Here is a 72,089-nt window from a genome sequence, read left to right as displayed (position 1 = left end):
GGTATTCTACACCAGAGCTTTGTCTAAGTCACTCCTAGACTATGGGCTAATGAATCCAGACAGGAAGTAGGCATGGAGTTCAATTTAGGGAACTCCATTATAATCAATTCTATTTTAAATGGCCCTGACTAAGACATGCAGAGCAATTCAGAGTGGAGGATTTGTGAGGAAAAATTGAACTTCTTAATACTTGTATTTTATCTTTCTTCTCAAGAAAAATGGAAAAGTTTCTCTAGTCTTCTGCTCATTTTAAGTAGGAGGTCCCAAACTTAATTTCTTTCTTTTTGGGGGGTTACTGGGGATCAAACTCATTACTTCACGTTTGTCAGGCAGGTGCTTATGCCACTGAGCTAAATCCCTGGCTCCCGAATTAAACTTCTAAGCCCTGTATACAATCATGTAATCAAAGATTACTTTTCAAATTAGGGGGAAAACTAAATCTAATAAAGAGGCCAAACATATTGTATTGTTGGAGGGAGAACGGGATGGTAAGGAGGTATTTCTTACATTTACCTCTAAAATAAATTTGTATAAATAATTTTAGATAACAGTATTTTCATTGGATTGCTAGAATGCTTGAAAAGAAAGTAGAGCAAATACCCCATATAATAAATTATGACAAGTAATTTGTATTAATGTCATGATTTTGTGAAGCATCTGCCTTATTTATTTTCAACAGATCTGGGAGTAAATTTTTAAAAAGACATTGAGACATAATATCACAGGGAAACATGCACACTTATCTTTATAGTACCATAATTACTAACAGCTAAGTGGCCTATATGTCTATCAGTGAGCTAGTAGATAAAGAAAATGTTATATTTACAGGGTAGTGGAGTACAATTCTGACATAAAGAAAGATAAAATTGAGTCATTTGTCGAAAAATGGATGCATCTGGGGAATGTGATATTAAGTGAAATAAATTTAACATATAAACAAGTATCACATGGTTCAAGTGATTGATGTTCAAGTAATCGATAAAAGAAAATAGGGAGACATCTTTCTCAAAGGGTAAGGGCATTAAGAGCTGCAGGGAGGAGGAAGGGATAGGAGAGAAGGGGATGAAAAAGAGGAACAAAGATATGTTATATACATGTACCAAATTCACACAAAGAATGCAAACAGTGTACACTACTAACATGTACTAATAGAAAGTAATCTAAAAAAAAAAGAAATGCATCAAAATAATTTTATATCATGGTCATAGTAATAATAATAAATTGCATGCCAAGAAAGCTCATAACTGGAAGAATTAAAACAATTTCATTGAAAGGAGTAAAAACCAAGCTGCATGCATCTAAAATTCTCTCATCTGGTCTTTGTAACATATATGTGGCCACAGGAATTGAAGTTAAATTATGAGAAGTCACTTATGTTCCTCTGTTAGTAGACAGAGAAGTGAGATTCAGTATTCAGTACCAGCGCTAATGGACTCTAGGGATTTCATGATTGACCACCAATGTTCTTTTTGCTACATTAAAGTTTATAAGATAACCCTTGGATTTGTTTGTTTGTTTTTATCATGGGCAGAGTTGAGCTGAATTAGTTATACAGTTTAATACTCCTGGGAAATAATCCTCACAGGGCCCTAAATAGCATTAACATTCGAACAAATGTGATACTTTTTAACAAAATAAGATATAAAATTAAGCATTTGAAACTGAATGAAAGCATCAGGTTTAACCACTTATTTAAAAATTCTACCTATAACCGCACTTTCATTGGGCACCCGTTGCCTTGAGAGTCCTCCCAGGAATTGAGACTGATGTGACATGGCTGAGGCATAGCATCCCCTTCAAGCTTTTCTCTGTCCCAGGAGAAATTTATTGGAGAAGTCAGAGAAAGGGAGGAAGGCTGCTTGAACAAGCAATTTGTAAAGACTTGTCCATTTTCACTATAGCAAAATGCAAAATGTCATGATTAAAAAGACTCATTCAATACTAAAGGATTTGAAAGAACTTGCACAAAAATGAAGACATTGGTGTATTTCTCAAAATACATTTTTTTTGGAAATTGTAATATGAGCATGCATGAAGCAGTAATGAGAGACATTATGACAACACTAAGAACGTGTTATTATGCAGAACTCATGCAAGGAAGTCTTTTTGCTAGGAGTGGCAACCAGTTCATATTGGTTTACATCAGTATTTAAACATTTTTGCTGCTGGCAGAGAGCTAACATCATTTCCCTGAAGCCTTATAAACAGTGTTACAAAAAAATGTACTTGGAACTAATTGGAACCCAGTGGGGAGGAGGGCACTGCAGACAAGGTGACATGGCAACCTGTGTGTTTCTGGAGCAAGTGTCAGCAGCTGTTAGAAAAAGCTCTTTTCTTAGTAAAGTTTTCTTTTTCCAACCTCACAATGAGGAGAGTAGTCCCAGAACTCCCATTCTTACCATCATTCCCACCAGATTAAAGCAAAAACAGTGCTACAAGAGGAACAAGAAGCTCCAGAAAGTGGAGAGATTACTTTAAAACAAGTAACTAACAGAATAAAATTTTTAAAAAGCCACTGGAGAATAAAACTGATGTCACTGAAAAATAAGGAATAAACAATCCTCAAACAATAAATATTGATATTCAAAAAAGAAAAGAAAACCAAAGATATGTCTGTTTTTCAGAAGTGTGTCCATAAATCATCCAGTGATCAGCTAATTAGCCAACAGAAACTATATTGAGCTTGCAAATCAGGTGAATAAATTGATCCATTGTTATATAGCAGGTCCTAACCAATTAATAGTGAACAAATGTCTTCCTTCCTGTTACAAAACAAGTTGTCTTTTTTTTCAGAAACTAAAATCTAATGAAAATTGGATTTATTTCTTACATTTCACAATAAATGTATTCTTTTTCAATAAAAACTTTAATCTTGTTCTATTTTCACTGTGTCGAACTTATAATCTATCTATCTATCTATCTATCTATCTATCTATCTATCTACCTATCTATCTATCTATCTGACTGAACTGCACAGGCCGGAAGAACCCAGAAAACTTCAGGAGCTATTCAGTTAGCCTTTTGGGGGCTGCAGTCCCTCATGTTTCCTACTCAAACCCTGTTGCATGCCCCTGAGGTGCTGCTGTGATATTCTCAGAGGAAATACTGGCTAGACGAGCGACTTACAGGCAGGAGAGATCAGGATGAATGGAACAGAGGAAATAGCTAGAGATGGAAGGGCAGGCAACTCTCATGTAAGAAGGAATGATTTGTGGTCATTTCTCTATTAGTAGGTAATTGTGACTTACAAGAAAAACTTAAAAGCTTATTTGAACAAGTTCCCATATATTGAGGTGATTTATAGTATTAAATATAAGAAAGGTATCAAAATTATAATTGCAAACTACTGAAGTTTCTATACTGATTTTTTAGACACTCATGAATTAAATCTCCTTTCAAATTCTTTGATCTTATACAGTGGAATTTGGGGTTTTCTATTATTTTCTCTGTAGTGTTCATAATGTTGTACAGACATATAAAGAATGAACCCTGTAAAACTGAAATCATGTTTAAATATTTCAGTATTGAAGTTGATATAATATCCTTGTCATCTCTAGCAGAGTGGCCTCTGGAAAGTTTTCTACTAGGACCTAATAGTTTAACACAGCCTCTGTGAAGGTGCATTTGGGAGTAAATGCTCTGGCACGTTAGAGGAGTAGGCCTCGGAGCATATGCCCTGGGCTGACCCTTACATCCCCACCTTATTGTGCACAGTTGCCCGTGTCTCCTGGTGCATCCTGCCTGCTCCAGGACTGTAAGTTTGTGCTTCTACATTCATTTCCTCCTGGGACACAACCCAGTGTTCTGAGCCCATGTTAACTTCCGGTTTGTGCCAAAATTTAAGTTCCTCTCAATCCCCTTACTCTACGTGAGGGACTGTTGTTGCTTTTGAAGCAGAAGAAATGGTAAAAGCCTTTGCTCTTAGAGATGAGGTGTTCTTAAAACTTCCTATAGGCCTAGTTTTTGAAACTCAAAAGAAAGAAATACATTTCTATTTTCACTGCATTCTATCATTATATTCATATGCTGAAGCAATAAAAACTCAAAATTCCTTATGCATTCAAATGTGGAGGAAGTATATACAAAAAATATTGATTAATATTTGGTAATATTCTATCACTTGATAAAATCTAATGTTAGCTCTTTCTACAATACTTTGTGATAGAATTGTGGGGCAACATCTAAAAAGATAAGAAGTATGAAATATAAATGCCCTATATTTTAAGAATGCAGGGAGAGACCCCCAGTCCCCTGGAGTACGGCATCTCTACCAGGGGTCGGCGATCTTTCCGTGGGGCACGGTGGAGTGGAGGCATACATAGCTTTGGGGTGGAGCCTGGGGGGGCATTAGGGATGCACAGGTAACCCATTGGCACTCGTTTGGTGCCAGAGGTAAATTCCTAGGGGTGGGGAAGATAGAGCCATAGGTAAATTCCTAGGGGTGGGGGAGATGGAGCTCCTTGGTTATGTCTGAGGCTTTACCGGCTACAGTGTCTTGTCTGGGCCAAAAGTCTTTCGTATACCAACTTATGATTATTATTATTAGAAAAGGGGTGGAGATTTCATTTTTTACTGCTTCCTGCTGGAAGGGGGCACTGTACTGGGGTTTAGGGAAGTGGGCGGGATGACAGTTGATGCCCATGTAGAAGCTGGTGCCAGATGTTTTAGCCAGGACAACTTTATCATTGGTGAATGCATGTATGTTAGACTGGAAAAACAAAGAGACAAGATGTTATGAGGAGGCATGGCACTGTCATAGTTAAGGAGCCAGGTGAGGTAAAAGGAAAGGTGCTTTTGATTTTGATATGTCATTATATCAGGACCATGTTGAGGTAGAAACATTACCACAGTAAGTCAGAATTCTGAAAAATAAATGTGGGGTTAGGAGGAGTGAAGTTATGAGAGGTGATTACTCCCCCATCTGAAAGGGTAAAAGTTAAGAGGGTAGGTAAGTAAAGTTTGTGTTGGTATGCATGATGTGGGAATCTTTAGGAAATACTGTTGAGAGTCCTTCTGTAAAAAAGGATAAGAAATTAGAAACCAAATGAGATAACAAAACATGACAGCCTGAGGGTTGTGTGGCTGTGAGGCCTTGGTAAGGCAGAGATGAGTAAGCAAAAGGATGGTTAGATCTAAAGCTGGAAGGGCACCACTTAGCCTGAGTGATGTGAAACCAGGATGGCAGTCTAGCAACTTTGATCACTGTTGAGGTTGCCAAGAATATCAGATATGGGTCACTGTAACCTGGTTGTAGTCCTTGGAATGATTTGCTGTAACAGGACTTTAGTAAGTATATCAGCAGTTTTTCTGGTTGTGGGAAAGGCTTTTATGTATCCTGAAAAAGTATAAACAAAGGTGAGTAGGCAAAATTTATCTGTCAGTCTTGACCAGAGTTATGCCTGAGAAATTGGTAAGAAAGGAAGGGAGTGGTCTATATCATTGAGGAGAGGTTTACTAGCAATAGCAGGTGTAAGCTGTTGAGGCTTCAGTGTCTGGGTCAGTCTGTATAAACACAAGGGAATGGCACCACTGGGTGGATTGGGAAAAGCAGTCTAGAACCTGCATGAAATAGGCGCTGTTTGTACATGGCATAGGTTGACCATCAATACCCCCTAGAGAATGAGGACTTACTATAGCGGCCTGAAAACTCAGGAAGAACTCTGTATATGGCCTCTATGGCCACAAATATAGAGAATGTCTCACCTGAGACTTTTAGTGGCACTTGGGATTTTGAGATGGACACCTTAAAGTGGGCTGTTGTTGGCCCTGAGCCCCATCAGTTTTCAGCAGCAAGTTTCAGCGGATCTGTCAGCGATGAATCTGGCAGTGTTGGCATTTCCTATGAGAGCTAGAAGTTAGGATGGCTTACCCACTCTCTAGTGGCTAGGACAGTCCAGTAGCACTGGGGTAAGATCCCAAAGGAATGCCAGGATGGGGCATTGTCTTGCCCAATGTCTTCTGCTGCATTTGAGGCATGATCCATGAGGGGGTCCAGGCAGCTCCACCTTGTGTCGGTTTACCTGTCTCAGAACTCCAAGTGTCACAAGTGTTATTGTTATCTCTGTTGTTGAAAACACGAAAAGCCATATTAAGAAGGTCTCTGTGGAGTTTGAAAGTCAAGTTTTGCATTTTTGTTGTGGGATCTGGTCTACAGTAGAAGGTATCTATAGAATTAAGTATGCAGGTGTCAAATATAATCAACAGGGTATTTATGACTTTAGTAATGGCTTCTCATAAGGAGGACAGGTGCAGAGAATTTTAGGAACTGACATATTATTTATGTCATATTTAAGTATCTATGTTGTTAAAATGTCTAGTGCCATCTGATTTTTTGAGGATGGCCTGTTTAATTAATTTTTACCTTTCTATTTAGGAGAGAAATCAGCTACAGTGTTATTTAATATCAGTTGAATATAGTTAATTATGGCTCAGTGGAGGTGTGAGCCAGGGCAGGCAGACAGGCTGGGAAAGGTTTAAGTTTGGCTTCTGCCACAGTGTTTATTTTGTTGTTTTGCATGTATCATATAACCCTTGTTTTGGAAAAGAGCTAGTGGTTCCCAGCAAAAGAAATTTATAATTACTTTTTAATTTTAGTTGTTAAATATTTAGATTGGTAACAATACAGTATAGAACATTAAAGGGTAATCAATCATGAGCATTTTTAACATTTGAACAATGAAGAAATTTGTGAAAATTCTCTAAGCGTATCAACAATAATGAGTTGTCTGCTGCTCCTGTCTCTGCACTGGAAGACAGAGCTGCACTTGAGCTTGGGAGTGGGGACTGGTCTGGTGTGCGGGCAGAGCATGCCCAGCGTGGGGGTGGCACATGCAGAGTGAAGGCGGAGTGTGCGCTGGGATGCAGCATGTGGGGTGGGGCAGCAACTGCCCCAGAAACACACGCAGGGCGGGAGGGTGGTGGTGGTGGCGGACACACGGCGCATGAGGAGTGGGGCGGGGATGCAGAGCTGGGACACAGCATGAAGCCGGGAACCTGCATGCTGGGACCCTGCACACCAGGACCCTGCTTGGAACTGGGGCACCTCGTGAAGCTGGGATTGTTCGATGGGCGATTGGAGTAGGGTGCGGTGTTAGAGCTGGACCCCACGCGGAGCTGGAGCATGGCATGAGAGTTTAAAACAGCCCATGCGTATCTCTCAACACTCTTTGGGTGCACTTCTCCCATCTCGGTGTGGAATGGGGCAGCGCACGCAGCAGGGAAAGGGTAAGTGTCGAGGAAACAAAGGGGATGCTGGCGGGAAAGGACACCCATTCCCAAAATAAAGGCTTAAAGACAGAGAGTTTGTAAATGTCATCAGTGTGATAAGCCATAGATAGGTATGATTTTTGGGGGTCGGGGGACAGGAAGTGGTCCCCAAGATAAAATCTGATGTGGAGTCTGACCCAAAGAGTTATAACCAGATGAGGCAACAGAACTTGGTCTTCTAAGTTTAAGTTGTCACTTTTACTTGTTTTAGACCAATTGGTATTTTGGTTCCAAAATTCATAATAATTGGCCATTACCAATATATATACAAGCGGATTTTTTCCATGGAGTTTAGTAATGGCTCTGCTCAAGTGAACTTAAAAAGCTCTGAAGGATGTGAGAATTCCTCAGTGTGGACCCAGGTTGGCCCAGAAAATCTCTGCCTTGGGCTGTCTAAGGACATGAGAGCGTCACACGAATCCACGGAAAGGGGGAGAAAACCCACATGGGGCCTGGCCCAGCAGCAATCTCCAGGGGTTGCTCACCTGTGGTAAATTGGGCTGGTGTTGTTTGCAAACCAGCAATGACAAGTTTACAGCTCCCAAGTGTATAAGTGAGGAATTAATGCAGGATGCACTCCAGTCTGCGAAACAGCAGGGGATTCAGACTGGGAGGGCCCCAGGAGTCTCTCCTCTGCCATTCCCGGTCAGGGCCATATGATAGAATTGTAGGGTGGTGGCTGAAAAGATAAGAAGTATGAAATATAAATGACCTTTATTTTAAGAATGCGAGGAGAGACCCCCTATCCCCTGGGGTGTGGCATCTCCCCCCAGGGTTGGCGATCTCTCCGTGGGACACGAGGAGTGGAGGCATACATGTAGCTTAGCTTTGGGGTAGAGCCTGAGGAGGCATTATGGATGAACAGGTAGCCCTTTGGTATTCTTTTGGTGCCAGAGGTAAATTCCTAGGCGTGGGGAAGATAGAGCCATAAGTAAATTCCTAGGGGTGGGGAAATGGAGCTCCTTGGTTATGCCTGAGGCTTTACCGGCTACAGTGTCCTGTCTGGGCCAAAACTCTTTCACTTTAATTCTTTCCATGTTATTTTTGCATCTCCTAATGCTCTGCAGACCCCACTAAACTCCACTCAACCCGCATGATGATTACTAAAGATGCCCTTTTAAGCATTACACATCCTCTCTGCTGTTGTAGTCCTAAACATGTATTACTTTTAATACACTGACATTTTCTTGCCCCTGAGTCTGTGGGGTCTCTGTCTTCAGCCTGAAACTCTCTTGTCAGGTAAAAATCAGGCAATTTATTGAGTGTAACCTGGTTGGTTGTCATAAAACTAGTCAGAATGAAAGGTTTTTCATTCTCTGGAAAAATATGTGTGTGTCACTAACATGGCAAAAGCATAAAAGCCATTTCTGTGTGTTCTGAGATGATCCAGGAGCCTCCTGTGCAATGATGTCATAGGCCGTTTGTATTCTCTGTGTAACAATGGACTCAGCAATGAGCCCAATTACTGAGCTCCTGAGAGTTAGGTCTAAAGATTCCCCTTCACTGCTTCAGGAGGCTAATGAGCATGTCTAGAGAAGATGCAATGTTGAGCTGGCAACAAATTTTAATGAAATTAAAAAAAATAAATAACCGTACAACACAGAGCAACCTGTTTATCGTGCCATTGCTTCAATGCAATTTTCATTATAGGTAATAATTTGTTACTGTCTTAAAAGCTAAGACTTCAGCTATTTCCTAGTAAATGTGTGTTATCCAGTATGGCAGTAATGATCAATTAATCAAATAAATATCTCCAAGAACATAGAAACTATATATACAGTGGGGGAGAGAAAAAGTATTGATTGCTGCTGGAGAGAAACCTCTTGCAGAGCCTGTTAATGGCTCATTAATCTGCTTTTAAATTCAGAGACTGCATTTGAATTTTGGAGGGAGGTAAGCACATGACAGCATAAAAGAGCAGGTTTAAGCTATAAAAAAGAGATCATAACTTATATGTAGTGGCACTTTAAGAATCTCTTCTTTGTATCTCTGTGATCCTTTCTCGAGCTTCAAATATAGCTCATTTATCCAGTGATAACACACAGAGAATATAGAATGATGCAAATTCTTAGCATTGGAATATTTCTGCTTATGAATAAGATTCTTTCTGCTTTTGTATTAGAGTTGGTAAAACTAGTTAGGAAAGTAAGCAATAGTAAGTAGCAAGAAAACTATTAGTAGAGATAAATTATTACATTGTGATCAGTGAGTATTACGCCCTTTTGGGAATAAGATGTCTAGTATACTAATGCATAGTAGGATGGCCACATAGCAGCTCTGGGCTACATTTCTCAAAAGGCTAGAAGAAAAGAATATGAGGGGTTTTTTTTTGCAATTAAAAAAAAATAATAAATGTTAGAAGAGATAGATATGTTTCACCTGATTATGTATACCTGTGTGGAATGTATACCTGTGTGGAAATATCACATAGAACCTCATTTATATATACAAACTTTGTGTGCTTATATATAAGCTAACTTCATTGTTTCCACATTGTTTCTCAAAAACACCAGTGTAAATCAAGAACTGAGAAAGACGGATGCACATGAGCTAACAACTTGGAACTCATGAGAGACTCTATTGGAACAAATATGTTGGTTTTTAATCAGTGAAGATTGTGTTTATTTATTAAAATATGTACTGCATGTTCTGGCATATACACTATATTTCCAAAGTGAGAGCTTTATTACAAATAAGCAAATACATTGCAACGTCCTTTTCCTAATAAATTTTCAAAGAAATCTTGGAAAAAGATTGGAGCATAATTAAGTTACAGTTTTAAAATATATATTTATTTGTGAAAACAATAGGAATTTATTAGAGGAAGAAAAACAAGGAATTATTCATTTACTTTTGAATTCAAAGAGGAATTGAGCAGGAAAAGGCATTATCAGGATGAAATATGAAAGAATAATTTCATACATTATACCTTTCATTCGGTTACTCTAATATTTTAAAAAGGGGGCATAATTTTCCTGGTATTTTTATTTATCTGTTGTTCTTATTTTTTACTATTAAAAATGACAATGCTTGAATTCAGGATTAAAATCTATCATTACATTTGTGCATTTGGCTTTTCATTGAAAGCGATCTCTGTCATGGTGATAAAATGTAAAACACTGTTTTTATTTTAAAAGATAACCCTAAAGCATCATAATGACATCAACAACAAAATCTCTGAGAAGTTACTTTATCTATCTGTAATTCAATTTCTGCTTCAAAACTGTGGAGGTACCTAAATTTTTTTCTGTACTTGAAGTTCTTTTATTCAGTATGTTTATAAAATATAAATGTATATCTCCATTCTTTGGCAAAATATAAAATGTTTTACTATGTGTAGATGAAAAGACATTCTCATAATAATATTTTCTGCAATAAACCTAGATGAGAACTATTGCTATCATCTTTTATTTCCTATGGTCAAAGGGAATGGGAAAAATATCACTTGCTCCCATCATGAGTCCTAACTTAGGAATATTAAGCAGAGGATTACCTGGAAAACATTTGTAGAAATTGATAGGATTTTCAGCATGGCAAAAGAGAGACTAAAAGTAAAAATGTAAATAAAGTAAAATAAAGTATGTAAATAAAGTAAAAATGGCCTTTATTCTAAGAACATGGAGAGAAACTCCATGACCGCCGGGGGGGCTGGCTTTTTCTGCTGGACACGTGGTGTGGGGGGAATACATATAGTTTTCGACTGGAGAGGTGCTTAAATGTGGCATTGCTGATGTATGAGTAGCTGGTTGGGACTTTTTTCGCTCCACCGGTAAGTTGCAGAGGGGCAGGGAAAGCGACCTCAAGGTAAATGTCCCTTGGTCCCGCCTCCCACTGCCATAATGTCCTAGCTAGGGCAAAATTTTTTCAGAAATAATTATTGACTCATGACTTAGTGACTTCTCAAACTAAAATTGTTTCATCTTACAAAGATAGTTTATTGGTCTATTTTACCATAGCCATTTTAAAAAATAATACTTTCAAATACAGCCTAAGCAACAGAGAAACTTCAGGGTAAGAAAAAAATATCTTGGTCTTTAGCACTTAAATAACAAAAAAATGCATAGCATTTCACTCATCAGAAAATTATCAACTTCTCCTGGATAAAATTCCCCTACCTTTTTAAATTATCAAGATGCAAAAGAAAGATAAATCTAACCAGCTTACTCCTATTAGCCAACTCAAAAGTTAAGATTCACATGTGAATTTGAAGGTGTTTTTCTTCTTTAATAATAAAAAAAAAAAGCAGAGAAAGAATACACATACAAAACTCCTTCATTCTTTCTATTTTACTATAGGGTGCTATGTAAAATTCTTTAAAACTATAAGGTTAGAATTTGAAAGTGTACATCATGTATCGGTACTTTGCTTATTATATTTTGTCTCATTTGTTTTGTTTGTGAGAATAAGTGATAGACAGAGAGATAGAGATGCACAAAGAAGGAGCCAAACAGAGAAAAAGAAGGGAGAGAGAGCATCAGTTGTTTTCTTAAAAGACATCTGGACAAGTGGTTATTCATCTCTTTGTTCTCTATTATTTTAATGACCATGTTTGAGTAAAATGGAGCCATTTATTTTGTGCATCCTCTGTAGATTGCAGAGATAGAGAAGGGGCTTCCTTTTCTATCTTTGAGAATGACACTTTCTCAGGTGGCCTCCCTAAGAGTAATGAGAGAATCATTCTATTTGCCCTCCGAGACCTCACTGCAGAGACCACAATGTCAGGTACCAATTATGATGCGGATAACAGACTAGAGGAACTGGTGTGACACCACATACTCATTTCACCCAAGCTAGCAGGAAACTGTCAGGCAAAAAAGAGTTCTCTGTTTCTCCCACCTCAGGCTATATCTAAGCCAGTTTCCCCAAGGTGAAAGATTCAGTACATTCCATTACTGATAATTTCACCCATCTAGTTTTCCTGAACTGAACTTATTCCAAACTGCAGTTTGAATAACCTCAATGTCATCTCAAAAGAAAGTAAGAATGGCTAAATTTTTAAAATGTAATCCAAACATCCTAGAAAACTTTGTAATGTGTCAGACCTTTGTAGAATTTTATCTTAGAGAATTGGTGCCAATGCCAAAGAAAATATTCTACATTCTAGTTTTTATGTTAAGGTAATGATTGCATTACAAAATATTTAGAGCTAAAATATGGATTAAAAGTAGATGTAGCCTAGTAAAACCCTTCATTTTGAAAGTGGAGTAAGAGGCAAAGTTATGTGTGGATTAGATTTACCTGGAAATGGGAAACTTTTCTGTGGAGACCTTTGTACCATTTGATAAAGGTAATCTCAGCTGGCTAGTTTCACCACCAACTACTTAGCTAACACCAAACTTTCTTCGCTGCATAATGAGGAGTGTATCAAAATAAAAGGTTGCATAAAAATTTCAAAATAGGAAGTTTTTTTGACAACATTCATGTATTTTTAATGCTGTCAAAATGGTTTTATTAGATTTAGTTTTAGTTATCTTTTCCTTTCTCTTACTACTACAAAGTGATGGTTTCAGTTATATTTAGCTCTGGGATAAGCTGGATTCTCTCCCCTCATCCTGACAAAAGAGGCTCTGCCTGGCTGTAAGTGTGAGTTTCTTGATACTTTATTTCTTGGATTCTTGCCTGTGAATCCCAGTGTATGTCAAAAGGCAAGATGTAATCACTTCACTGGTGCACAATGAATGCTCATTAGGCAATCAAACACTTTAAGTGTCCAGTCTACACCAAGCAAAATGCAATTATAATAAGGAAGACATGATCCTTATAGTTTACTAGCTATGTAGGAAAACTTCCATTTGGGCTATACATGGTAATCTTTTATGAGATGGGCTATAAATTATTTTTCACCTTAGTATTACATGTATTTATGCTTTCTTTAACAAATTTTATACTGCAATAACATTATTGGGAATCAGTATTGATAAATACTTGTCCAAAATAATTTGTGAGTTACCTTCTGAGAGTTATTTTGCATGAGAGTTATTTTTACATAAAAAGTTATTATGTCAACTAATCTTTGAAATAAAATGTAAAGACGGTTGTTAAAAGTTAGTCTATTTTAAAAAAAGTCCATTACATAACAGGAAAGACTGACATTTAATCATTTTAATAAATGTGCATCTATTGTTTGTAAAGTCATGATCTTAATTGTGGATATTTTATTATTTTATTATAGATATTCTTATATTTTATTATATAACCTAAGAACTTAACAACAAGATTTAAATAAAATTGAAGAGCATAAGATGTAAATAAAATTGAAGGGCAAGGATTTTTATTGGTATATTTTTATAATACTGAATAATTATTTTAATCTTGGTATTAATTATAGTTGAAAAGTCATGAAGAAATTGAAATAAGCAAAATATACAATCATCTTAGAATAGCACAAATAATGTCATATAGTGAAAGCCAATCCTTGACTTTGTGTCATTCATGCCTGATGAATTAAGGTGTGAATGAGAGAATGAATGAACAAATGCATGAAATGACTAATTCTGCAGAGTGAAAAAGGCAAAAACTGCAGAAATTATGAATTAAGAAGAAGAAATTATGAATTAAGATGAAAATGTTACTAAACTATAGTGAAAAAGTGAGCATTTTTTTTTTGAGGAGTAACACAAGAGCTAAAAATTCATACCCAATTATAAATTAAGTGTTTTTTAAATACCAACTCTGAATATAGTGATGCAAGCTTGTGATGCCAAAAATTTGGCACTCTGGGATCTCAAATTCAAGCCCAGTCTGGGCAATTTGGCCAGTTAGGGTGATTCTATTTTAAAATTAAAAAAAAAAAAAACACCAAAAAACCACTAAGTATAGGACGGGCTCAGTGCAAAGACCCTGAATTCACTCTCCACTCTCTGATACTGACAGCAAATAGAGAAAGAAAGCTAGCTACTTAAGATGCAAATAAGAATGCAACATGGACACAGACAAGCTCAATGTAGTACCAAACAACTTCAAAGAGAAAATAAGACAAAATTGCAACCAATGACCTATCAGGAATTATTTCTTTTATGACATTTACCTAGTGATAAGTGGACATCATGTATAAGTTGTAGCAAAGACAGCAAAAGACTATGTATCTTTGATTTATGTATTCCATTTATATTATTCATTTGAAGTTTGTTGTAATCACTGTTCTTTTATTTTAAATGTTTTAATGTACTCCTTTTAAACATTTTTCCCCTTTTAAAACACTGATCCTTGCTTATCATAGAATTTCAGATTTTTTGGCTCGCACCTGACAGATAATTCTTTCTTCTGCATTCAGTAAATGTGCATTAAGTATTTAACTTTATACAGCTTTCACCTTCTTCCTCGTTTTCAGAATTTTTTCCTGACTCTGATTTTCAGAGTATTGAAACTTCCTAGTCTCTTAGTCTTGATCTCTTTTACCAGGAAAGTTTTGTTTTCTCCCTGCAGGTCATCTACTCCCATTGACATAATCCGATCTTAATTCTGCACTGGAACTCCTCTCCTACCACACAGCCTGCCTGTACAGATTCCTCCGATTTTCCTCTTCATCTTTTTGCACAAAGAAGGTATAGCATAGACCGAATCCAATAGACTAATGGAAACCTGGTGAGGCATTTCACTAAGGTCTCTTAAATCTAGATTCTAAATGATTTGAGACAGAGGATGATGGCTATCATTAGCAACCTGGCAACAAGAGGAGTGATATTCATAGCATCTGAAGGACTTGAAGACACAATCAGTCCTTTTCAATCTAAATTTGAGAAGGTGGCATGGAAGTGTACTGAATCCTTCTTTGCCGTAGACTGCTTTCTTATCAGGGAATGGTGACACGTTGAAGTTGTTGCATAAGTGATTTCAGGGCTGAATCTAAGGATCTCACACACTGCAGCAATTTGCTAATGTGATATGTGTCTCAGATATGATAGGCTAGTTTGATTCAACCTCCTTATAATTTGGCTAAGCACATATTTGGGTGGTTTGATTTATTTATTTGCTTACTTCATTTACTTTTATTTCATTTTTACTTCATTGAAGCATAATTTCAATTTATGCATAATTTATAAAAATTTAAAATAGCCACTTATAAAATCCAAACAAGATTGAATACATTTTTTAACCTGATTACTAATATGTCTGTTGGGCTGGAAATGTTTAGCCAAAAAACTGCTGAGAAGATGTACCTAAAATCAGTAATAAATAAGTAGATAAGTAGTGTAATTTAATTATACTTGTTTAAGGAAAAGTATTGGGGTATTAAATTAGAAAGAAAATCCTCTTCCCCCTTGTTCGGTATGTTGTCAGGGATCCCAGAACTGCATTTTTATGTAAAACAGGTATGTTTTGTTTTCTCCCACACATTTTGAGATGGTGGACTAGTTTTTTTTGCTCTCATCACAGAAATGAGATTTTTACTTTTGGGAAGTTATAGTACATATGCCAATATTACTTGATTGTAATCCCTGTGTACTTTGGACAGCTAGTTGGTGTTTTGGTTTCCCTTTTATTATACTAAATATTCTGTGACTACCCTTCACTAGGTCTCTAGTTCAGTATATTCCTGAGAAATTTCCCCTAACCATTCCAAGTCAAATGATATTTTATTTAGAATTAAAGCGATAAAGGCAACTATATTAAAAATCACTTCTTGACACAAATACTAACATCTTAGGTGGTGTGTTTCCACATCCCTGTGATCTGTGCACCCATATCCAGCCTACAAAACTTAGGAACTTAGTGAGACCCTGTCTTAAATTTAAAAATAAGATAATATAAAATATAAAGAACTGGGTACATAATATAATGTAAAGACCCTAGGTTTAATTCCCAGTGCCACAAGAAGTAAAACAAAAATAAAAATACCTTAATTAGCATGATAATGGTTTAGCTTTGAAAACTACAGGCTTTTTAAAAAGCTGTTCTCTATGCTTTGGTATTTTTCTATTTATATTCTTTGATTTACTACCTTCACAAGATTTAAGATCCAATTGATCACATATTGTGAGTAGTTTGTCCACTGAAAGGAAAAGTCAAACTAAGTGAGGTGCTATGGACTAGAATCTAGACTACATTCTGCTTGACAGCTATTTTCCTGCACATAGAACTTCATTAATAAGATATGGAAGACTTGTCTTAATCACTTTCTAAGGAATTGTTTGTCAAGCATTGTATCCCTAAAGGCAAGTCCTCATAAAAACTATATTGATTTTTGTTACTTGTGTAAAGAGTTATGGACCAAATTCACTTTATTTGTATAATCAATTTTGTCATTTGATGTTTTTAAAGGTATCACTGATATATCTAGCTTTTTCTAATTGTGTCTGGCTGTAAACTATATCTTGAAGGTCTATGGAAAAATTTTAACTTACTACTCTTTTTAGTAATTTATGTTAAGCATTTTGTATGTTTTAATATTTAGTTCATAATTCTTCACATTATAGGTTTTTGTTCACAAAAGCTTTAAATTTTTAATGGATTTGGAAACATTTTACAGTTGATCTTAAACTGTATGTGCACATTGAGATTATTGATCTGACTTTATGTGAGAAAAGACTTCCTCTTAAAATCCTATTGTCAATTAGTTAAGTTTAAAATTTTAAGATATGAAAGCTCTTCAAGTAACCAAAGGGATAACTTTAGACTAATAGATTCCATAATCGTGTAAGTTTTACCTACAAAATTACATGGCATTTCTAATCTTTTCAAATCTTGTAATTAATTTACCCATTATGTTTGATATCAGAAGTATGCCTATAAGTAATCAAAACTGTTAGGTCTGAGAAAAGAGGGAGGAAGAAGAGGGGAAGAGGGGAAAGAGGTCCGTGGAAGGAGTGGAGTGGACGGCCGTGAAAGTTTTGGGAATGCGGGGAGAGACCCCCCCAGCCCCGGGGCACAGCATCTCCACTGCACCCGGGGCCAGTGGTCTCTCTCTGGAACACACTCTCCCTTTCTCCTTCTTCTTTCTTCTTCTTCCTCAACACGTGGAGTCAGGCCCATAAGTAACCTCTGTCTGGGGTGGACCCCAAGGGGCATTAGGGATGCACAGGTATTTCATTGGCACACGTTTGGCACCAGGGTTACAGGGATGGGGGTATAGGGTTACAGGCAAATCCATAGGGGCGGGGGAGGCAGGAGCCCCCTAACTTGGCTGCGGCTTTTCCTGGTTAAAGTGTGCAGTCTGGGCCAGCAACTCTTTCAAAAACCATCTTCATAATCTATTTAATTATTCAGTCACTCAAATTACTTAAAGATAAAGGACAGCCAGATGTAATTAAACTATTGACATTGTCACTTTTTAACCACTAGTATAAAAAGTATGTGCAGGGGCAACCCATTTGGAACCCCCTTCTGTCTCTCTTCAGAAAGAAGCTTTCCTTCTCTCAATAAAAATATTCTACTCTTCACCTCTGTTGTTCCTAAAATTCATTCTTCAGTTTTAAAGAACATGAACTCGCGGACACAGTAGGTTGGGAGTTTTATTCTTGTATATCATTTGGAGGTCTTCCACCGAGATCACTGGACAGAGGTGAGAGTTTGCTTTTGCTTCATAGACTCTGAATTGGGACTCATTTAGGTAACAAATTTTATGCTTCAAATTTTGCTTTGTCTTTGCCAGTTGTTTATAACTACTTGGGATAATTGCTTGCTATTTGCCCATTGATTTTAATTGCTTTGTCTCATATGGTTTTATTAAAATAATGTGAATCTAATTTAGAACATGTGAAACTTACAAGTTATAATATTTCTTTAATGTTATATTATTATTATTATTTTGTTCTCGTGCAAGTTAATTTAAATTGGTTGCTAAAGTTGCTGGTGCTCCTTGCTTGACTATGTTTAGAAAGTAGCATTAGAAGAGATAGTAGAACATATCTGACTTCTGTAAAATGGTTCTCTTAAATGAAAATCAAGCTCAGACTTAGAAAACATACATGCCTACAATTAAAAACTGGGACTCCTTCCACCTTTTAAGCAGCACTAGGCTGGTGGCCAGACTTAAGACTTGGAGGGCAGGTTTCGCTGAGACAAATTGGCTCTGATCCTCCTCTATGTTCTAGAGGAAATGTCAAGCCTTTTCTGCTTCAGTTTCCCACCTTTTGACTTTACCTTTACTCATTTCCCATTTTACACTTTCCTCATAGAGGCATGTAAAGTCAAAAAGAATTGTAGCCTATTCAAACCTTTTCCTTCTTAGCTAAGCTCCTAGAAAATGAGCATTTGCTGATGCCAAAAGACAGGGAAGTGGTTGTACACTAGAAAAAAGAGCTTCATTGTATTTGTATTATACCAAAATACCTGTAATGTGACCCTAACTGTTCTATATGTTTTTCTTCTCCCTTCTCCCTCTGGGTGACCCAATTGACATGTTAACCATTGCTGCCCTCTACAAATAACAGATGTAGTGCTAAGATAAGGTAACAAAGGGTTGCTAATTGCTGCTAGAATCCTCTGTTCTCTGCTGAGGAAAACAGGATCTTCCCCATTAGTCTACCTCCTGATCCATGCCCAAACCCCTTACTTTGTAAATTGTGGTATATACTTAAAGGTGGCAAATATAGGGAGACACACAGCTTTTGCAATCTCCTACTGCACTGTGTTGCTGGGCCCAGGATAAAATAAATCAGCACTGCTTTTAAAATATGTTTTTGCCTCATTTTTTGAACTCGAGTTTGGGGGCTCGTTTGTGGATTACAAGAGAAGTCATTTTACATAAAGGACACATACCCCATATCTGGGTCAGATGAGACATTGATCAGAATTGTGCCCATCCAGGAGAACACACAGAAGAGCCATGTCCTGGCTCAGTGTTCAGGGCAAATCTCCTTTGGAGATTAACCTGAGACACAGTGGGGAGAACCAGCTTCCTGTGACAGTGGAAGAAGCTATCCTCACAAGCAGCACACATGGGACCTAAACACATTAGAATAAGATTAGAATCCAATCTTCAAGTTGTGGACTTTAAAACCTTTACTGTAAATTCATAAAGCAGTAGGTAATGATCGTGTTCAGGCTTCTAACTATCCCTTATAGAATTTTGACAAACAGTGATTATTCTGCCAGCTAATTAATTGCTCTTATAGCAGCTGCCACCCTCAAAAGCAGAGGATAGGTTCTCCAGCATCTGTTTGGTGAATCCCTGTTAAAGCCAGTAGTCAATGGAGTCAATGGAATGTTGACCAGACAGACAGCTGGATTCCTTTCCAGACACTGATATTTGGTTATCTGAGCCAATAAAAACTGAGAGCTGAGGGTTCCTGGCCAAGGCAACTCTCTGGTGGACACCCAAAAGTCCCTCGGTGAACATCTGCTCAATGACCACTGAAAATCTCCACTTTTCTATCTTCATTTCTAAATTTTCAGTGGAGTTTCAGATCACTTAGACTATCTTCCTCCACTTTCAGAAATAAGACTGAGGTAGTTTTCAACAGTTTTTTACATCTTACAACAGATATCAGAAAAGAATTTGCATTTGTACTTTACATATGTTAATGAAAAGTAAATAGGTTTTTCTTTTCTGTGTTTCTGGAAGACTTCAAGTTTAACCTGTGAGCTTCAACAAAATAAACATTTAAATAAAATGTGGCTATGTCCCCTCCACTAGAATAGATTGCCTAGGTAATTAGAGAACACAAGTGCCTTGGAGAATTGAACGCCCAGGGCAAAGTTCCTCAAGCTTATTTGTTGTCTCTATTTCCCAGGAAATCTCCTAGAACAGAAATGCTTTAGCCCACCTTTTTGTGATAAGCAAAAGTAGTAGTTTATGACAGTTATGCTTCCTTCTTTAAGCATTCTTTATGGAAACAAATTCGTGAGCTATTAGGGAAGATAGGATTGTGCACCAGGCCAAGGGTGGATAGGCTGGCTGAATTTTATCTTCCATGCTCTCCAGATGGCATTCACCTGTCCTGGAGCAGAGCCAACATAAGGGATGCCTTGGGTGTATTATCAAATAGGAATAATAAGGAACTCATTAGTTAGCTCCTTTTTACATAGTTAGACAGCTCAGTGTCAAAGTCTTTAGCACTACAGGGCTAAAGAGAGCTCCTGTTACAAAAGGTTTCATAGTCTTACATGTTGCTTTTACATTACAGATATGGGCAACACAATTCCAAAGCCCCTTACTCCTTTGCAATACATTCTTAAGCACTGAAAGATGTTCACCTTTTCCATGTTGAAAAAGAGACAATTGGTATGTCTCTGCAGGAGTGCGTGGACTACCTACCCTGTAGAACCAAAGTGAAATATAGAGGGGAGTATTAATTATGATGTTCTTTTACAATTAAAATCATATTGTAAGAAAGAAGAAAAATGGTTAGAACTGCAATATGTTAAAATTTTCATTGCATTAAAAGATAATTCTTATCTATTCTCCAGATATAACTATAGTCCCTATGAGACCACTCCCATTCATAGGTCTCTTTCTCTCAGTGACTTAAAGCAAATAAAGCTAAAACTAGGAAAATTTTCAAATGATCCTGACAAGTACATTGATGTCTTTAGGAGATTTACTCAGACCTATGAGCTAGGCTAAAAAGATGTAATGTTACTCTTAAATCAGATATTGACTTCTAGTGAGAGACAGGCAGCATTACAAGCTTCTATTGCCTTTGGAGATGAGTATCACATTGTTATTTTTAGAAGGCCAGAAGATAGACAGCCAGGGGAACCACCAGTTCCCATTGGGGCATAAGCAGTTCCTACCCAACACCACAAGTGGCCTGCCAACAATACAGGAGATTAGAACAGGAGGCATTTTCAAGTGTGTATTCTCGAAGGTCTAAGGACAAAAACCAAGCCTTCAAGTTATTTTAAATTGTCAGCTATTTCTCAGGAAAAAGGTAAAAACCCCTCTGACTTCTTAAGCCATTTATCAGAAGCAATAATAAAATGTATGTCTATAGATTCTGATTTGATAGAATGACAGATTTTGCTTAAAGATGTTTATTACTCAGTTAAATCCAGACATTAGAATAAGGCTGCAAAAGATAGCCTTTGCTCCAGGTAGTTCACTTGATACTTTAGTAAAAGTTGCCTCCTCAGTATTTTATAACCATAACGAGGAGAAAGTCAAGAAGAAAAACAAAGACACCAAGAACAAACAGCCGCCTTAGATGCAGAATTAAGAGAAACAGACCCTAAGTCTGATACTTGGGGCTCCAAGAAGAATTTGAAGACAATGCAGACCTGTTATCACTGCCACAAACCAGATCACTTTAATGGGACTGCACTCAGAAGCCCCCTGGGCCATGCCCCAACTGAAAAGGTGACCACTGGAGGTCAAACTGCCTTCTGAGGCCAAGCACCCAGAGTTCAGACCCATTCTATCAGTTGGTCCAGCAGGACTAAAGGGCCCCAGGACTCTCACAGCCCTATCCCTCTGGCCAACTGTCATCTCCACAGAAGACCTCTGGGTAATCATTACTGTAGGGAAAAAAAGAAACCAGCCTATTGATGGATACTGGTCCTTCTTTTCAATCTTGGCCTTCCTTCTAGTCACCACACCTCAGTGAAAAGAGTCAATGGTTAATTTGTTATTTTTCACAACAGTTAGAATGTAACTGGGATGGTTTTCTTTTTATACATTGAATTTTGATTATGCCTAAAAGTTCAGTTCCTCTCTTAGGAAAAGATACTTTATCATGTTTAAATACTGTAATATTTATACACCTAGGTCAAGTATGCTGCCTTCCCCTCATAGATACAGAATTCCTGAAGTATGGGCAACTAAAGGTAAAAAAGATAGGATAATAAATCCTCAGGCCCAAGCATCTCAATTAACATAGACTGTACTGCACAAGGGTTCAGAGATAGGTAAAAAAAAAAAAAAAAAAAAAAACCTAAATGCTGTATATACATTCCTGATTCTTCTGCTAATATCTCAGTAGCTATTCAAAACATTAGATAACAAATAAAGGACATGTCAGTTTCTAAAATTCCCTGAACTTTATTCTTATAGGATTTAATTCTAGTTTCTCTTGGGGAAAATCTTTGTTAACTATACTCATAATTGTCTTATTGATTTTACTCTTTGGTCCACACTTACTTGTTTTTTTGGCTTTGTCTCCTCCAGACTTAAAGCTGTGTGCATACCTAAGATAAAAATGCCAGATGTCTATTGAGAGCCTCTAGACACAATCTCTGCAGAAGTACCTCTGACTGCTGTTCAAACACTGTGATCCTGTTCAGCCTGAAGCAGCTCAATTGGTCATCGCCCAATACCCCCTCATGGCAGTTCAGGTTACTTCTTCAGAGGGTTCCCCCGTTATAGGTGGCTGAGCCAATCAGAAATATTATAGGCAGTCAGACAGGGAAAGGCCCTGGAGGAAGCTGGCACAGAGGACCACATATCTGATGACTTTGGAGAGGACACACACCCCTTGCTATGCACCAGATCTCAAGACAGAATGCAAAATAAATGCAACCACACACTTAAGTATAATCCTTAGGGATTAAATCTGGATCATCTTGAGAAACCAAGAGTCACCATCCCAATCCCCTATAAGGAGGAGTCACTGATCTCTAAGAATGCCTGCTTCCTACATGACTTGCTTTCCCATTTGTTCCCAATTTAATCAATTTTACCTGAACTATTGATCTTATTGGCTAACTATAGTTATATCCCACCTTATGCCCATCTGTTCTGTGCATTGCCAGATTTCCCCCACCTTGAACCCATGGTTTTACTCTATAAAAGTCCCTGGAGAAGACAGTCTTTGGCAACCCACTTGGGACCCCCTTCTGTCTCTCTTCAGAAAGAAGCTTTCTTTATAAATATATATTGTACTCAAAAAGAAGTGAATATTTTCACTAGACCAACATATTTGCCCAATTGACTGATGATTACAAGGAGCTAAGACTTTTTCTTTCAATCAAAGGAAACAAATCCTCTCCAAGAAGGCAATCTACATTTATTGAGGGATGGATAAAAGAAGAGAAAAAGCTTTAATTCATCACAAATGCATCCCAACCTCTCAGTCTTTCTTTGGAGGCCTATGTTGGGCAGTATTAGAGGTCAACTTCTCCCAGTATTCAGTCTTTCCCTCACCACTGTTCAAAATTCTTATTATGGGAAGTTCTCTCTAATGAACTGTTGTACACATAACTTAGAAACTGTTCCTAGAAAACCCAGGCTAGTGAAGTTAGAACTAGGTCCTAGAAGCAGAATGGTATATTGGTTGGCAGATGATAAAGACTGTCACTAGTGACAGGTGAGGTTCCTTGGCATAATCTCAGTGGAAATGTTTAAACTATTCCAAGAAGTGAGACTTGCAATCTAGCAAAGGGAAGCACTAAAAGGAACCATACAGTAGGAGTTTAAAATATCTGAAGGAAATCCTATATGCAAGGATTTAATAATATGATGGATGCCATCAATGCATTGGTAGTCATCAATATAAGGTGAATTTTCTAAGCTACAGGATCTCCTTAGTAGGAAATAAAAAGTTTGGTCTCCTAGAGCTGGATGGAGAATGTGAATAGGGAATCCTGAAGCTCTGGTACCAGGATTCAATCACAAGATTAACAAAACTCCAGAAATAGATGAAGTTTTAAGTTTTTCATGCGCACTAACCTACATCAAGGCTTCAGGAAGTTCATTACTTTGATGCTTGCTTGGACTCCTTGCTTTCTGTTGCTCTCTGTTTTTAGCTGATGGGTTCTAAGGCAGTGCTAGAGATGGGCAAGGGAGGAAAATAAGGTAGGGTTATTTGTTTTCTTGTCACTTATCTTCCTTGTTATAGTTTTGGCTCACATATGATTCCATGTCCTGTTGAGTGGCCACCCTTCCATGGTTAAAATGCTAGTCAGGTTTCAGCAAAACCCTTTCCTCTATGTGCCTTTCAGGATAAAGGAACATTATAATTTCTTTCTGAGTTCTTTGCTATATTTCTTTCAATTGTCTCTTCTAGCCAGACTCCTATAACAGATCCACTATTAAATTGTCTCCCACTATATCAGTTCTTTATGGTTGATATCTGTTTCTTGCTCGGAAACTTACAGATGAAGATGGCAAATTGTTTTAGGTTCTTTACTTTTTCTTCTTTTGCAGTCAGAATGTATTTTTACAATTTCAAAAAACAATGAGAGCCAAGGCTACAGTATCTTCCTGGAAAGGTTGAGGTCCTGTGTGCAATTTCTGGTACCAAAAGTAAAACAAGGAAAAAAAAAGAAAGAAAAAAAGAAAAGAAACAATGTATTTTAGCTTTCAACCTGGAAAAAAAAATGAGAAATGTGTAACCATGCTATTTTTGAAAATATTAATAAAATCATACATATTTATTCAATGATTTGTTTTGGTTTGTCAATCGGTGGTTTATTCCAGGTAAAACATTCTGTGGGAGGGGAGGGGGACAGAAATAGAGGGCTTACAAGCTTTAGGTTTTGCTTCGTTGTGGCATTGATAACAGCAAGTTCTGACTTCAGTAAATTTCTTCAGTAAAGTTCTGACTTCCCTCATTAAATTTCAGTTCAATGTTAGACTTATTCTGATGAGCTACGAGCTTGTATTATTGAAAGACAAAATAAAAGTGAGCCAAGATTAGTTGGGCTATTATCCAAGCCAGAGCCCATTAAATTATTTAATCTTACAATTAAAAAAAAAATTTTAAAAACTACCTGAAGATGGCACCTGCACAATCATTTCTTGGGGCAATGCCACATAAATACATCTTCTCCTTGTTGCTATTCATTTGAGATATTACTCAAAGATACTCTATTGTCACATAATAATATATGCAAACATAATCTTCAAACACTTCACTAGAAATATTAAGTTGCTGCTATATTTAAAACTGGCTAAATGAGGAAATACTTGTCTAATTCAAAACCCTGGTTTGAATTTCAATCCAAGACACTCCTTCCTTCCAATGTATTATGAAAAGAGAAGTAATTAAGTTCCTATATATAGAAAAAATTGGTTTTCTCTTTAGACACATCATTTACTTTTTACTCAATTGCTCCATGGGAAGGCAGACAGATATAGCATCCTACATGTGTCTCTGCATCTGTACAGTCTGCATAAAACAAACATCCAAACTCTCTTAAGACTGCTCAGTTAGAGAGGGAAATAATGAAAACATTTTATCAAGAGGGAAATATCAACTTCTGACAAGCTCATCTTAGTGGTATCCCTTCAACTGATGTATTACCAAAGAAATTGTGGTATATAGTTTCCATAGGCTTCTATGGCATGCTGCTCTCATCCTAAGGGTGTCTGCAATGAGGCTCCAGGACAAGGTGCCCAATTTAGGGTTAGAAGAGACAGTATGTTCTTGTTATCCAAGGCCCTCACCTTATAGATGAAGGAAACAAATTTCAGTCTAAGAAGTTTCTGTCAGGTTGTCTCCCTGAGCAGTTTACCCAGGACATGAAAAGCTGTCACATAATAAAACTATATCCTGTCACATGGCTTAGCATTTGTGTCCTTTTGTATATTCTTACCAGTTTCATTAAACATGTTTTTATTGAGAATATACAAGGTATTCAATGCTTTTTGGTAAAGCCATCCATAGGAAACCTTGAGCTAAGTAGCAGGTGGGATTATCAATAAACCAAATGTCAGAGAGAAAAGTCAGCTTCTCTCATGAGCCTACTACTTACTGGTTCACAGACTAAGGATCAAACATCCCATTCCTCCTCCCCCTTCCTCTTGTTAGCAACCCATAGTTTCAAGGTCAGCAGGAGTTGATAGCAACTAAAGCATATAAAGCAGCTAAATGCTTGTATTGATTGGTTCATTATGCTGACATGGGTCAGCAGTCTGAGCATCTCTTGGAAGGATGACAGTATGCAATATAGCAAATACAGAGGATTTCCTTCTATCTTGTTTTTGAAGTCCAATATTGCTTTCACTATTTTGCTATGTTCTGATTAATTCTTTTTTTTTCTATTCAATATTCTGTTTTGATTCATTTTATAGTGTGTTGTTTTTGGTTTGATTTTGCTATGTCTGATTGAATGGACAACTATTATGAAGATAACAAGCTACACTATGATACCTATTATTGTTATCCTGGTATCCTGCCCTGAAGTTCTGTACCAATTTCACTGCATTGTCTTGATTGGCTTTGTTCTGCCTTGTTTTGTTGTATTTTACTATCTTTTAAAAAATAGAAAAAAAATTTTAAAAATAAGCCAAATGTCAAAAAAGGAACTAAATCTTCTTAAATCAGATGAGCAAGAAGAATAATGAACTTTTGTGCATAATAAGACATTTGGAAGAAATGCATTATATACCAAGTGTCACTAATTTGTCAATTATACTCCAAACATCTACATGTTAGAAATAGGAATGGAAATGTAACTGAACATTGACAGCTGGGGCAAGTTCACAACTGTGCAATTTGAAACTCTAGTAACTGGTACATTAATAAAGTCATTTAAAGCATGGGAAGAAATAAATATGTAACTCCAGGAAGCATCAGCACTTAGGATATGACCCCAGGAAGAAAGGACTCAATAAACCACAGCCAAGAGAAAGTAGCTGGAAATAAATTGAGTTTTACATCCTAAGTCAATAGCAGGGGCAGGGTTTGGTTAGTTTTGATCCCAGAGCTCTGTGGGAATAACTGTTAATAAGCAGTGAGAAAGTGTTAGCAGCTACTAGTCTCCTTTTTAAAGAACTAAGCAGGAGTAGCTAGAGAAAAATGTGATTGAGGTTAAGTTTTGTCTGTGGGGAAAAAAAAAGAGGCCTGGTACATGTGGTGGATTTAGAAACAAGTGTGTGCCTTTTATTTTCTGATTATTTTAACCTTCTCCTGAACATTCCTGTTGAACCCTCCAAAGAAGAAAGGAAGCTTAGATTTCTTCCAAATAATATATAAATAACTATGGAGGGGTTGTAAAGGAAAAAAATGGAGAAGTAACAAACAGTAACTCTTTACTTCATTTGCCAACCCACAACATCATAAAAGGGCTGCATTAGAGCTGGCGACCTGGTGAGTCCATTGATTCTTCCATTCCAGCTACCACAGATGCAGTCTCCACTCTAACTGCAGTGATTATCCGTGAAAACTCAGTTCTGACAGATTCACTCAGATTTGCTTTCAAAAAACAACTCAAAGCTGAAGGGAGATATTTACCAACAGAGAACTGTCAAAACGATACCTAATGATTGAGGTTAAAAAATAAATTGTTGCTCTGTCACCTGAGTTGCTCATCTTAGACAGATCCCTACCAAATTAAATAGTCATTCTGAATTGCCTTGAGAGAATATGCAAATCTGAATGTTCTGTGTATATTCCTCCAGTTACTTTAAGACCTTCTCTTGCTAGGAAAAAAATTTCAATATTTGCATTAACAAAATGTTGAGTTCCTCCTCTTGACATACAAAGGTTACATGAAATAATAATCACTTTGTACTCAAAATTAGTTACATGCCAAGGAGTAAATTTTTCATGCTGTGAAAATATTTTCAGCACAGACACATCCCATGCAAAGACAGATCGCTACACTATTGAAAATTAGCTTTTATTATTTAATGAAATGTGTTAAAATAGATTGATATGATAGCTGGTCACTGATGTGCCAGTATGTTCTACAACAGAAAAATCAGGTGACAATGTGAGGGCAATGACACCCAGACATTCCCAAATATTCACCTGCAAAGTCACTGTAATATTGTTAGTGTATGGACCATAGCACTCATGTGTCTTTTGTTTGTCTAATGACAACCTACCCACAAATACACTAAACTTAGGAGTTTCTGGATTTTCCTAGAGTTTCTGTTGAGTTCCTGAAGGTTTTACTCAGCTTCCAGTACCAGGAAAGAAAGAATGTTTCAGAATTTCACTTTGTTTCTAGTTCTCAAGGATGGGTACATACTAGTTTGTGCATGTTTCCTGCAAAACATAACAAGGGTAGTCAACTCTTTCTTAAGGCTTTAAGGACTTCCTTCTTGTCTTTCACTATCCCAAAGAGTCCCAAAACTTCCAGTCATCTTGATACTACAACAAGCTACCATGACACGGAAAATAAAGCTTGAATGCTCATGGGCCAACGTCACTTCCAAGTACTATGTATCATTTTGCCTGTCTCTGAAGTCACCCTTACCCAATCTCTTCAATGAAGAGATGTATGCCGAGGAGTAAAGGATAGCTGCTCACCTGTCAGCCTCACTCTGTACTCGGGTTTCTCCTAGGCATACTCTCCATGGGAATTTTCACATTGGGAGGGCCATTCAGCTTCAACGCTTGCTAAGCTATCTGGTATCAACAAGTTCCAAGTCTAGAAAACAATAAAGTTACAGTTAGGATTAAGGAGGATATTAGTACTGTTCTTTACTCTTTATTGAATTCATTCTACTGAATGGATTATAGCATGCAAGTTGGTGCTCTGCTCTCCTGGGGTCCATTGCAAAGAACCACATACTTAGACTCTGGCAGGCATAATTATGGATTAATAAGAATTCACTACATCTTGGACAGTCAATGACTGACAGATAAAGGATACAAAAATCTGTTATGTTTGATACATTGGATCAATTTCAGAAGATTAGTGGTGAAACTAAGAGACTTAGCAAGGAGCCAGGATCCTTACTTTGTAAATATCTTTCTCTTGTGCAAGTGGAAGGCACGGAGGTTTTGTGAGGGCTACACTTGCTTTGGGGTGTGGGGGTGGCCTGTGTACAATATAAAGGAGAAAAAGAGGCTAGTTCTTCCTCATTTTTGCCCTGGTTGCCACCTTGAAGTGCTGTTCCAGTGCCGTGCCACCCTGCCTTGGAACCAGCCCATTATGGACTGAAACCTCCAAAAATTGTAAACTAAGTAAACCTTTCCTTCCTTCATTTTGGGTGTCAGGTATTTTGTCCCAGCAACAAGGGAAGTAACCAACATCAGTCCCTTGTTTCAAATGGGATGAACTCTGGTATTTGTGTGCCGAAGATGGGATGATGCTACCATTGTCACCAGTGAAGATCATAAATTGCTTAGCTTTTTGTCCCTATCCTTTCCTGCTTCTCCTATTAAAGCTTTTGGAGATCACCTTCTCAAAATATCACTATCTCAAGAACCCCTGCCTCGGCCGCTACTACAAAACCCAAAGACAAGTTCCTATCTAATAGGTTTATTTAGAAATAAATTTTAAAAGTTTACATGAGTCATACACTGTAGATAAATGCTGTTATTAAACAGTAGACAAAAAACAAGGAATGGAGTGCTGGGTGAACATTTTTATAAGCCAGAAAAGTCCTTTAATCAGTTAATGTTATACAAAAACCAGGAGGAGAACATGAACCTAGAACAAGGATAGTATTTAATTGGTGATTCTTTACAACCTTAATTCAGGAATGGACAAAAGCCTGAAGGGCCAAGGAGCTTAAGAATTAGACAGACCAAGGATGAGGAACAAAGTAGTGGACAATTTGGCTACTACCGACATATTTATTATTTAGACACCTTGGTTAGCATGCTATGGTAATCCCTGAGCAAAAATTATTACAGAATATTATTCATAGCTGATTTTAAAGTTTTATTAGGGAGAGTGAGGAATTAGATTTCATAAATCAGGAAACAAGTTTAGTAGTCTCATTTGTTGAAAGTTGTCTTGCTGAAAGTTATCAATGCTAATGATACATCAAAAAGTAGTAGAGACACTCTGGAATGAAATAATTATACATTTGGGTACATTCTTATAGTTATTTAGGCATCATTTCCTACTAATCCTATTTCAAAAGAAGATAAATTTAGGATATAGAAAAAATAGTAACAAATTGTAAGTTTGATTTAGAAACTATCTGACATTAAAATCTCCTGGATTCAGAATTTAAACTTACATTTTAATTCTAGGTCTTGGAAATACTAATCAGAGGTGAACATTTACAAAGATCAAACTTTTTTTCCAATGCTTTTACACAGTATGTACTGCCTATTTTTTAAATTAATCACTTGAAAATGAGAATGTATATAGAATTTCAATTTTGATGCTTGCCATAGTTTATGTCTAGATGTGTCTCCAAAAGCTTCATGATTTTAAAGTGGGGCTTTTAGGGATAGTGGGATAACCAGGGTGTGATACTTATCAATGAATTACTCCACTGATAAAGTTTGTAGCTAAATGTGCTGTTGGGAAGTGAGTCTCATGGAGGGATGCATGGCCTAGAAGGGTAGAGTAAATTCCTTCCCTAACCCTTGATCTCAGCTCTCTGCTTCATGTCTGCCATGCCAAGAGCTTCTCCCCACCATGTCACTCCGCCTTTCAGCCAGTTGATCATGGATTGAAATTTCTAAAAAACTGCAAACCAAAATAAACCTTTTCTCCTTCAAGTTGTGGGTGCTGGATATGGGCATGCAGTGACTAGAAAGTAGGACAATGTTTTTCCATTTTAATGAAAATATAAGGCATTTAAAAAGTTTTATAATATTTAAGTAGGTGGGTACTCCGTGTTTTACTTAATATACCTTCCACTGATAAGCACTTGGATTTTTCTTTCTCAATTTTAACCAAAAATATTATACTAAACAATTTTAAACACATTCTTCATTTTCGGTAGGATAAATTCCTAGTAAGTAAAATACCTAGGTCAAACACTATAGAGAGTCCTGATCTATATATTTAGTCATAGTTTTGAATCTCTTTAGTATGAAGAATATGTTATTTCTGGAAAACTTTATGAGACTTCCTACTTCCTTTTACCTTCCACAACTCTGAATGTCAATAATGGCAATCTTCACAAAGGTCCTCTTAGAATTTTTGGTTATTCTTTTACGCTTATCCTATCCCTTCTTTGAAGAGCAGAGTATCTTTTCTCAGCTTTTGATCTCCTAATTGTAACTGAAGTTCATAAAAAGCCTAGCAATTTCCATTTTATTTTCAAGAAGCCAGGCACCACGAAATGCCTAAGGTCAGGATGCTGAGTATGGTATGACAAAGAAAGACCACAAGAAAGAGTCTGAGAAATCAGATGCATGAGTAAAGTGTCATTGCTTCTCCCAGACCAGGCCCAACTCCACAGCAGAAGGTGGTGGTGAGTGATCTCAGCCTGTGCTGTGTGAAGCAAAGCAACCAACTGTTCCCATTCCCGAAGGGAGACATGAGAAAAAACAATCACTTGTGGTTTTAAGACACCAAGATTTGAGATGGCTAGGCAGAAATGTACGTCTAAAATTTCATTATTTTATTTTACCTGTTTTTCAATTTTCAAATGACATTTAATTAATATTTTAATAAAATTAACGAGTTAATTTTCATGACACTTTCTAATTTCTATTTTTCATTATTAAGTTTTTCGGTACAATTTTGATGCACATAATAATTATATTTATCATAGGGAATTTGTACCTGTACATGATATATCTTGGTTCCCCTCTTTTCCCCAATTCTCCTCCCCGTCTGCAACCCCTCTTCTATTCCTTATTCACAAAGCTTTGTTTACATTTTATTCCCTTTTTTCATGTTTTTCTTTTCCTTTCCTTCCCCTCACCCAACAATTTCTCTTTCCTTTGGAGAAATTTCTTCCTATTTTCTACTACCTATTATATCTTTTAGTTCTTATTTACACTCTCAATTTCTAACAACAGAAAAACAATACAATATTTATACATATGAAAAAATTTTTACACTTATGTGTCCGATTTATTTCATACTTAAGAGTATGGTCTCAAGGTTTCTCCATTTAGCCAATGTCTCATTAATACTTCTTTAAAACTGAGTAGTACTCCATTGTATATAAGTTTAAATCACACAAACACACACACACACACTTTTTTTATTCACTCATTGATTGATTGGACTTTGTGTTGTTTCCAAGTTTTAGCTATTACAAGCTCTATTGCTATATATATGAGTGCTTATATATTGCTGTGGTATGATGATAGTTGGATCAAATAGAACTTGTAGTTTTCATTTTGGGAGGATTCTCCACACTGATTTCCAGACTGTACCATTCTATACTCCCAGTAAAAATGTAGAAGGGCTCTTTTTTCTGCAAAGCCCTGTCAGCATTTGTTATTGGTTGATTCACTGATAATAACCATTCTTTCTGAAGTGAGTTGGAATCATAGTTTGTTTGAATTTGTATCTCTCAAATGACCATTGTTAATCATTTTTGCATGTATTTGTTTACCATTTGTACTTCATCTGAGAAGTGTCTGTTAATTTCAGATGCCCATTTTTGAATAAGGTCTTTAAATTAGAGTGTGTGATATTTTTTCAATTGTTTAAATGTTCTAGATTTTAGTCCTTTGAGGAACAGCTGGCTAAGAATTTCACCCTCTCTGGTCTCTTTTTTTGCTTGGGTAAAAGCTTTATAATTAAGTGAGATCCTAGTTTTTGATTCTTTGCAGTAATACCTGTGAAATCTGGATTTTGTTCATGGAATCTCTGCCTACTCCTATGTCTTTGAGACTTCTACCTATTCTCTCTTCCAGCAGATTTAGTGATTCTGTTTTAATATTTTATCTTTGATCCAGTTCTGTTTCAGTTTAGTGCATGATGATAGACAAAGTTCTATTTTTTCATCTTCAACAGGTGGAAAGTCAATTTCTCCCACACCATTTATGAAAAGCGTTATTCTTACTTTAGTGAATGTGTTTGGACATTTTACCAAAGATAATGTGGCTTAGTGTGTTTGAAGTTGCTCCACATCTTGTTATCTGTTTCATTTATTCTCAGGTCTGTTTGTTTTCTTTTGACTGTTGTTGTTGTTGTTGTTTTTTAAACCAGTACCATATTGGTTTCACCATAGTAGCTCTGTAGTACATTTTCAACTGAGAGATTATTAACCTCTCTGTCTGCCCTTTGTTATCTAGAATTTTTTTTTTTTTCCATTCGAGGTCTCTTTTGATTCCTAATGTATTTAGGAATGTTTTCTCCAGTTCTGTGAAGGATGTTAATGGCATTTTGATTGAGATTATATTGCGTCCATGTAAAACATTTGGAGGATGGTCATTTTACTATGTTGGTTCTTCCTATTCAAGAGCAAGAGATATCTTTCCCTTTTATAATATTATCTTTGATCTCCTTTTTTAGAGTACTGTTGCTTTCAATTTAGATAACTTCTAACTCACTTGGTAGATTGATTCTTAAGATTTTTGGTTTTAGGTGTTAATATGGAAAGGACAAGCCAGTTCATTGCATTCATAATCATCAATGTAAATGATCTTAGAGTTCATGAGTTAAATGGAAAAGATTGGGAGAATGGATCAAGATATAAGATCCTAAAATATGCTGCATTCAAGAAACACATTTAACTCAAAAAGAAATTCATAGACTGAATCTCCATCAGAGAAAAATTATACTTTATGCTATAGAGATCCAGAAAAAAAGAGTGATATCTACTCTATTTGCAAAAATTTGGAACTTTAAGCCACAACTGACCAAAAGAGATGAAGTCACTACATACTTGTTATGGGAAAATGTGGGAAGCCCTGTAATTGGCTGCCACCTTATATCAGCAGGCAGCAGCGACCTTGACCTCCTCTAGAAGTTAAGTTTCCATTTGGTAGTTAATCTTCTCTCCTTGCCTAGTCTGTTTTTCCTTAGGTCACAGTCCCTGTGGTTTGGCCCTTTCAGGGATTATGCTAATCAGCCCACTTTATGACCCTGCACCTGGAGATTTGAATTACCTTATAAGCCTGGTCTTGCCACTGTTGCTAAGTTACTTGCTGATATCTCAGAACCCAACTTCCTCCTCCCCCAATACTCTATATATTACTCTTTCTTTGAATACACTAGACTTGATCAGAGCACTGTCTTATCTCCATTCTTCGTGTTTCTTATCTCTTCTCACCCCTACTCCCCCTCTAGCATCTACATTGACTCACCCGTGGGCTGGACAGGAAAAGTCCAAAGAGAAGTGATAACAATTACAATAAATATATTTGCACCAAATACAGGTGCTCCCAGCTGTACAAAATGAATATTCAAGGAAATAAAAATCAAATAAGCACTGGATAATTATAATGAGAAATCTTAATATCCTACTGTCACAGACAGATCAACTAGGAAAAATTCAGCAAAGAAATAAATATCAGATCTGAACCATATTTGTACACAAATGGATTTAGTAGATATATACAAAGTATTCCACTCTATAACATCAGAATAGCATTTTTTTCAGCTATAAATGGGACAGTCTCCAAAACAGAACATACACTGGCTCCTAGAACATGTTTAAGTAAATTCAAAAGCACTGAAATTACTCCATGCATATTATCAGATAATAGTCCAGTGAAATCAGAGATCAATGGCAAGAAGGAATCACATAAATAAATGGAAGTTAAATGACAGCCTCTTGCATAACTAATGGGTCACAAATGAAATTAAAGAAGAAAATACACAGTATTTAAAATTAAATCGTAATGCCAATACAAATATATCAGAAGTTATGGGTCACAATGAAAGAAAGCAGTCTTCCTAAAAGGAAAATGTATAGAAGGTCAACTCTCATATCAGGAAAGTGGAATAAGCTCCAATAAAGAACCTAATGTTGAACCTCAACCTTGTGGAAAACGTGGAACAAATCAAGTCCAAAGCTCTTACTAGGAAGGAAATTACAAAAATCAGAGCAATAAATCAATGCTATTGAGACTAAGAAAAAGATACAAAAAAAAAAATTTCAATGAATCAGAGTTGGTTTTTGAAAGATTTAATAAAATTCACAAACCCTCAACCAACTTTATCATAAAAAGGAAAGAAAATACTCAAATCCATGCAATTAGGAAAAAAAAATTATAAAATCACAATGGATTCTTCAGAAATTCAGAAGATTGTCAATACTTACTTTGAGAACATTTATTCTAATAAGATAGAAAACACAGAAGAAATGGACAGATTCCTAAACACACATGAATCACCAAAGTTGAATGAAGAAGATATAAAAATTCTAAATATCCCAATATCAGTCAGTAAAACTGAAAATGTAATTTAAAACTTACCAACAAAGAAAAAGACAGGTCCTGATGGATTCAATGCTGAGTTCCACAAGAAAATTAGAGCAAATCTAATACCATTAGTACCCTAAATTTAACAGAAAGGGAAGCAATACTCCCAAAGTTATTCCAGGAAGCAAGTATTAACCTGATATCATCATTTTAATATTTACCAATATGACAGTCAAAAATCTCATTTTATATGGATTTTTTCTTTAGTAGATAACAGTGAAGTTAGGTATCTTATATTGTTATGAGTTCTTTTTATTTCTAATTTTGTACTCTGCCAATCTTAAAATGTTTCATATTATTGTTTTTCCAAATTTATCATACTACTCATCTGGTTGCCATAAATTTGAATAAATCTCCAAAGTTTACTATATCAGAATTAAATTTTCTATTAATGGTTTTGAAAAAATTGTATCTCATTTTTTGCTTGCATGCCAGGTGTAGTGTGTGTGTGTGTGTGTGTGTGTGTGTGTGTGTGTGTGTATTTTGTGTTTTTAAATTTGTTTGTTTTTTATTTTTGTTTTTATCAAATGTAGCACAGGCTGGCCTTGAATTTCTGATGACTCTTTTTGTTCAGTTCCTGAATGATGGGATAACAGACATGTACCACAACATGAAACTGTGTACATGTATTTGTGTGATTTTGTGAATATTTTGTAGACATTTTGACCAATTGTGTCCTTCATTACTTTATATTTAAAAATATAATATACTGAATGACTCTTCTAATATAATCTTCCATGCACTGTTTTACTTAAAGTTTAGATTCTGTGTTGCAAACACCTAGGTAGTTGTTCCAATATCATCTGTATAAAAATTATTGTTTCTCTATACTTAGTATATACAATTTTATGTATAAATAGGAATAGTTCCTGTTATTAAATTTTCTTAAAAATGTGAAATAGAAATATTATAATCAGAATATGTATTTTAATTACATTGAAATCAGATTAACTTACAAAATATTTTTAAAATAATGTTTTTTTAATGTACACATTTTCAAGTTTCTTTCCTTTTTGCTGTTAATGTCATTAGAATGAGAGGCACATTTTTATATAGTTTGTACATTTCTTTTAATATTTATTCTTAAAGTTATATTTAGTTTTTAATTTGTGATATATTGTCATATTTTGTTTTCTAAAAGGTTATTGATTTCATATTGGATAAATCAAGCATTAATCTTCAAGGAATTCAAGAAAGCATATGCTTCAAGGAAGCATAAGCAAAGAAAATTTTGAGAATTGAGGTTCAGCTTGGAAGAATGAATAGTCTAATGATGGAAAAAACAAAACAAAACAAGATTTTAGTCCACATGAAACTCAAGGGAAAAAGGAATGATAGGTAAAATATGCATGGATGTAAAGAACTAAGAACAAAACATTAACATTTCCTCAGCTTTCCTTAAACTACAAGGAGCACAGTAAGAGTAGGTGGAGTTGGACAATTCATGAATGAAATTTATGTAACCTTATCAAAACCATTATTTGGTTCAAAGCGTATTGTATATCTTGCCTGAGCTGCATGAATTTTGCAAAATTGTAATTTGTGTCACATACCACTCCAATCAGTCATATTGTTAAGCTAAACTGAATAGTTGATGAAATGATACAAATATAAGTCAAGATGTCACCAATATATACTTTATCATTCCTGTGCATGAGAATAGAATTGAGAAGTCAAATCTGAAACCAGTAACGATGAAATATTCTTTCACACTATGTGAAAAGGCTACAAAATTTCAGCATGGTCAGTGGCATTTCAGCAGAAAGAATGATCATTTCTTCTACAGAAAATCAAATTTATAAGTTACTCTAATATTTAAAATCACAGATAAGAAAGATGGCCAATAATGAAAACTTACCCCAATAATTGTTTGCAATATGCATTGTAATCCTCTGTGGAACATTAAGAACTATAAAATTAAATATGTTACCTAAGAAGTGCAACAAAGAGTAGCTTCATGAAGACTACAGGTAGCTGTACAAGAATATACAAGGAGCAATTTTCACATGAAGATGGATGGAGAAAGAGGCTATCGGTTGCTGAATTTTTGTAGAAACTCTGATGAGGGCATTTTCAAAAAAATTGTCCCTTGATTGCACGCAGAACTTTCAAGGTTTTTCCTAGCTCCATAATCTAGAAGTAGAAACTCCGAAAGACTGAGCATAGAAAAACGAAACCCAGCATAATTCTGCATATAATGTGCATGAAAATTCATGTAATAATGGAATGAAAGAATTAACAACTGAATGTCAATTACAGACATTCTCACTGCTCAGGCTAACTAAAGTGAGGGCTTGCACAAAATATGACAAGAAGGTTGGAATAGTTTTGAAAGCCTTGTATGTAGGTCAGCAAGATACAGTATTCTTTTCCTTGTTTTGTTTTTTTGTGGTGCTGCCTAAAGAAACCAGATCTTTGTGTATTCCAAGTATGTACTGCACCACTGACCTACATCCTGGGCCTGGATACGAGATTTTTATTTACAAAACTTATTACAATTAAAACAAATAAATTAAAACAAAATATTAATATTCCTCCAAAAATTCTCAGGTGACAGGGTACATGAGAAAACAATAATACGAAATCAAAATATGTGAAATTAGGAGACTCTATCAAGGTCATGAACATGAGAAGGTTTCTGATTTCACACTTTTGGGATAACACTTCAGAATGTGTCCTCACATCTAAGAAGAGAGATCTGCAAATTCCTCTAGGTGTCATCAAACTCTCTAAACAGAAAATTGATTTTAGCTATTTACTTGCATTTAGAGATCACAGGACCAAAGCTAGCAATAAATCTGGGGAAAAAATGACAATATGTTGCTAAGCAGTGCCCCTAAATCAGGTGGTAAATGTGAAGTCTCAAAATGAGATGAACACAGAAAGTAATCAGGAAGTGCCAAAACAAATTAACCTTTTGGTGCTCTTGTTACTAATGGAAAGATGAAGCTTGCAGCACTGTGTACACCTGTCAGGGCCGACATGTGCCCTTTCATAAGTTACAATCAACAATGGCCTGGGAGGAATTCTTTGACTCATGCTCTCTGAGCTGAGCAATATTCTTGAGAAATAGGCAGCCCTGTTCCCTCATGCTCATTTTCTCTCCCTCTTGATAAAAAATAATTCTAAAATACCCACTTTCCACTTTTCATGGCAACTCTAGCTCAGAGCAAATAAAACAAGTGTGGCCAATTCCCCTAGAGTCTACCAAGTAGAACTTTTCAACATAGGTGAGAGTTGATACCCTCTCTTTCTCTCTAATGAGCTACTTTTCCCCAAAGACAGTTGGCAATTATTCAACAGCCCCCAGCAGTGTCCAGCCACGGCCTAGACTCCAATATTTTTTCATCAGAAGCCCATGAAAAATTCATAGCAACTAAGAATGGTTCTCAATAAAAAGCATTGCTTGATCTATATTGCATTGGCGTATCAGAATGGAAAGTGTCTCATAATATTCAGCCCACTATATATAAATCTAGTACAACACTGTTTTCCACAATTTGCACATTTCAACTCCTCTTCCTTCATAAAAAGAGCCTTTAACCATGAACAAAACATTGTGCTCAGAAATATAGGCTCTTTGATGCAAGCAGAGTTACTTTTTTAAAGTACAAATTGCATCTATCCCTGGACTGCCCACAAATACTTATTTTGGTTTAAGATTTATCCCTGAAAGTGAGCCCATGTGAATCTGTCAGAAAAATAACATCTCAGATTCTACCCTCAAACTGTGAACCAAATTCTACCCAAGTAAAGTGAAAGTGCCAGCTTATTGCTTCTTCTCAAATATTGGGTTTAAAGAAACCAGGATAATCACCATGTTTCTGACTTTGTCCTCATCTGTTCCACAGTGCTTCCAGCTGATGCATGATCCAAGTTCTACTGCACTAAACTGCCTGCTGTTAATCAGAAACCACAATCACGTCCTTATTTAAAAGGCTCATTTTACTTTCTCCAGCCTCACCTGTCCTGTATGAACCGGTATTCTAATTCATGCTCAGTACTCTTTATTTTAAATTTTAAAAAAATTCTTATAAAATTGATGTATGGTCATTAATCTTTCTCAGAATATTTCCCCTCACATCAAACATGCTTAACCTATTGCTCCTGTCACTTTCTGAAGTAGTTCTAGAAGTCTTCTTTTTTGAGTGTCTTAAATTGCACTGTTACGGCTCTTGTGATGTCCTGAACTGAGTCAAAATGTCTACCTTCCATAGTGATTTTGATGTTGGTGCTGATCCAGTGAATAGGGACACACGATATTATTTTTTACAGTTTTCCACTGAATGCTTGATTTGATTTGCTAATACTGTATTAGGAGCTTTTACATCTATGTGTATGAAGAAAATGCCCTGTCCTTTTTGACTGACTCTTCTTTTCAGGTCTCAGGGTACAAGCCTTTTCTTTCAAGAAACTCATGCTGATATATATTCACCAGCAGTCTTTAGGTGAGCTTTTAGTCTTGTTTGTTCCTGCTTCCAGAGGTTGCTTGGCAGACATTTTATAGAGTAGGTGCTGAATATTTAATTATAGAATGAATGCTTAAGATACAGTTTACACATCTTCAGCAGGGCTATTTGCATGTTAAGCAATTTTAAGTTTTTAAAGTCAAAAGCTTTTATTTCTGCAAGGGAATTTAAAACATTAAGAGGCAGGTGATTAAAGTGCATGGTGAGCATACATTCAGCGAGACTCACTGGGAGGAGGAATCTGACGAATGGCCACCCCAAGTCTCTGCAGCCAAGAGGCTCTTCGTGGAATAGCACCACAACTCCTTTAGAATATGCTATATTTTATTTTCTGTACCAAGCAGCAGGTTTTAAGCTCAAAGAGTTATTTTTCTCTGCTGCTTTATGGCTGCTTGATGGAGGAATACTTTTAACTGGCAGTTTGCTTTGGATAGGAAAGTCTCCGCAAGGAGGGTGTCCTTACAGCAGCATATTATTAAGTCAATGATATAAATACAAGAAGCTCACAATTTCAGAATATTTAGACAGATGTGTATGTTTTCCTTATTTCACAAAGAAAGGGTTAATGTAGCGTGTCTTATCTTTCTCAAACCATATGAACCTCTATTATATTCTCGTGTATCTTTATTGAATCATTTATCTGGGTTTCAGTGGCTACCCGGGTGCCCCTCTACTGATCCACAAAAGTGTATATCAAGGTAATTGCTAGAAATCTAAAAAAATAAATAAAAAATGAAACATAGTTGTACTTATCTGCTGTAACTTTCTAACAGAGTAATAGTGGTACCTTAGCCATAGGAAGAAAAAAGACTATGTAAGTGTGAGAAGGCAAAATAAAATGCATACATTTCCACAGAAATAATATCGCAATGTGACTCATGCCCAATGGACATCTAGTTTAATCTTCTTCAATTTATTTTCTTATATACTATCACTTAATTGATTTAGAAAGGACCCATTTCAATTTTTAAGTCTGTGAGAAAGCACTGGCCTATTATAACAGCATCTGATATACAATTCATACCTAATCTATTTTCCTTTTAATTCTGACTTTTTTATAGACAACCATATCTGTAATGAAGAATTTTCTTACAGGACTGTTTGTTTTCAGCAAAACTAAGTTTTAGAAATTTTCTGCTAACAATATATAATTAAAGTCATGATTTTCAACATCAGTGACAGCCTCAACACCACAACAGTTTACTGAGCTTTTCTAATGCTTTCAGAAACTGGTTTAATTGCTGTTATGGCTTGTATCTAAATATCTTTCCAAAGCCTCATATATTCATAGGTGAAGCTTTTTGAAAGGTGGCTGGATGTGAGGAATCTGAATGTGGATTAAGTGTGTGAGAAGGACTTGGTAATCAGATTAGTCCAGTGATTCCTTAGAATTATTCCATATGTGAGTAACGGGAAGCCCTTTCTGGGCATAGATGGCAATACTCCTCTCTATTGCTACCCTGCCTTGGAACCAGCCAACTATGAACTGAAACTGTGAGCTGAAATAAATCTTTTACCCTTTAGCTTTGTGTGTCAGATATTTTGTCTCAGCAATTAGAAAAGTAACTTAGACTGTTGCTTTTGCAGGTGCAACTAGTCATGTGGTTCACAGAAATACTGACATTGTTGAGCTGAGAAAATTGAGGCTGACATATTAAGTGACTTGCCCAATTTAAAATTTAATACCTTACGATTTGAATGCAAGTAAGTTTCCTGATGTTCAAATTAATTCCTAGCATTGCATTTCTGTGTTCAAATATTTCAGTGAAAAATACCCTTTGTATGAACTACATGCTTTATTTTCCATATGAAATTTACTCCCCATGAAGAAAGACTGTAAGATTTTACTTTATATTAAACATTCAGAGAAAATATTGTTTAAAAGCAGAACTTCGTTTAATTGTAGGAAGAGAAGAATTACCCACAGTTTTTCCCTAACACTCATAAAACAGCAGGTGATGGAGAGATTTTTTCCATTTAGTGTAAATCTCATTAGCTCTGTAATTTGTTCAATAGCATAATAAAAAGAAAATTTCATGTCATTAAAGCCTCAGTCTTCACTGCTACAAGTGCCTGATGAAATAAGTAAATGATCCATCCTGCTTGGAAAGCATTTTTTTCATTCAAACCCACAACTAATTTAACATCATACCACATCTGGGCGAGTAGTTGTGTGTTCTGATTTTGAAGAAAAAATAAATGGGTTAAGTACAAATTGGAAGTGTTTAAAGTAACATGTGTCAAGATGCATCCCATAAAACCACACTGCCAAGACTATGGTATGTGACCAATCAACACTCTAAAAGTTGAAATGGATCCTGACAGAAAAGCACACTTTATTCTAACGCCTAATTGTTTCCCTTTACTCTGCCAGCTCTGTAGGGAGACATTCTAATATGATGGAGGGAACTCATTCTGTACTTATGCTTTATTGTGAATTAGGGGAAGTAGCCCTCATTTTGAGAGCCAGTTTCCACATCTACCAAATAATCACTGAGTGTGCTCTCATTGTGTTACGGTAAAGCACTGTTTACACATCTTTAATTTTAAGGTTGAGATAGATTTGAGGTAGAAAAATAAACATAGTAAAACTGAAAAATACAAAATATGTTCTTAATCCATTCAGATATAGATTGAGAGTCCATGTATTACACATCACTGTACCCTGTGATATTATTGTACTTCAAATGACTGTATTTCATCGTTGACTTTATTATGTTGACATAAACACAATGAACAAAACTGATGTACTAAGACCAGATAGTAAATTGCATTTTATTCTTAAATACACAAGGAATTCTGATGTTATTGGCATAAAAATCTGCAATGTTACTCATATCCAGGACCCATTCACAGGTTTAAAAATGGGAAACTCCAATAATCAATGGAGATCAAATTGGAGTATAATGGCAATGTAGTCAACAAAGAGGTGAGCTTTGACTTTTATCAAAGAAAGTAATAAAGGTTATACCAGAGAAAAACAATCAAGTGTCAGATACATGTAAGGAGATAAAATCCTTCTTTCATTAAAGAAAATAAGGTGGTGCAAGTATTTTCAGATGATTTGCCATCTAGCAAATGCTCAGTATTAAATGAAATACACATGGATTCCACTCTCTTGGAGCTTCAAGATTTAGTAGACACAGTCAAGGAAGTAAGCTACACATCAACACCAAAAGAACAGACTACAACCTATAATACATATAAAAGAAAACAACTCAATCTTCACAAGACAGAGAGGTTAGCAGGGCTGAAAAATTGTAGTGTAAAATGGAGTTGTAGAGATAAACTAATCAGTAGGTGTGGGAATTTATGAGTAAAGAAACATTTGCTTTGGCCATTTACTAGCCATGTTGGGAAGAATCTGTTGTCTAGGTAAAGTATGAAGAAATAATATAAGCTTTTGTACTGCAGCCATTGCAGATTAACTTTTTCAAGCCTCAGAGAAAAATAGGAAAAATATAGTGGCTTACACATAATGTTTATATTTTACATTTTTTCCAGACACTTTTTAGAGCTATTTTTAGGACACTTAAATTTGCTGTTATATTCTATTCTATATTGGTTCTATATTCTATATTGGTTCTAAAAGCACTCCTTTAAAGTAGGTACTATTATTATCCTTCTATAGATGAATAAATCAAGTGAAAAGTGGGCTTAACACTAATAACGTGTCCAAAGTCACACTGATGATAATTCTCAGGGACAGGTTTTAAATCACCCTCTTCCTCCAGAATTTGACTCTTAAATTCTATGATACTTTGCTTTTCAATGCCATTTCAACTCAATGAAATTTAAAAAACAATATCTACAGGATAAGTAACCACATATTAAAATGTTATAGTATTCTTATGTTTACGTCATGCTTTCTCTTCTGTAATACACTGGTCTATGCCTCTTTCCTAGAGTCAAATGCTCACTTTAATCCACTGTTGTGGTACTAGTGGTCTACCAATTTTACATTTAGCATGCAGCATTAACCCTTTCTGACTTCAGCAAGTTGTTACAAAATTAAGATTCATCATCATTCTTATACACTTTCTAAAATCAAGTGTTTGTGCCTGAATAAGGTATGATTGATACAACTCGTGGTAATCATGTTCTTACACTTATTAAATATTTATAATTGTTTACAATTAGATATCAGATATTAAGTTTGTTCTCCAAGCACTATGGCTGTTATATTCACTCATATAGTTTCACTTTTATCACTGGGCATCTTAGTTTCTTTGGACTGTCATAAAAAATGTCACAGACTTCAAAAACAGAAATGTATTTTCTCACAGTTCCAGAGTTTAGAAGTCCAAATCAAGACTGAATACGGTTGGCATCTTCTGAAGCCTCTCTCCTCATTTTATACTCATCCTGTGACTTTACATGGCCTTTTCTATAGCTGTTTCTATACTCTAATCTGCCCTTCTTGTAAGATCACCTGCCAGATTGGATCAGTTCCAGCCCTGTTGACCTGGTTTTCAATTAATTCTCCCTTTAATGAATGCTTCTACAAATATAGTTTCATTCTGAGGCTTTGAAAAGTTAGAATTTTGTCATACAAAATAGAGAGGAACCACAACTCAGCCCTTCACAGTGGGATACTTTGTACTTATTTGATATCAATTGCATTTAGGAGTAAATGTCATCATAATCTCAACTGAACAAGCATGTCCTATAGACTGAGGTATTCACTATTGCCCATAGGTGATTTGTTCCCTAGTAAACTTGTTTCTTGCTTTGTTTTTACCATCAATAAATATATAGTCTGTGGCAGACATAAAGAGACAGGAAGGAACAGGTGGTCAAGCCATATAGGAGTACAAAGCCCTCTGTGTACACCAGAAAGATGCCTTTTTCAAATCTACATAAAGGAACTCATTAATCCTACTTTGGAGAGCTCTCTAGGCTTAGCTTCACCAATGCTTAGACCTATGATACTGAGCCAAGATAAAATGAAAGTTATTAGCTCGGATGATTTTTTTAAAAAACACCCTTTACTAGCTTGTTTACATTGTTTACTGGAGATCCGGAGGTTGATGTTGTACATTTAAATGATAAGCAGTCTATTTTGAGCTATGTTTATCAGTGCCTTGACTCCCACGAGATTAAAATAAACTGTATCTTTCTTGTGGGTTCCTGATCTCAAAATAAAGCACTTCCTAACTTACTAAGAAATGACTCAGAGTTGTACTTGAATGTCTTAGACCTTTCCGATATTTATCTGTGCTTTCTATCTCCTATTGTGTTTTATATATATATATATATATATATATATATATATATATATAAAATCTCATGGGTCTTTTCAATTATTTAAGCCTGAGCAGTTGCTATAAAATGCTATATGTGCAAGCTATAGTGTTGAATATTCTGAAAGTTTCATATTTTTATTCAAATTTTGTTACTCGTTATATATTAATAATAATAATTTGTATCAATTATGACTAAATGTTACTTCGTAGCTATTGAGTTATTTCCAGGAGAAATACTATTATTCTATACCATGTATTGAACTTATTTCATGAGCTAGACAGTGTGGTAGATATTTGGGAAAGAAAAGTTAACATGATAATTTCTATGACATTTGCATCACTTCCAATCTATCAATTAGCACAGATGTAACATTCAGACTCATTGTTTTTTGTATAAAATCACTCACACATATCTTGTTTTTTCCAAAAACTAGAGTATAGTCAATTTGACAAATTGCTATATATCAAATGTTCTTCCTTGCAACCTTATATATTAGTAAATTTATTTCAGTGATATTTTAATACTATTGTATTAATCATATGCGTGACTTCCTAATTATTTCATATAAATAATTATTCTTGACCAGCTGAACGACTTGGTTTCTTGCTAACCTTTGTTATGAAAAGGCAAATTTCTACAGTTTCAATGCACAAAGTGTTATTTCTGATAGTATATGATCAGTGGTAGTACCACAATGACTTATGGACAGATTATTAGTTTCAATTCAGCAATATCATTGCAAGTGCTATTGTAGAGGTCACCCAAGGTGATGGCTTATGTTTTCATCACTGGTCTAAGTGTACAACTTAGTGGTAGAATGCTTGCCCAGCATACTTAAGGGCCTACATTTGATCCATAGCCATGTGAAAAACAAACAAAAATGATCAAAATGCAATACACAGCAGGAATAACAACAACAACAAAAAAACCTTCTATTTTATTAGCTCTTAAAATTTCCTGGTAGTTTAGCTCTGAAAATATCATATAACAGTTACTAGCTTGTGGGAGAAGAAGGAAGATGCCTTCGTAGTACTTATCAACTAACAAAAATCCAAGAGGATGCTACTAGTCTGCTTTCCTGATTTATGTTTTGAACAAGCTGTGAAAACTGACAGAACAGAGACAAAGTATTGTAAATGTATCAGAATTAAAGACTACAGAAAACTGACACTCTAGGGCAATTCTGGCTGGCTTTCCATAGTTGCCCCACACTGAAGATTAAGAAAAATACTTAGTGTGTTTTTTCTTCTGTTATGTCTTTGTTCTCTATATATTATTCACCTATTTGCAGAGATACATTTATTTGCAGAGACACATAAATGCACAAGCACACATACCCAATAACCCTACCACTATCAAAATCTCATAGCCTTTTGTTACATTTCCTGACCCTTATTTAATATCTAAAGTTGCCAATATGGAGCAATTTTTACCTGATTAGAATGATAAATAATTTGTAATTTTGATGATCAATTTAAGATTGATGCTACACAGTCAATATACAGCTTTCTAAATTGTTAGTCTGATTTTAATGACATTTAATAAATGATACGGTTCAATGATACAAGACCAATGAAGTTCAAGCCAGCAACATTGAAGTACTGGGTAATCGCTAATTAGATTCAATGATCAATGAGAATATTACATCTATGTTACATATTCCTAACTAAGGGGTCATTTTTTTTCCTTTTATCACTCACGAATAACTTCTGATATTTATAAGGCAATAATAAATCTGTCTCTAAATAGTATCGCAGACAAAGTAGGGTTTAGTTCTTACAGTTACGTGACTAGATTGTTTTCCTTTATGGTGTTCACATTTTTATCATGTGCCTTATAAATTTGATTTACTTCAAATAATATATAATAAAATCCTCATTATCTCAAATTAGGAGCATAGTAAATTGTTCAGACTCTAACATTCATAAAACAAAGATACTATAGTGCATATGACTGACATTTTTATAATATGTAACATCATAAAAGAAATGAACTGAAGACAAGTCAATGTTTTCTTTTAAACTGATTTTCACCAGGAAAAATGATGTCTCCCATATGAAAATGGTGTGCCATAAGGCAAAATGACATCCTACCACTATGTTGAATTTATGAGAGAGAAAATTCAATATAAGTAATTCAATATAACTGAAAAATTACTGACATGTACCATTTGATACAACAGTATTTATAGAATTGTAGTCTGGTAGCTACCATCATGTTTTTAATGCAGCTTACTAAATAAAGCTTACTAAAAAAGCTTACTAAATAAAGTCTAATAAAGTCTGAAATCTTTTTTTCTAACCAAGAACCTGGAATATCAGCATTGTTTCACTCTTCCCCTCCTTCTTTTGACATATACTTTTAAACAGAAATCAAAATAATTGCTTAGAGTTAAATTTAAGATTATAAAATCATTGACTCATCATTTTTTTGTAGCTTTTGTTTCTTTTTCATGGAGTTCTCATTACTTTATAAAATCAGGAAACACAGAAGTTAAGACACTGACTCAGGATCAGCCATCTGGCAAGAGCAAAGTCTGGAGTCTGTTCCCAGTTTCCATAACCCAGTACCTATTCAGTCCCCCTCCCATGGTCGGTTGGCATAGATTCAACCCCTATGCACTGCAGACAGCCAGCTGCAGTCCTCGAGCAGATGTAGAGGTTCTCAGTGACAAGCAAACCTCAGCTTTAAGAACACAAGCAGTATTGTTCTTTAACATCAGAAAAATTGCAAATCAGAATACACCTATTGGAAAACTATATTGAGTCCATTTCATTTGTTTTGACTATGGGGAGTTATTGGAGTAATACTTTCTACTTCTAATATTGATATACTGAGTTTTCATCAGTGCTTACTATTATTAGTCAGTTAAATGCAATTAATAATTTTTCAAAATCCATTTAAATTATATCTATATCTATTAAATGTTTTAGTGAATAATCAAGCAATCATTGTTTTTTTCTAATTTTTCTTTTAATCAATAAACACTTGGTAATGTTTTAATAGATATTAAATCAGTTACAATCTGGTTGTTTTGCCTAATTATACATATAAGACATCTTCAAATTTATATAAATGAATACAGCTAGATAATGTAGAATTCATACTTTGGGATTGACAAATTCCTCATAGTTTTAAAATAATACAATATAACTAAATGCTCATTGTAAAGTCTTTTTTTTTTTTTTTTTTTTTTTTTTTAACATGATGGTACTGACACTCCAAAAAGACAGGTCAAATTCACAAAGCCTGAGAAACTCACAAAGCCTGAGAAACTCTTACATTTTTTTATTTTAAATTTGCAAATAAATTAGCAAAGGGGTGTATTTAACTTACTCTGTTATTACTGGATCCTTAGGGGAGAAAGGATAAGGATCTAGCACCATTTTGACTAAACTATATCCAATCTGAAGGCATTATTTTTGTTGGAAGTTTGAGGAACATGCATAATTGGATGGACTGAAATCTAGATAAAGCTATAATACAGATGCTGTACAAAGATGTATTCAAATCAAGAAGATGGATTAAGTGCATGTCTTCATGCTAAAACTTTTAAAATATCAGTGATAGGATTATTTCCAAAAGATGTGAAGTATAAAACAAAAGAGGCCTTTATTCTGAGAACAGGGAGAGAGATAACCGACACCCCGGACGGCTGGAGTCTGGCTTTCTCTCTGGCAGACATGTGGCATGGGGGGTGGTATATAAGTAGCCTAAGCTTCTTAGTGCCCTAGGGCCACTAGAGATGCACAGGTATCTCACTGGCACACGTTTGGCGCCAGGGGCAGATTCCTAAGGGTGGGGGGAGATAGAGTCACAGGGTAAATCCCTAGGGGCAGTGTTGGGGGGGAGGGTTCTGGTTGAGGCTTTCCTGGCTACAGTGTCCCTCTGGGCCAAAACCCTTTCAATCAGGACATAAAAGAATGAAAGCCTGGCTCTGATACAATTAAGTTTATATGGTCAAAAAAAAAATCTGCACCTTTTGTGGGAAGAAAAAGATCAGAATTCAGTACAAAAACAAGAAATAATTCATACATACATGCTGATACATACCTTTATACACATACACATATATGCAAGCATACACTCATTTGTTACTACTTATATAAGGTAGCAACAGATGGGAATGGATATGTTCTGTCTGTTTCTTAGGATCCACTTTTCTCCCTTTATACTACCCTAAGACCAAAAATGTTATAGTTACAGAGACAAAGCAGCAGGGCTTTAATGTTTTAGAGCTTCTAGAGAGTGGAAAGCACCAATAAGGAAAGAAAATAGGAAAATAAAGTCAGAACATTTATTCTTCTAAATACTTCCCCTCAGAATTACCACAGGTGAATTATATCCTCCAAACCCTCGCTGGAAATTACTTAGCCTGGGTATTTTGTACTGTGGATTAAATATCTTCATTCCTGAAAAATGTATACATTAAATCTGTGATTTCCAATGTTAGGCATTTGAAATGCCACCTGTGAAGGGATAGTTCAGTTTAAAAAAGGGTATAATGATTCTTACCTTTATAAGAGGAGAAAGAATTTGGAGCCTTCTTTCTCTCTACTATTTGAGGGCAAAAAAAGATGGCAGCTATTTTAAATACAGGAAGAGAGAAAGGCCTCACTACAAGTAGAATCCTAGTGATACAGAGGAATGAAATTCCCAACCTAGTATGTCTGCGAGCTCATGTTCTCTAAAATCAGAGAATAAATTTTAGGAACTGCTGTACACTAGCAAAAAGAGCTTTGTTATGTTTGTGTTATGCCTAAATTATATGACCAAAGTACCAGTAACGCCCCCGTACTGTTCTATATGTGTTTTTTGGGGGTGACCTAATTGATATGTCAATCAGTGCTTCCCTCTGTAAAGAAGTGTAAATCCCTGGAAACCTGATCTAATTGATATGTTAATCATTGTTGCCCTCTACAAATAACAGATGTTATCTAAAATTGAGTGCTAAGATAAATTGACAAAGGATTAATTCCTATTAGACTTCTCTGTCTTCTGCAAAGGGAAACAAAAGTCTTCCTCATTCTTTAGCAGATTTCCTGATCCATGCCCATAACCCCTTACTTTGTAGACTGTGCTTTCTACAAAAGGTCTGAAAAGTTTTGAGGGAGACACACAGCTTTTGCAAACTCCAACTGCACTGTGTTGCTGGGCCCAGGGTAAAATACATCAACACTTCTTTTTTTTTTTTACAAAAAAACATGTCTTGCCCCATTTTTGGACTTAATGTTGGGGGTTCTGGGGGGCTCATTTGTGGATTACAAGAGGAACAATGGAGGTTAAGAGTATCATGTATTTATTGAGAGAGACAAAATGGGTCTCCAGGGGGTTGCCAAGGACTCTGTCTTTTCCAAGGACCTTTATAGAGTGAAACCATGGGTTTAAGGCAGGGGAAAACTGGGAACTCCCAAGGCAGGTAGGCATAAGGTGGGCCAAAATTATGGTTAGCAGTAAGATAAATAGTTCAGGCAAAATTGATTATATTAGGGACAAATGGGAAGTGGCTCACAGTAGGATGCAGGCATTCTTAGAGCTGTGACTCTTCCCTAGAGTGATAGAATGGTGAGTCTAGGCTTCCTCAGGATGACAGGGAACTAATTACAATATCAGCCTTTAGGATGTGGATGCATTTTTTGATCCTTTGTCTTGAGGCCTAACAGCAGAAGGTGTCTATCTTCCCCCACAGTTGCCAAGTATCTGTACTGAGTCCATTGAGAGCCCAGCCCTGTCTGACTGCCTATATTTCTAACTAACTCAGCTGCCTGCAATGCTAGCAGAATACTTGATCTTTAGCTGTGTGCCCTTTAGAACAATTCGCCTAGCTCAGGGACACCATGCTAATAAACCCATGGTGAGTTCCTTAGGGGGTACCTTACCAGTGGTCATCCCCCTTTGAGATCACTGGACCCTTCTAAGGAAGGATTCTGAGACTTTGTAAGTAACAACAACTGCTCTGAGCCTGGGTTTCTGGCATTTTTAGATACTGATTTGAATAAAAAGTCAATTCTTTTTCAGCCACAGTAAATGTCTACTGCTTTCAGCTAAGAGTCCTAGTGTGCATCAGCAGACATTTGAAAATATTAACTGTAGTGATTATGAAAGAAATTTTATTGTGTTTAATGTAAGGTATTTTTGTTCTGTCTCTAGAAAAATAGTTGCTTTGGTTGAATCTCTAGTTTAATATATACCACAGTGGCAAACCACCTCTACTTTTCTGGGGGAAGAATGGCTGATATTTACATCTAAATTATAATTAAATCTGCTTGTGCTTGTAGATCTAAGGTGACTGGTCAATTTGAGCAAATTGATCAATTCAGAACCACTCAGATGTGCTGCCACATACAAAATCTCTACCTGCAAAGAACAAGGTTAATAAATAGTGTCTCCCATGCTTTCTCTGCTAAAACAAGTTAACACCTAAGTTGCTTGTTCCTTAAATAGGTTCACCTAAGGCCATTCGGTGGTTTGGCTCATGCCTTACTTGATGTGGCTAGAAAATCACTCAATTTAAATTACTATATACCACAGCACAGTAAAAGCTATTTTCTAAGCTTTATTATGTTAGAGAATCGAGATCGCCTAATCAATTTCAAGTAGTTTTTAAGATCTTACAGAATTGAATAAGAGCAAGATGTTGTGGAAAAGCCATTTAGATGAGCTTATGTAAGTTGTAAGACAGCCTTATTGTTCTTCAACCAACATAATGCACATCATTTTCATTTCATATGCAAAAAGTTGTCAGTATTATATATTTACAAATCAAATATCATAATTGCACTTTCATTCTGGTCAGGATTTGAATAAAACAAAGTCCTGTTAATTTTTTTTCTTTCTTGTTTTTAAGGTGAAATATAGGACTTTTCCTTGAAATTTATTTTCTGCTTCTTCCCTTCTATATTTAAGTCACCTATGGGCAGTATTTGTTCTATTTCTGTTTCACTGTTTATTCAGTATTCCAACTTACTACTGTAGCAGAAGATTTTCACCCCCATCCCCTTACTCCCTCCAGTATACTTCAGTTTGTTAGTGACTCAGGAAATACTTCTGGCTACAGTTCCCGTTACTGTTACTTTCGTTTCTTAGAAAAGGTCATTGTGATGCATAGCTGATCACTGTGATCCATATCTTAAGAATCAATCCCCAGTTGACAAGCCATTCTATCTCTGTACTTTTTCCTCTTCCTGCTCTTTTAGCCCAGATAAGCCTAGACTATTAGAGACTGGTCTGATATTCTGGGAATGATCCCAGTGCTCATCAATGTAAATAAATCTGCTTCCAAATTCTCAGTGTCATTTCTATTGGTCATAGCACTATAAATAAATATGTCTGTATATTTTCAATCTAAGATTTCTCACAGGATTGCTTTTAGCATTCTCAGTAAAGGTACTCAATTCACTCAGAGTTTCAGTGGGAATAAATTCACCTCATGCTGATGCTGAGCCATCCTAAATTTCCCATGAATCTGTTAAGTATTTACATTAATGGGATTGCTCTAAAGAAAATGCATAATCCAAAGAGATGAAAAGGAACTCTCTTAAAAGTCTTGGCTCCTCCTGAATATCGCTATCTACTCACTGCATTTAGTGCTCAAGTATTAGTTTTTAATTCCTTCTCATTATTAAAATGAGAGATTCAAACTAAGATGAATTTTAGCTCCAAATTTCAGTGACTAAACTTTGACACCCTGGCAGGTTGCTGAGAAAATTAAATTGAACACAGAAAAACTTTACCACAGTAGCTGCATACTGTAACTTTTATGTGAGGAGAAGCACTTTAAGCCAAAGATTGAGAGAAGTCATATACGTTGTTTCACACTTACATCATCTGAGAAGTAGAGACAGTGTAGGCTAACTGCTGGGTTAGTAAGATCATGGTAAAAATTGATATGCCAATTTCCAGGTCTATAACAAACTGTTGGCTTCCACTTTTCATCTCATGGAGTGTTTGTCAAAGAAACAAAGAGAGCAGCATGGAGTAGACTAAGTGGGTAAGAAATGAGGCTTCCCAGCCAGTTGCCCCAATTTTCTAGCCTTATATCCCAAGAGAACATGCTACTCTTATGTGGAAGTCACCATCATTTTGGAAATGGATCCTACAGAGGCAACTGTAAAACCTTAGCTGATGCCTCATGAACCTGAGGACATGTCCAAATTACAGATCTGGAACAAAGAAACTGAATGTCATTATTGATTTTGTGTTACGGGACAAAATTAAGCAGGAATCCCGCAAATCCCATTGTATGTTGGTAAGAAAGCCCAGCTCACTGCAAAGTGCCTCCCAGGGGCACCTATGGGCGGGCACCTTACAGGCAACCACCGCAGAGCAGGCACCTTGCCTTTTTCCTGCTCCTCTTCTCCAGCCTCTATGGGTCTGGAACCCCTAACCCAGGTTCTTTAGGAAAACAAAACAAAACAAAACAAAACAAAAAAACCCTCATCACAAAGTGAAGCAGTCTTAAACATGGTGCTGTTCACAAAGGTAAGTGTCATTAGCATCCCACTGGACATTTGAAGATGCAGCTTTCAAGTGGGATCTCTCAAATTGGCTGCCAGTGAGTCAGGTTTATATCCTCTTACTAAGATGTACCTTTGATCTCAAATGCAAACTGATGGAATCACATGAAAATTTGTTTCAGTTCATCCAACCAATTTCTTTTTCAGGGAAACAACTAGCATTCAGGTCAAAGTAAAAAGGTTTGTTTTACTTTTCATTGTTTAAAGCTATTTATTGCTTAAGATGTTAAATGTTTCGAAAATGCTTCTGTAACTTTCCTGGAAAGGCATATTTCATAAAGAACAATTGGACACAGAATAAGACTATCCTTTGACACACTTCTCATATGACTGTCAGAGATGCTAGCCTTGTGTAACCAAGTCCTTATCTACTAAGATCATTAACACATAATCTTTGTTTTTTTTTATAAACAGGAGATCTCACAAAGGAGGAAGAAATTAAAAGATGATTTTCTGACAGTTTTCACAATTACATTAGAATTTAAATTCTGCAGCATACTAAACTCTAGTAATTAAATAAAAGATTTCCATCATGAATTACATCTCTTGTAAAATTGCTACCAAATGTTCATAATACATTTACTGTAAATCATTAAGGACTTTTAATGTTGCATTACTTGGTATCCACTATATAAACTTAAAATTCAAGGAGGAAATAATATTTCTTTTTTTTAAAAAAATGGCTTGCTTTTTCACTTCTGAAGGTAATCATATAATCAGTAATGTTTTCTTTGTTCTTTGCTTTCTAGGAAGCTCAGCATCCAATGAACCTGATCTTTCTGATAGGTATACTGCAGTTATATTCTTCTTTCCTAGGAGCACAAATTTTACTCATTAATATTATTACTTTTATTTAACTATCCATAATAAGACATATGAATGTATTTTATTCTATTTCTGGTTACTTCAAGTTACTATAAATTTAAATTTTCATTATATTTCAACTTTGTCATAATTATGTAAGCTAAGTTAGTAAGATCCAAATTACAGGGTAGAGCAAAATTATGAAATACAAATTTAGTTCTTGCAGTGAAAAAATCTCAAAATAGATTTGTTTTATTTTGCCTTAAATTTGCTTTTGATTTTAAATTTTCAAGACCAAATCTCAAGATAGATTTGTGTTTTATTTTGCCTTAAATTTACTTTTGATTTTGAATCTTCAAGGCCAGAAATTATAAATAGCACATTTCTCTTTTTTTGAGTGACATCAAATCTCTTTTTGCCCTCTCATAAAGAAATCTGGTTTGGGGATGGAGCTTATATACAAACCCATATGAGATAGTTCTGTTTTTTTCTTTAAATTTGTATGCTTTGCTTTATAGCGAGGTGAATGTCAGAATGTGGAGTCCTTTGGACAAAATTAATAAGAGAATGAATATACATTCATTCAGTATTTATTTTTGTAAATATAAATCATCTGTATTTCCTATTCCTGGTAATTCATTATATAAATTTTAAAATTGGTTTTTGAAATATTTTCTTTTTCCTAACATTATGGCAAATTTGTTTATAACAATGTCAAGAACTTCTTTGACAAAAGAGCAAACTGGCCTCCCAACTTACACATGTACCTCCCACATCTTCAAGAAGTTGCAAATCACTGACAATTCACCTTTCTGCCTGCGATAAGAGGGATCACTTTGTCATTCTAAAGGGGCTGGAAAATGCAGAAAATTGCAATCTTTCTTATACAAGTGACTCTCAGAGGAAAGAACAAAAGTTCATGGACATTTCAGAGATTCGCCACTGTGAGTATAAACATAAAATATGAATAGAGAATATTGTAAGTTAGTGATGCTTCAGGAAGCTGTGGTAGACCCAGTTTTTTATATTGTTATGTTAGAAAAAAGAATCTCAAATATCAAATTACTATGAAAATCTTTTATTGGAAAGTGATTTTCAAGTAAAGAACATTAGAAACAAAGATGTATACACAGTGGACATTAGAAATAATGCTCATGTACTAGAATTGCTTAATTTAGAAATCTTCACTTTACCTGAGATAATCTCAATTTCACTTTTATAGGAGTTTCATCTCTACATTTTGAAGTTTTAGTTATTCATACAACTCTGCTTTATTAAAATTCTCCTTTGCTCCCAACAGTGCAAAAGCATGGCAAGACAATCAGTACCTGGACTCCTGACACGTGTCCTGAAGTGGAATCAACCTTTCCCACAAATTCTTTTATCTCTGCCAGCTTCCCTCTGCACAACAGACTCCATCTCTCTACTTCATCTAGCTCTGGCATCTTGATTGATCTATTTCTTGATTTGGTTTGGACCTTTAAGATTTCTGATTAATGGCTCATCTCATCCAACTGCCTACAAGATACCATTAACCTCAGTCCTGACCTCAGTCACTCTCATGGATTTTCTCATTCTCTGAGCCTCTTCACAAGGTCCAAGGAACCTTATCACTAACAAGATCCTGTTTAACATCTAAAGTGAACTCTCTTCTTATGTCCATTTGTTTAGCCGCTTTTTACTGTAATCTTCCCGTTGTTCCCACTGCAGCATCACACTCTGGCCTTGCCTTATGACTTAGGCCATGCGGTTAAAGTGTACCTTCTTTCCCACTCACAAACTGTCACAGACTCATTTGTGAATAAAAGTAAGATCCCATAAGCTCATGTAAAGTGATTATTAAATAGTCTTAAGCTTCACAAGTTGATTACTAATCCATCAAGAGTTTGAAATTGGCCATTGTAGGAGTATTTATTGATCGATACCTGGCAGATGTCAAAAATCAAAATTTCCTCACTCAACCATCCAGTCTCCAAATTACATCTGCCTTGCCAGTTTATCACTTCATCTTGGTATTGTTCTCTGAGAGACACTCTACAAGCAGGAATAAATAAGAGAAAGAATTTCAATTTAATATGTAAATATTTGCTAATATTCCCAAATAGGCATTCATAATTAACAATAACCAGAACTCAATCACTTCCTCCCATGTGGGTCCTAGCCATCTTTGTTGTTAGCAAGCTTTCAAAGTGAATTAAAAGTTTGAGAAAATTGAAAGAATAAATCTCACATAGTATCATTTATATTAGCACATTCACAAAAGAAGGAGTCATTCAGGACAGCCATTCCCATCACACTGTGGAGATGGCAATTCATTACATGCAGCTGCACACAGGTGCATATAAATTAAGCAACGAGAGTCTGTATTGAGGCACACAACATCTATGCTCTTTTGTAGTTCATCATATGACATATTTCTAAATAGTTACCAATGAGTTAAATTCTTTAATCTTTAAATTATAAGAAACTTTCTTCAATTTTTAATAGTTTTATTAGGGTCTTTATATATAAATAAGAAATTTTGGTTTTAAAACCCTTGCCTATCACTTTGTAATTATGGTAATTTACGAAGAAAATTCACATAGAATCTAAACATTTTGTTGCCTTATCCATAGAAATAAAAAAAATCACTTCGATCATTTTTCCTAAAAAATTGAGGAGTTTAAATATTGTTTTAAAAGATGTTTGTCAGTTTTTTCCTTCCTTACTGATCTTCATTTAAAAAGAACCAACAGACAGGGGGGAGAGAGAGAGAGAGAGAGAGAGAGAGAGAGAGAGAGAGAGAAACAGAAATGGCAAAATGAATGCAGAGATTCCTAAAGTTTAAGTAATGAGACTCTTTAAGATAGTGCAATTTTTTGTCCTTTTTTGACACCTTAAATAAGATGTATATGCTGGTAGATGTCTCAAGTTTTAAATGATGAACCAGAGAGTGTAATCCATCAGAGGAGTGTTCTCTGCAGACATTTTTCTGAATAAAGAATGTGCCACCCAGAACGTGGTACAAAATGTTAATGGCTGTGAGGCTATACAAATTTGAACTTTATTGAAATGTAACAATAATGAGAGGGATTGTAAAATTATATACTGGGTTGTTGAATGGTAAGGTTGTGGCAACGAAAGCAGAGGGATCCATTCATCATCTTGCCATGTAGAAGGACCCTAGACAATCAGCAATCAAGGAAGCAGTATCACTAACCTTTCCTTTGCTGTGGTTTCTCACACTGCAGCACCTGGGGGGAATTTGGCCTGACTTTGATAATGAGATTAATACCTAAACTGAGAGACAGGAATAGTGAAATGGGGACAGATAGTTTAAAGACTCATATTTTGTTGAGCTTTAAGTTAATGGGTTGATCATGTTTACCATATTGCTCTCTTCTCCTCTTCAGCACAAATCAAGAGAATCACCATTTAGTATGCAGGGATAAAATGCTGCCAAAGTTGTGAAAGTCGGTCCTTGCCATTTACAAAATGGTCATTGAGGAAGAGGAAATGAGAAGAGACATTCTCCTTCTTTATGGCATGTGCATCTTTATAGGTTATTGTGGTATCTTATTTCTAGGTTCTCACACAGAAACCGTGAATATTCTATACCTCTTAAAATCTGACTAGATTGCCACCATATTATATTTTTATGGAACTAAGTATCAGTTTTACCTGGAAAGCATCATATTCATGACTACATATATATTTTTAAATTTCACTGTCAAACTTTGTGTCACCATGTAGATAAAAATACATTAAGCATTTATGTGACCTGGTTATACTCTACAACATCATATTTAATTGATCTTTAGTAGATGCTTATATGTGTTGGTTTTGTCAAAAATTTTAACAAATGACTTGTAGTTGAGATGGCAATAATAGGTAAAAATAGGGGATATTATTTTAGACAGATGGACCAGGTTAAATTTCAGTTTCTATTCTTTTTTTTTTTTTTTTTTTTTTTTTGTGAAGAGATCACCACTGTTTTTAGCTAAACATCATTCATCCTCACGAAAGTGTTAAGCTTGAAAATGAACCCTGCCATTTATCTCCCATGCGCACTTAACAGAAATAAATGCAGCCAACACTTTCCAACTCCAGATGATAGCAGATGGAGTGTCAGCATTACCGACTATAACCTTGACAAGGCGTCTCACTGCTTGTCTGAGAGACTCAGTCAATCAGCCACCAAACACAACCTAGGTGAAAAATACATTTGGAATACTCTAAATCCAGCCTGGGAAATGTGGTTTATCTTTGAGAGGCAATTTGATTGACAATAGATGACAGATTAGAGAGAGAGAGAACTCTTGAAATAAGACAAAATTACTTATTTGGATTCCTGGTTATCTATTTTTCTAATAGTCTTTTATTACAGGAACAGTGGGATTTTGTTGATAATCACAGTTCTCTGCACCAAGGTAACTGCGATTTCATTCAAGCTTCCTCCTTTCTTCCTGGATGAACCCAGAGTAATGGGAAGGTGATTCACGAGGACAGGCTTCTTGAGAATGCATAATAAATTTTAAATGTTACTCTTACTGCTTGATAATAACTAGACAAATAGGCCAGAGTCTCAAATATATTGTAGACCTGACAAAAGGCAGCTTCAGGTGAACACTGTGAAGTAGATAGCTAGTTACTCATCTAGAGCAATATGTGCTAAATATCCAAAAGCATACACCTCTGATTGTTTCTTCAAATTGTGGAAAATTGTGAATCTATTTGAGCCATAACTTTTAAATATTTAAAAATATATTACTAAAGAAATCATCTGGTTTTGTACATAATTACAGTAAAAATCAGAGAGATCGGTTATGTGCAAAACCCTGGGTTTGATACCAAGTACACTAAGCAAAAGCATTGTGAAGCAATTTATTTAACAGGCACCCAATAGGTGCCCATATAATAGTTCCATACTCCTTTGTCAGTGTGAACTGCTGTACCTTTATTTAACATTATTATTGCTAAGCATATCATATGTCTTACATTTTAGGATTTCTGACCACTTATTTTCTCCTATTATTTTAATTCCCTCACTATAGAAAATTCTCAAAGATTGGCATTTACAGAGTTGTAAGAGCACAGTCACTCCACATATTAATTAATACGGATTATATAAATGGGTATCATCTCCATTATTATAGTATATTATAGTATTTATATAGTATATTATACTATTTCATTATGACATCCACAGTAATTAATAATTCAGTGTTCTTAAGTGTTGCTCAGCATTGTAAGTTGAAAGTCTCACATGTGAAGCAATCTATCTATCTATTAGCTATCCAGCTATATTTGTTCTGAAATTTCTCTTTTGGCTTCTTTGTTCCACCATTTTTCTCAAAGGATAATATGTATGTCTTCCAAGATCTTTGCTCTAGGAGAGAGATTAAACAGATTAGAAGACAGAGAATAAGAGTTATAGTCTATGGTTTTATCTTCATAATCCTTGGTACTCAACATACACTAAGAAGACACCAGATTTCTAAATCACAAAGTTTTCAGCCTTTTTTGGCTAGCCTTTTACTATCTCTAATACTCTTGGCAACATGCAGTTCAACATGCAGTTCCATTTGCTGAAGTGGTTTGGATGGAAAAGATTGAAGGAAAATTGAAAGAGAAAGAAAAGCAGGAAAAAACTGAGAATTCTTGGATGCTAGCACGTCCTATGCAGTGAGTGGGACACGTTATGGTCTGGAGACTGATAGAACTGTGGGGGACCCGTGACGGCTGAAAAGATAAGAAGTATGAAATATAAATGACCTTTATTTTGAAAATGCGGGGAAAGACACCCCAGATCCCCTGGGGCGCGGCATCTCCACCCCTGGGTGGATGATCTCTGTGGAACACGTGGAGTGAGGCACGTAAGTAGCCTCGGTTTGGGGTGGAACCTTAAGGGGCATTAGGAATGCACAGGGAGCCCATTGGTCTTTGTTTAGCTCCAGAGGTAAATTCCTAGGGGAGGGGGAGATAGGAGCTCCTTGGCTTTACTGGCTACAGTGTCCTGTCTGGGCCAAAACCCTTTCAGAGACAAAGCGCCATTCTTGGCAGAGCTCCAGAGGACAAAGCCCTTGAAGAACACTTTAAGATCCACTGCTATCTGAGCTATAAGTCCAAACTAATAAGGCTGAAGAAGCTCATAGAGACTTCCGCCTGCTCAGGAAGTAGAAAATTGCAAGAAAGTTCCCATGAGTCTAAGGATGTCACTGAGACTTGTGGGACACAAAAGGATGACTCGGCATCCCATCTGAGTGAAGAAATGGCAAGGATGACGTCCAATTCATGGCAGTCTGGCACATTTTGCGCACTGCCTCACAGACTCAAAAGACTCCCGAGAAGTTATCACTTTAAGTTCCTTTCAATCCAACTGATTTTAGGTATAAAATAAAACACAATTCAATAATAGAAAAATATAGTTTTTAATATGTCTGAACTTATGGTCTGAGATTTTTACTATTTGCAATAAAATCAGAGGCGTTCATTGTCCTCTTTGCTGCATATTATACTTACCTTTGCCAAGGTAAATATCTTAAGAGCTAATTTTCTACTATTTTTTTTCTCTTTCTCTGTTTTTGTCAACCAATGTCTTCTAAATGATGTTCAACCATAAAAGTCAACAGGTCATAATAACACAGTTATTTTCTGTGTATCATGGTATTCTGTTTCCCAAATCTACACACTCAGGATCAGAAAGGGAAGACTGTGTATATGCATGCCTCCAAGTAGCTGGATGGACAGACACAGTCTCATATTTTATCTTGACCCATGTGCTCTGCCTATATGACTGGAAGTGTCATTTTTTTTTTTTTTTTCTCCTGACGGGCCTTTGGTTCTAGCTGTTTTCTTTCAGTGATGTAAGAGTATCACCCTAACTTTCTCTCCCTGAGCAAAACTCTTCCCATTTTCCCATTTCATGTATTTCTGACTTATAAATGTTAATTTCTAATCCTCTCCTATGTGCTTCTTTAAACAGGAATCCAAGAAAGCACTAGAGGATAGTCAGTTGGTACAGATTGGTTAATAAAGAGTCAGAAAATGGTAAGGCAGTTAGGTTGTGGGGAGCAAAGAAGGTCTTGGGGTTTATGAAGGCTTAACTTCCAAGCAAATCTAATGACTTTCATGGTCAATCATCATATCTTTGGTATTTCCCAAATCAGTTAATACCTTTATCAAAGTGATTTCTTTTTTGGGAACTCATATGTATGAAGTAGATGAGAGAATAAATTGAGGTTTTCCTCTTACAAATATTATTCACCTAAAAAAGGTAGAAAGCTGCTTTCCGCTAAATGACTAATAGAAAACTAAATAATTGTAAATTGATAGTTTGTAAAGAAATGTCAAGGTCCAGAGTGTCATTCTCCTTCCTCATGTCTCTGACTTTTGTGGCAGTACTTCGATGGCAAGTTGACTCTGCCTTGTGTGGTTATCCAGGTTTTTTTTTTTTTTCTTACATACATAAGAGTCTCATTTATTAAACTGGATGAAGCTCCACAGTCAAACATAGTCCTTCTGCATACATGCTTTGAATGGATTGTAATCCATTAACTTTCATTATTAAGTCCTTTATTCTCTTGTGTGTAAGCCCCTTGAGATATGAATTTATTTTCATAACCACGGTTTAGTTAAGACGGCTGCACAGTACTGTGAGGAATTTGAGTATTTATGATCAAAGAAGACACAGATATTAATTCCCTTGTTGATTGCTAAATATAGGCACATATGGATTAAATTAAAGCACAGAAGTCCAGATTCAATATTGCTTTTGCCTCAAAATGATACTGCAAGTGCTTACTTTGGAGGAATTTCATTGTACAGAGATCAGCTTAAAATGAAGCTAAGATACTTACATTTCCTCATTTTTGTTAAGCCCCTACAGAGTCTATAGGAAAATAATACATTATAATCCAAATTTTTTATTCTTAATGCATTTTAGGCTAGAACTTAAAAAGTGGTTATTTTTTCTGCATCATTTTCTTCTACATAAGTCACATGAATGAGAAGATTATCTAAATTCTGAAGTGTCTTCCTAGTGTAACTTTCTATTGTGCTGCTGATTTGTCCTATAACTTATTAAATATTGTCTGTCTAAGACTCAGAAGAAAAACCTAATTTACTTTTCCTTCCCATGAAAGCTCATCAGAATTTTGTAAAGCCTTTGAAAGTACCAAAATCATAAGGATCACTGCAATAAAACCTTTTCATTGATTAACCACCACACAATGAAATGGTATACGTTTTAAGGAACATTCTTTTCAAGATAAAATGTCATCACATTTATTGTGGTATTTATATATTTCTTGACCACTTAACATCTCTGTTAAGCTCTGCTACAGTTTTAATTAGATTTCTTTCCAATGTCACTAACCAAAGTTTTGTGTGTTATGTCCTAGCCTCCTTTTTCTTGCAGCTCCTCTTCTGTCTTCAACTGAGTTTTAATTAATATACTTAACAGCATTATAGAATTTCTTAAACTTATTATGAAAATTAAGACATTTCTCAGGAACTCTCCCCATAGTCCCAAAAGTAACATCTTTAAACATACAATATCAAAAACAGACTAATGGCACCAAATATTTTCAACACCAGAATAATCCATACAGACGTTTTGTAGCCACACCTTTTTTCCTGACCACTTCCTTTACCTTAGAACCTACTAATCTGTTCTTTTTTGAAATTTTGTCATTTCAAAAAGCCAAGATAGGGCAGAGGATTTAGCTCAGTTGCATAAGTGTTTGCTTAGCAAGTGTGAGGTCATAAATGCAATCTCCAGCACACACACAAAAAAGCCAATATAAAAATGAACCCCAATATGTAACTTTTAGAGATGGGACTTTCTTTTAATCAAGATAATCTTCTGGAAATTGTTTTAAATTGTCCTATGGACCCATAATTTTTTCACTTTCTTTGCTGAGCATTCCATGGTGCTGATGTATCTTTGTTTTGTTTAACCCTTTGCAGGCTGGATGATACCAGTGCCTCTTTCTTTATAGCCCTGAGTGCAAGATAGTTTGAATAAAGATATTATGGGTATTTCTGTTCAGGTTTTTGTGTTAACAGAAATCTTCACTTCTTTGGAAAATCAGAGGCACATAGTTTCAAGATGGATGAAAGTTGTATATTTGACTTATTTAAAACAACCACCAACTTCTAAAAATCCCCAAATTAATATTAACTAGATTCATTATGTAAGGTAGCCTTACCATTAGTAATATGTGAGATATCTAATTTTATGTCATCTTACAACCATTTGGAGTTATTATTACTTTTAATTTTAGATGCCCCAATATGTGCATGGAGAAATTGCATTAAAGCTTTACTTTGCAGTTTATGAAAGACTCATGAAATTGAACAGCTTTTCATGTGCTTATTTTTGTATGTACTTCTCTTTCGATGAAATGGCTCTTCATAACTTTTATCTATTTGCTTAACAATCTGCTTTTGCTGTTGGTTTTGTTATTTTGTTTTTATTATTAGATTTTTGAATGCTGTTAGTATGTTTAAATTAGATACTGATTTTTTTTTTTGGATATGACCTTTGCAAATATTCCCATGAATAACTTTCATTTTAATTAGTGGGATAATTAATGGCACCAAATTTTTAATTTTGTTAAAGTACAATTTTTCAAATTTTTACAAATTTAACAACAACACTAAGTATTTATTGTTGATTCCCAGATCCTGAAGATTTTTTTTACTATTTTTTCTGAAAATACTATTTTTGTCTTGTATTTTACATCTAAATCTGTGATCCAACTCAAATTAATTTTGAGTAAAATATGAGAATTAGCTCAAGGTGTTTTTCGTTATCTTTTTTCTCCTCTTTATCTTTTGTTTTCTTTTTTCTACATAAATCACATTGCTTCAGTACATTTTCTGAAAAGATTAACTTTCCTCTGTTGAAGTGCTTTTTATATCTGATTTTTAAAGTGTTCAAAAATTAGTTAAGCTTACATATGTATGTAGTTACACTTTTGGATACCCTGTATATGCTACATCTTCCTATCGAGTAGAAAGTTTTTGTGTACTTTATTCTTCCTTTTAAAAATTTTAGCACCAGACTAGGGATTTAGTCAGAGGCATAAGTGCTTGTCTGGCAAGAGTGAGGTCCTGAGTTTAATTCCTGGTACCAAAAATTTTAGCACTTTTGGTTTTCATTATAAATATAATAATGTTGTCTATGAAAAAAACTCAATGGAATTTTGATTGGAATCATATATTTGTATATAAAGTGGAAAGAATTATCATATTTACTACACTGAGCCTCCTATTTTATGCCTCTTTGCTTATTTAGATTTTTAAAATTTTTTCTCCACCATTATATAGTTCTCAATATATGAGACTTGGACATTGTATCTTTTTAGGATTCACACCTATGTGTGACCTGACCTGATCCATCAATTCACTGAATTAAGGACAACATATCAGATTGGTAAAACACACTCCAGCATGTTTGAGGCATCATGAGGGTTTGGCCCCTTGCACTACAGATGATCCCTTTCCATTCATCTTTGAAGCTGTTCCCCTGCTCTGCTTTGAGGCCACCATGAACTAAATGTCTTTGCTCTGCTTTTGTGTTAACAGAAGTCTTCACTTCTCTGGAAAATCAGAGGTACATAGTTTCAAGATGTATGAAAGTTGTATATTTGATTTGTTTTAAAAACTGCCAAATTCTAAAAACAAAACAAAACAAATTATTATTAACTAGAGTCACTATGTGATTTAGCCTTATCATTAGCATTACATGAGAGATCTAGTTTATGTCATCTTATAACCATTTGAAGTTATTATTACTTTTAATTTTAGATGTGCTGATACCTGGATAAAGAAACTGCATTAAAGCCATGATATTTTTAAGTTGGTGCCTGCTGATCAAACACTGAATCTCCTGAAAGTGTGAGGTGAATTAAAATTTTTCCTCATTTCCCTTGTGGATGTTGGGTACTGTGTCTCATTAACAAGAACAGTAACAAAAAACTGGTGCCATAGAAGTGGGGACATTACTGTGACTACATCATATCAAATGGTGCAGAAACCTTTGCAACAGGTTTTAAATGATTTGGAGATGTTATCTAGTGAAGCTCTAGAATAGGAGTTGAAGAGATGATTGTGGTGAGAAATCATCTGACCAGAATGCTGATAATTCTGACAGTAAAGTCAGTCTTAGGTCGTTTCGCTTGGGAGTTACTGACATTAGAACTAATCACCGTATGTTTTGTGTTTTCATAGAAAATTGTATTTTTAGTTGGTGTACTGACACTGTAAGAATCTCAGATTAACAGTGATGGGCTGATTAATCTGGCAGAGGAAATTTCAAAACAGTCCAGCATTCAGGCTCTGGCAGGGGTACTGCTGTGTGTTTTCAACCAGATTTATAATGACATTTGGGGACAAAAGAGAGAGTAAAAGAAATTTTTGAAATACATAAATTTTGACCCTGAAGGAACCATGTGTAAATTTACGGACTAAGAGGTGTGGATCTTTCAATTAGCTCTCTTGAAAAGAAAGCAAGTACCTTTTATAGGGACAAGAAGAATGATTTCTTGAAGGTATCTCAGGAGTCAGCAAGATCTTGCCCCATACAAGATCAAGGATAAAAGTCTAAACTTTTTATTTAAGAAGAGAGACACAGATATCTGCTGTAGAAGGGACTGCTAAGGAATTGCTTCTCTGGCATCATCTCACTGAGCTTAGACATTTAGCACTGAGGCAGTTGCAGCTGTGATCTAATGGAACCTGAGGCTGGTTTTACTGGGATGCTGAATGCAAGAGGCATTAATGCAGGGTGCTCTCCACCTATATTTTAAAGAAAGGCATGTCAGGCCAAGCAAGGAGGCCTTAGGAGAAGAGTGGATGAAGCTTTGGGGATAAAACCGTGGTGAAGTGGAGAGGCCAAGAAGTGGAAGATGGCGTGCATGTGAAATAGGAGTGCAGGGAACCTGAGGCCAAGAGTAGAGTCAGCCTGAGAGAGAGGTCAGAAGGCCACAGAGGTGGTGCTGCCAAGTTCTCTAGAACTCTGACCTCACCACCATGTGCCCCAGGTGCCAGATTTGTAGGTACAAGATTTGATGTTTGCCTGTCTGGAATGCTTTCTTGTTTAGGATCCATTCTTTTCCTCTAGTTGTTCCTTCTTTTCCAATGACAATGTTATGTTCTGTGTCATTGTACCATCAGGATATGTAATCTCCTTTTAATTTTTAAAAAAGTCCACAGTTAAGAGTTTGCCATGTATCACAATAGAGAATGGCACTTGGAATTCTGAAAATACTGGAAATACTGAGCCTTTAGGAAAGAGATTATTGTGCTTCTGGGGTTGTATATAGGTTGGCTGTATTATGTTAGGTAGAACTTTAAGGATGCTTCTGTCATTATTTGTTGGTTGAAGGAGTTTTATTTGGATGGGAGATTGATGGATAGATTGTGAGCATTTATCCTGATAGGTCACATTTATCTGATTTGAAAGTTGCAGCAGTTTAGTGTAGCAAACTCCTGGCTGTTCCTTAGTGGGCCATGAAGGCACGGCCTTGCCTTCCCTGGCCCCTTGTTGTGTGGCCCTGTTACTCTGATCTGCTCCCGTAACCCACAGAGGACTAAGTAGTTTTGCTCTGTGATGCACTACTGCCATGATGTTTCTGCCTGCCAGTGAGTGACTAAATCCCCTGAAACTGTGAGCTAATGTAAACCTTTCTTCTCCTAAGTTGTAGGTGTTGTGTAGTTTTCTCCAGTGACAGGAAAACTGGCTGATACATTACATATGTTTTATTTTTTGAGCTCTTGCAAATGCTACTTTCATTTTGATGTCCATATATCCATTGCTGGTACATAGGAATTCAATTGAATTTTTTTTTAATTTGGCATCCTAAGATTATTGAAATGACATTAATTCTAGGAGTTATTTTTAAATTTTGGGGGGTTTTTTTCACACAGGAAAACAATGTCATCTGCAAATGTAAAATTTTTTTCCACTGAATATGCTTTGATATTTTTAATTTTATTTTTCATATCGTTCTGAAGAGAACTCCCCAGCTTACAATGAATGCTGGTAGTTGAGTAGGATCTGATATCCTAGTCTTGCTCTATATTTTAGTAAGAAAAAATCTAACCATTTTCATTAAGTTATATGCTAGTGGTGAATTTATTGCAGATTGTCTCTATCAAGTTGAGGAAGTTCAATTTTTCTTGTGTTCCAAGAGTTTTTATCTTAGTTTTGAGTGTGTGTGTTTTTGTATGTATGTGTAACTGGATCATATGAAAATGAGGTTTCTGCTTTAGCTTGTTAATTTGTAGGGATTACATTATCTCAATTTTCAAATAGAGAAACAACCTCATTTCTGAGAAATAAAAATACCATGGTCATTAAACACTGAATTCTGCTTAACAATAATTTGCTAATTTTTTTTGTCCATATTCAAGATGGATATTGGTTTCTTTTCTCCTATGTACTTGTCTGGAATATAGTTTTCTACCTATTTTATGATTTTGGCTTCAGGATAATTTTAGAATAATAAAATTAATTAGGATATATTCTTTCCTGAAGTGACTGTATGGAACTAATGTTAAGTGTTTTTTTGTTTTTTTTTTTTTTTTTTTTTTTAATTTGAGCGAATTCTGGAGTGAAATAACCAGGACAGAGATTTTTCTTTCTAATAGTTCTTAAACAAATATAATTTCTGTAAATTTGTTAGGACTATTTCATATTAAATAAGTATTAAAATTTGCATTTCTATTTATTTTCTCTTTTGTTTCAATTTTATTTATTTATACTTTATTTGTTTTATTGATTTATTATTTTATATCTCCTTGTTATCTAAATTTATTTTTACCTTTCTGGATTCTTGATGTTTATAGAGCTATAAATTTTTGTTCTTGCACTTCTTAGGTTTGGTCTACAAATTTTATTTATCTTTCATTTTAATTTTCATTTGGCTCACATTTTAAAAAAATTCCCTTGAGGCTTCTTTATTTACCTATGAATTATTTAGACATGCATTGCTTTCAGTCCATGTGTTTGGAGAAGAATGTTCTTGTTTGTTTTTTCCTTTGTTTTACTGTACTAAAGATTAGAGATTGAACACTGAAAGTCCTTCAGGGATTTTATTTTGAGATAGAGTATACTAAATTGCTTAGGCTGACCCACAGAATGAATCATCCTGTCTCAGCCTCCTGAGTACAGTTATATTGATTCAAAGAACTTAATTCATTCTACAATTGTGGTTACAAACTGAACTGGTCATGAACCAAATAAAATTTCCCCATAAGGTACAATATAAATAAAATTAATCTATTCTGATCCCTTAAATGTAGTCATTAGCCAATTTGGTTGCAAAGTGAATCAAATTTTCCCAAAAGGTTTATTGTAAAGTAAGGTTAATCTGTTCAGAATCATACCCATTTTTAATGACAGGTATATGAAACAAAGTACAGTATGAAAGACAGAACACTAACCTTGCTTGAGGCAACTTCTGGAGTAGAGGAGAGAAAGGTGGGTAGGGAATTCATCAGGGAGATCACCTTCAGAGATTTCCTCTCTTATTGTCTCTAAACTAGAGAGTCAATTTTGACTAAAAATCTGTCTAACATACTTGTTTTTTCCTGTGTTTCATAACCTTGCAGAATTGAGAGATCATATTATTGTTCATCAGATTTGTGTTAATTTCTTTTTTTCTCTCTCATTGCTAGGATCAAATACCCAAAAATTTAGGAAGGAAGGTTTATTTAGTTCATAGTCTGTGAAGGTTTCAGCCTGCAATCAGCTGACTGTAACACAGGATGGTGTGGCACAGTGGCAACACTCCAAGGTGGCAGAAAACCTCCCTTTTATTGTAAGAAGGCTACCCACCATTGGGTATCCTTCTCTGACACAGGATGAGGATGTTTACAAAATCTCCTTGCTCAATCACTTAAGTATTGAAACTCCTCAAATTGATACAATGTATCAACCATTACATGACATTTACATTTTCATTTATGCGGGGGGTAATGCTTCTCAAAGAAATCTTGGCAAGGCCATTTTTATAATAGATTTTATTACATCACCGCCAACTTCCTCTCTGTCTTCCTCTTCTTCAGTATAATGCTTGTCAACACGCTCCTTTTCCTGCTACCTCGAACTTCAGCACATTCTTCTGTTGTCCCCTCCTCCTTATGGTCCTTTATATATGCACCATTGATGTCCAGCCCTGTACTCTTATACATCAACATAATGTTCTCTAATCTCTGGGCACCAGACCCTTTGATGTCACCTTCAGTGGCACATTCTGGCCAGTTTCCTCCAGGCTGACTTAAGATCCAATATGTGACCTTAATCAGACAGTTTGCCAAAGACGTTGAGGCAGCAAGAGATTGAAAGTTTTCTTCCAGAATTCTTTCAGAGTTGAAATTTTCTCTTCAGTAACATCAAAACACCTGTTGAAGAATGCCATTGTGCACAGCTTCTTGAAGCTGAGGATCACTAGCTGCTCAATGGGCTGAAGAAGAGGTGTCTTGGGGAGAGGAACTTGATTTTTATGTAGTCATACTGAGTATCCATATCATACACTGAAGTGGAGGATGTGCCAGGACATTGTCCATCAGGAGAAGGCAACTTTCAGATAGTTGGTTAGAGAAAGATGTTTCTTAAGAGTGGATGTGAACACCTCATGCAGCCATTCCATAAATAATTGCCTTGTGTCCCAAGCTTTACATTGGCTCTCTGCAAGACAGGCAGTCTTAATTTATTCACATTTTGTTTCTCAAGTGAGTGAGGTACATCAGTAGTGGCTTAATCTTCAGATCAGAGCTTGTGTTTGCATACAGCAAAAGTTTCAACCTGCGCTTCATGGGCTTGTGTCCTAGCACGTGGGCTTGAGCCTTTTCCTCCTGTGCGATATAGGTTCAGTTTGATACATTCTTTCAGAAGAGTACTGTTTATCACACTTGAATACTTTTTGAGGTATGTATTCCTCTGCCTTCATGAATTCCAGTAACTCTAGTAGGTGTCTGCAGAAGTCTTGTCAGAACTGCAAGTCTCACTATGTCTTATCATACTGTGGATACCATTTCTCTAGTGGAATTTGATAAACCATTCTCTACTGGCTTTACATTTAGCACTTGTTACATTTGTAGTGTAGTTTTCTTGCAGTACATCACTGTGCAGTTTCCTGGATTCTTCATACATGGGCTTCACTAATGTTATCGCCTATCAGCTCTTCCTCATTTGACCACACTAACAAAAGTTTTCCCATCTCTTTCAGCATTTGTATCCTCTGCTTGGTTAACATTTTTACTCTTTTTAGTTATCAATTGCATTGTTGGCATCTTTATTCTTCAAATAGTTGAAATAATCAACTTTGTTATCTTGTACTCTGAGAGCAGATCAGTCACGTGAATACCACACTCATGCTTTTCACTGTTTCTTTTCTCAGTTCAAGGCTGTTTTCCTCAAAACCTTTTTCTTATCATTCTTGGTCTACACTTCCTTGTTAGCTTCATTATGCTCTACACATTCTTGTAATCTTCATTACTGCTCTGCACTTTATTCTTTTATCACCAAACTTGCTCTACATTTTCTTCGCAGCCATGATGGATTAAGTAATTCTATTTAATACGAATATGCTAAAAATCACCCACAAAAAAATCAACGCAACAAGTTTGTACTGGTCCCTCAGTGACCTTGACTAGAGGAAGACACAACTTTGTCAGAGCAGGGAGGATGAACACATTTGTGTTCATGTGGGGAAATGGCCCTGGTTACGTTTGTCAACATTGGCCAAGTACTTCTATTAGCGAACCAAGCTGTTCATGAATGAACGAAGTGTTGGTGAAATAAGGCGTTACTGTGGTTGAGACCACTGGCATGCACAAACACACTCAGCTTGGAGATTTTTCTTTTATCTTATCACTTTCTAGTTTGATTTCATAATGCTTAAAGCTTACATCCCATATGCTTTCAGTTCTTTTAAATTTTTAAGGTTTTTTTTATGTCCCAGGATCCGATCTATCTTGTTATGCACTCTTTGGGTTCTTGAAAGAAATGTTTAGTGTTGTTTAGTGCAATGTTCTACAAATGCTCATTAGATTTTTTTCATGATATTGTTGAGTTATTCTAGTAGAGTTATTCTAGTTAATAGTTAAACCTACTAGTTGTTTATTTCCCCAACTAAAGTTAGGCCCTTTTATTTATTTTGTTTTTCTTGTCTTTATATGTTTATAATTTTTTTTGAGAATATACATTTAAGGTAAGCATACTTTGTGCTGGTCTTCTGTTCCTGTCTGTCTCTGGTAATATTCCTCACTATGAAGTCTATTTCACATTGTATTAACATATTCAAGTTTTCTTTTGATTAGTATTTGTGTGGTAGTGGAATTTATTATATTCTTTTAATTTCAATCTGCCTATATAATTATATATGACATAGTGTCATATAAAAAGCATATATTTGAATGATTTTTACTATTATTCATTCAGCCAATCTTTGTTTTTATTTAACGCACAGATTAAAGTTAAATTATTTGTAAATCACAACTTAAATTTGCAGTTTCATTTTGGTATTCCATTTGATTTCTGTTTTTCATTTTATTTTTTATATTTCTATTGGTAATGTTTTTGAGTTTATTTTCTTATATAGATCTTTAAGTGGGAGTAGATTTGCCTGCGTACTGCTGGGCAAGAGTAGAAGTTTATGTCTCAAAATGACCTATCTAGACAATTTTGGTCATGGTTTCATTCATATCACATAATGATAAAAGTTGGACCATTTGAGTAGGTGTATTTTGTTACAAAAAACAGATGAAACACAGGAAGAAATAGCACAGAGGAGGTTTAGGAGGCAGTTAATTATACTGGTGGGCTCTCCCAAAAAAGCAGTCTGACCCAGTGGGGTTTGGAAGCCTTTATAAGAAAAGCAAGGGGGAAGTGTAGAGGCCAATTGGGCACAATATGAAGGGAGGGTTGGGTGACATCTTGAGTT

The sequence above is a fragment of the Cavia porcellus genome, unplaced genomic scaffold, assembly GCF_034190915.1.
Source record: "Cavia porcellus strain 051 isolate PalLab524CR breed Dunkin Hartley unplaced genomic scaffold, mCavPor4.1 scaffold_12, whole genome shotgun sequence".
Lineage (NCBI taxonomy): Eukaryota > Metazoa > Chordata > Mammalia > Rodentia > Caviidae > Cavia > Cavia porcellus.
Note: the sequence above shows the minus strand (reverse complement) of the source record.